The sequence below is a fragment of the Amia ocellicauda genome, chromosome 20, assembly GCF_036373705.1.
Source record: "Amia ocellicauda isolate fAmiCal2 chromosome 20, fAmiCal2.hap1, whole genome shotgun sequence".
Taxonomy (NCBI): Eukaryota; Metazoa; Chordata; class Actinopteri; order Amiiformes; family Amiidae; genus Amia; species Amia ocellicauda.
The window spans coordinates 14,741,705-14,795,437 of record NC_089869.1 but is presented as its reverse complement, the minus strand read 5'-3'; the positions used below and the strand labels follow the sequence as shown (position 1 = coordinate 14,795,437).

The 53,733-nt window shown below is 36.2% G+C and overlaps 2 protein-coding genes across 3 annotated transcripts; one reads left to right on the top strand and one right to left on the bottom strand.

Moving 5' to 3' along the window:
* The first annotated feature begins 1,950 nt into the window (after window positions 1–1,950).
* On the top strand, window positions 1,951–28,928 carry ptpn20 (protein tyrosine phosphatase non-receptor type 20). The gene is made up of 41 exons (XM_066693193.1): window positions 1,951–2,087; window positions 2,952–3,030; window positions 3,516–3,654; window positions 3,864–3,935; window positions 4,646–4,820; window positions 4,958–5,093; window positions 5,325–5,463; window positions 5,920–6,072; window positions 6,259–6,444; window positions 6,711–6,870; window positions 7,540–7,744; window positions 7,934–8,025; window positions 8,465–8,542; window positions 9,359–9,466; window positions 9,576–9,692; window positions 10,120–10,316; window positions 10,414–10,515; window positions 11,531–11,624; window positions 12,111–12,196; window positions 12,871–13,048; window positions 13,234–13,448; window positions 14,067–14,165; window positions 14,927–15,273; window positions 15,466–15,775; window positions 16,382–16,552; window positions 16,796–16,970; window positions 17,326–17,536; window positions 17,781–17,818; window positions 20,247–20,333; window positions 20,929–20,993; window positions 21,355–21,516; window positions 21,855–22,020; window positions 22,122–22,213; window positions 22,557–22,639; window positions 23,123–23,253; window positions 24,224–24,372; window positions 24,831–24,921; window positions 27,173–27,507; window positions 27,736–27,951; window positions 28,036–28,098; window positions 28,481–28,928. Exons 1-41 carry the CDS (start codon window positions 1,952–1,954, stop codon window positions 28,553–28,555), a joined length of 5,913 nt encoding a protein of 1,970 aa, XP_066549290.1. The 5' UTR covers window position 1,951; the 3' UTR covers window positions 28,556–28,928.
* A 149-nt stretch (window positions 28,929–29,077) lies between these two features.
* On the bottom strand, window positions 29,078–33,624 carry LOC136715818 (uncharacterized). 2 transcript variants are annotated; one of them, XR_010805095.1, is made up of 8 exons: window positions 33,519–33,624; window positions 32,998–33,142; window positions 31,453–31,660; window positions 31,124–31,267; window positions 30,710–30,793; window positions 30,444–30,536; window positions 30,140–30,286; window positions 29,078–29,329 (listed from the first exon to the last, which is right to left on the bottom strand). XR_010805095.1 is itself a non-coding variant. In XM_066693194.1 (7 exons), the coding sequence occupies exons 2-7, from the start codon at window positions 33,075–33,077 to the stop codon at window positions 30,251–30,253; spliced, it is 645 nt and encodes a 214-aa protein (XP_066549291.1). In that variant the 5' UTR covers window positions 33,078–33,142; window positions 33,519–33,624; the 3' UTR covers window positions 29,078–30,250. The 2 variants fall into 2 exon arrangements, 1 of the variants encoding a protein (XP_066549291.1); XM_066693194.1 differs by having other exon boundaries at window positions 29,078–30,286.
* Between the last annotated feature and the right edge of the window lie 20,109 nt (window positions 33,625–53,733).

The following is a 53,733-nucleotide window of genomic DNA, read 5'->3' as shown; positions in this document are numbered from 1 at the left end:
CAGTTAATCATCAATTTACATAAAAGAACTGAATGTGGTGAATACAATGAAATGCCAATGTATTTTGGAGTTTTATCATATTTAGAAATCTATTTGTGATGAACATCCAAAATATTATTTTGTTCTAAAGTATCAAAAATAAACCGTGTGCAATTTTGATTATAGTGATTATCCTCATAACATGCTGAAGTGAATGACTAGCTACTATTCATTTCAGTGTGTAGTGCATAGTGCAATCAAGATTTATGACAAGAAAACAAAACATAAGAATAATTCAAAATAACTGAAATCAAAAGTCTAATTATGGTAAAAGTTATTTTAGGGAAATTGAAACACAAAGACAGTTAAGGTGAATCAGATGTGTAGTATACAGATAAACAGATTTATGGAAAACAATTAGTTTTTTTTCCCTCTTTTAGATGCATGTCTATTCTTTGGGAATGACTCTTTATTGGTCAGCTGATTATCAAGTTCCCCAAAACCGGGTAAAGTACATTAAGCTCTGTTTCATTGTAATAAAGCCCTGACTATTATAATGTATGTAATGTACGCAGAACCTAGCTGAATTTATTTTTAATATATACTTTATGTTTGCAATTAAAGATATTAATATTTGTGTTTGATTCCCACTATGTGATGTTGGTCCAAATGGTATATTTTTAGCAATATGTTTCATTATATTCTCCCATTGCTTAACTATCGTTCTTTAAACGTGACACAATAAATCAAAACTTTGACCAACTCACCATGTGCAAATGTCGTACTTTATGTTAAGTTTCTATTGGGTTGTATCAGGAACCTTTTGGCAAATAAAAACAGTCATCATTGTTTGTTACTGCAACTGGCAGGCAATTTGAAGCTGTTGTTTAATCCAGGTCATAGTCTACATTAACAGTCACCGTTTTGATTTCCTCTTAAGCCCATCCAGCTGAGTGACCATTTGAATTGCCTGTTGCTGAACATGTGTGAAGAAATGGCACACAGGAGGGTCAATCTGCAGACAATTTTGGAAGCATGTGAAATGCACCATAAAGCATCTCTCCTACCCCCTCCCAACACAGTTATCAAACAATTGGTTGAAGATGTCCTGCAAAATTCTGTGAGTATTATTTGTTATAGTTACAGTGAGAAAACAGAACAAGATACAAAAATAATCAAATAAAATATAGATGTATGGATTGTTCAGGAAAACATGTACAAATTGAATGTAATTTATTTTAAGAAATATAAATTAAATCAATAACTGTTTCTTTACATTTGTCTTTTCTTTTTTTGCATTTCAGATAGACCCTATCTCTTTTTCTGAGAATGCAGTTCTTTTGAGTGATAGGACTCAGATGATCAGAGAAAGGTTACATGGTAAGAACCTGTTTACGACTTCATCCATAACTGTCAAACTGTTGGGACTGACACAAAAAGGCTGTCAAGTGTCCACTGAATATTTGACTGAAAGTCACAAAGTAAAGCAGTGTGCATTAGGATGTTATAAAAATTTATTTTTTACCTTCAGTGAGACCAAAACAAGCCCATTAACAGCAGGAATTCCCTTTAAATCAATTATACTCCAAGAAGAGAAATTCTTCTTAAAAAATAAAAATAAAGACAACCTGTGTAATATCAACTTTATTATTTAAAACTAAATATTTATCTAAATTCATAAGTTAATAAGTCCATCACTTCCAATTGCATGTGCATTTCTCTCTTTAATTTGATTTCCGGGGAAGGAACCGAAGGTTGTTGGTGTCCCAGAACATATGCAACAACACGCTACAGTCTTCATAGGTATAGTGTAAGACCTGTAATAAGATTAAGGCCTTAACCTAAATTGAGAACAAGATGATGCCAGTTGATAGCATGTAATCAGGTTTAAACGTAGCTTCTTATGTCAAACCATGCAGTTGTGCACTTGTTGAACACTTTCCAGGTTTTGTTTCGAACCATTGCAAACAATATGCCTCCAAACAATCGTCACTCAATTTCCCGTCATGACCTCTCAGGTAGAAGGAGGCCTCTTTCAGGATACAGTGACACAAACAGTGCATCTGGGGAAAGTTTGGGATTGTCAACGGATACAGACACCAAATCAGGTGAACCATCGTTACATTTATCAAATCTGAAACCTACATGACAGGTATATAGTGTTTTTCTTTCATTTCTGTTGATTTAATTGATTAACTATTTTCTTCATAGCTGTATATTTTGAATAGCTCAAAATCTAATCAATATGCAATTTGTTTATTTAGTGTCAGACACGATAACAAATGTGTAATTGTTCCCGTAGGGGGGAACTCTTTCATATTACATTAGAAGATTATTGTAAAAGAGTATATAGATTAATTGTATGTGTCAATTGCTGTTTGTGTTTTGCTATAAAAAAGATATTAAACAAAATCAGACTTCATCGGATCTCTGTTATGTGTAATGAAATGTTCTTTGTAAATAGTGATTAACATGTTGAGGGAAAAATACATTCATAGATGTAATACACAATCTCTTCATGGGTTGTGTCACTCATATAATCATATAATCGTCCTTCGGAACAAATTAGTTTACTGTCTTTTTATATTCTACCAAATGTATATGACAGCTAAGGACATGGAAAGCATAAAATATTTACAAAGGTGAACAGTGCTTAAAGGATAGCAGACCATCAGGAAAGGACTTTTGTTTTGGAGGAAGCACAGAAAAAGGCTGTAAGGAATAGTAGACTGGGAAGACTTTGTATGGTAGATGAGTGTTTAGCCAATTTCTGTCACATGCCTTGTTCCTGTCATTTGCCGTGATAAATATTACGTTTGTGTGCTCCGTTTCTGTCGTGTTTCATTGCTCATTAGCTCATAACCCAGAGATGAAATCATTTGGATCGGGTGCTGCAGCAAGGGATTGGAGTTCGCAGACGTCCTGGAATGAGCATTAACTACATTAATTGAGTTGTACTGATTGCTTTGTAGGGAGTTTGCATCAGCAGGGGGCCTGGGCAGCACACAGTAAGAGATTAGGAGGCAACGCATTTCAAACAAGCACAGACAGGTAATAAGAAGCAATCCTGGATAAATTCGAATATGTATAGTATTCCTCTTGTTTTTAATTTGATTTGTAATTTAAAGGATAAACCTGGTAAAGATTGATTAGCGTGTGGCTGTGTGACTAATGCTTAAGATTATTCTGTGCTGAAGAGCCCAACCAAATTTGATGTATGGTACTGTCTTTCAGGAAGTTAAGTGACTAATCTGTGTTTGTTCGATATTTAATAATGAAAAGCAATAAAACATTTAAGTGTAATTATCCTTCAGTAACTCAAACCGAGATGGTATTAACAGTGAGAGGCATCAGAGTTGATTGTATATATTATATTGTAAACATTTTTATCTTGTTTATTCCTTATAGTTGCTACTAATGCCTTACGTCACTCATGTGCTATTCAACAACATAATTACCAATATTAGTTTTCTTCTCTGTTAGATTAAATTATGTGGAACAGTCATATTTTCTTCTTCCGCAAACCTAATATTCAGAGTCTCCCTGGGGATGCATCACGCTGGGAGCAGCTGCAGTTGGCTGAACAGAAGCTCTTACTTAGATGTTCCTCCTGCCACTGAAAGCAAGTCTACACAATCAACAGACTCGGCCAGTCTCACCCAGGGGAAAACCAAGGTAGCTGCTCACAGTATGAGTTCAACATTCATAATAAACTTGTGTTTGCCAAAAGCTTGTGGTGCGAAATTCAATAATATAACTGTCTTAAGATTAGGCTGACTGATACAGAGACTGTAGCATTGGATGTGATCCTAATGTGAATCAGGACTAGGTATCAAATTTCCTCTGTGAACAATCTGTCTATATTTTTCTCCCCCTCTCCCAAGCATTTGGGACCTGAGTTCATCAGAACGCCTGGAGAGCAACACATCGTGCTGGAATTACCTGGATCAATTGTGGTAATGAAAGCAGTTTTATTACTTGGAGAATAGACATCTAACTATTCTTACGGAAAATATGTCACAGAATTCATAAACTCTTACTATATATGACAATGCAAAATAAACATGTAAAAACAGACAATCTCAATCACCATAAGCTGCTTCTAAACATCTAAATGCAGCCACACTTTATCTCTGTCAGAAAATGCACTCATGCCACCTCTCACTGCATCTGCCAGCGACAGACCTTTCTTATAAAACTGCTCTCCAGAGCAGTGTCCTTCTTAGCCACAAATGCAAAGCCGCAAAAGTAATTTCAGGACACTGTCTACTTAAAGTAATGCATGTGCACTTCCAATATAAGCCATGTAATTCAAGGCCTTATCTTCTACCCCTGAAACAAAAGCTGTTGCTCAAAGAGAGATTGGAGTGCGGTTTGATTTTTAAAGGGGGCGCACATCTACCAAAGCACTTTAACACATTGTTATTGTACCCGAGTTGGCCAGCTGTGCATAGGATGAAATTTGTAAAATTCTTGTCTGGATGTTATAAATACAAAAATCATAATAACATTTCCTGAAAATGTATGTTTTAATTACTGATTGTCTTTATATACAGGACAGGGCAGAACAAAATCATTAAATCACAATTATAAATGTATGTAACAATATAACAGATGTGTGTGCAGGCCGTCTGATATTAAGGCTTGATATGTTTTAATCTTTTAGATGAAGAAAGGGAAGTCATGTTCATCACAAAGAGATCTCAGTGTGATAATGCCGAATGGACATTGTATACAAGTGAAATGTGACATAAAGTCCAAAGGAAGGGATATCTTTGACATGGTCGTGGCTCATGCAAACCTGGTGGAGCATTTCTACTTTGGACTTGCATTCATAGATGGTAATTTTGCTTATGTTTTACTAATTAATACCAACAGATGTTGTCACAAGGATCTTTGTGAAAAAACAATATTTGTTTTTTCACAAAGAGTTTAAATATATTTGGAAAAAAAAGCAATACATGTATTTGTTTTACAGATAATGAATTCTTCTTTCTGGACCAAGAGACCAAAATATCCAAAGTTGCCCCTGAAAGTTGGAAGAAAGTGTCATCCCTCATCTTTGTTCTTTTTCTCAGAATAAAGTTTTTTGTGGATGACATCAGTTTACTTCTGTAAGTTTTCATGCCTATTGAGATCTATTGAGATTTATTATATTTCAAATGATAAAGTGATGTAAAAGTTATACATTTTTGTTACAGTAAAATCTTAGATTTCTTTACACAAAACTCTTACATCATATTCAAATCCAAAATGTTTTACTGATCCTAAAGATATACTGTGTTGCATCCAGTTCATCCTATATTGTAATGCATGTTTGTTTATTTTATGTTGTTTTATTTAAGGCACAGAATTACACGCCACCAGTATTATTTACAGTTGCGGAAGGATATTCTTGAAGAAAGGTTGTACTGCAATGATGAGACAGCCTTATATCTCGCTGCTTTGGCTCTACAAGCAGAATTTGGCGATTATATCCCTGAGGTACATATACAGGAACTGAGGTCAACGATGACTTTAAAAAACATTTGTTTTTGTAAATAGGGATTGTTGAAAGATTAAAGATATTAGATAACCTTTTAGAAATTTTGAAAAATTGAGACTTAAGTATAAATATTGCTCAAAGTAGTTAAAAAGATATTTGCCTTTCAGTGAAAATAAAACTGTTCTGTAACATATTTTTTATATAAACTTTGAATTATGTATGTATTATATTTATGTTTTATTCTACAGCAATAAGGTGCACATTTGTTTACATTGGGAATGTAATTTAATGACATGTATATTTTAATCTAATAATATCGTAATATTAATTAATTAATTAATTTAACAGCTTTTTTACAAAAACAAAAAATATATTTATCCTCAAAGCCAAATTATATTGTACATCTATAACAAAATGATTAAAGAGTAAATATATATTTTGTTTTGTTTTTTAAGGTGTATGGAAAGAACTATTTTCAGCTGGAGCACTATATCCCTAGAAGTGTGATTGAAAAAATGTCACCGTCCTGCTTACAGGAGGAATTGCCAAGACTACACGCCACTAATGCTAGACTGCTTGATACAGAAGCAGAAATTGAATTCTTGAAGGTAAAGTGAACAATTAACTAACCATTTTTCATCATGTTAGTAAACTATATATGTATATCATTTGTATATACTTTTCCCCCTTGCATTTCTTAGGATTTTCAAGCCGATGGAATGCTTTTGTGTCCATCTCTGTCTGTGCATTAGCCTTCAAGAGCTGAACATAAACATACAAAATTACTCTCCTAGGTTTCTCAACAACTTCCCGAGTACGGAGTGCAATTTCACCGCCTCGCACGTAAAAAGAAACCTTTGAATGGAGAACAGATTCTGGGCATATGTGCCAAAGGCATTATCGTCTATGAAGTCAAGAATAATTCCAGGATTGCCAGTCTGAGGTTCCAGTGGAGGGAAACAGAAAGAATTTCTTCAAGTGTGAGTAAAATGGGAAATCTACATGGTATTTTTAGCAAGCTCAATTAATACATAATAAAACTACATGATCACCCGTAGGCATCTAAAATAAGCATTATACTCACCCATGCACTAAAACATAAGCACTTTGAGCATTGTTTTTTAAAATTGTATATTTATTTTAAAATTACCATAGCTGTTCACATCCTAAAAAAAGCCTTATAAACTGATAAATGCACCATGACTCACTGACTTTTGAACACATTCTTCATTGTTCTTCCCCACAGCGGAAGAAATTTACCATTGAAAGCAGCACAAGCGGGAAGAAGCATACTTTTCTAACAGAGAGTTCAAGGATTTCCAAATACCTTCTAAACCTTTGCTCTTCCCAGCACAAGTTTCAGAATGAAATGAACTCCCGACAACTAAGCCATAACATATTTTCAGGTGAGTGAGAAATACATTCACTGTAAACAATTTCTACCACAATTAAGAGAGACAACCAAGCATAGTTGTGCTGGGTGTGCATCTAAAATGGAAAATACTATTTAGTCTTTGAACTGAACTGAGCTTAATTCTCCTGTTCCATCAAGATTCAAACAGAATAGTTGTTCTGTATAATTGTTTCAAAGCTCACAGGACATTAAGGCCAATAGCCACTCTCAACACACAATCACTAGTCTTCTAATTAATGTATAATCTTGGAATAGCTGTGTGTGTCTGTATGAACTCATTTAAAGTGCTCTAGACTTCAATGAGTGTTATAAACAAAGTGTACTTTAGTTTTGCGGAAGCTCTACATGTAAATGGCTGCAAATTATTACAATGAACAGGATTTGCCTTCTATATTTTCATTAAATGATTACCTTCTTTAGTAACAATCAAATCTTAGAAGCACTGCGATTGCTCATTTCAGAATATGAATAGGAGTTTGAATTCATACCAATTTGAAATCTCTATGGCCTTAGGGGAAACAATAATAGACCCAGTTCTATAATATATATTGGTTTCTAAAGGCCTTTGTCATACCTACACTTTGCTTCAGTGGAGATATTTTCGCATTTCAAATCATATACAGTTAAAAGAAAACTTGTTGTTATTTTTCCATTTTTGCAGAAAATAAATATTCAGTGACAGAAGACAGCATATCAAAGTATGCAGAGTGTAGCCGCTACAATCGGATGAAGAGATTGTCTTGTTCTGAGATAATGCTGACCAGCAGTGGTGTAAATGCTACGTCCAATGATCTTTTGAGCAAGTCCTGTGACAACCTCACTGTGAAGATGGACAGAGGGTTTAGGGATCAACATCACATTTGCAGGTACATTGTTTATATTCCCTCATGATTCTTTTTGACAAGAAAAATGTTGTATCACTGTCAACACTGTTGCTCTGCCTATTCATTAGAATATTATCAGTAGACAAAAAATACATTTTTAAACTCTATAATGAATGTATAAATTAAGTATAGATGTTTCTCAGTTCTTCACTCCAGCTTCTTTCCTCACAGTAACCCAACTGATGTTTCTCATTTGCCATTGAGCACGTCCTTGCAGAAAAAAGATTCTGAAAGTTCTCACTCCTGTAATTCAGCCTTAAGAGGTAAGGATCGACATTTTTAAGATTAGGAAATTAACCTGTCGCCACTTCCTTTGAAAGTGAATCTGCCTCAGTTTCCTACAAGTATCTCTCAACATAATAGTTTGGGATCTGGGTATTACCTAAAGCAAGCCGGTGGAAATTACTCTGTTAAACTACCAACGCCATGTTCTCTTGTCTGAAAACACAATCCTTCCTGGATTGAACTACCAAACTACCAAACTACCAAATGAACGAAAAGGCTTTGTCATGACATTGTGCTCTGAAACCTCGCATACCTCTCAGCTCAGCGGAATCAGTTAACCTTTTGATTGCAACAGAAAAGATTGATCTGCCCTGCATATTTAGGAGCTTGATCGTGATCCATTTCATTATTATTGCTTAAGCTTTTCAAGTAAGGCAAACTCTCATTAATGACTATCTATTTATATTTGCATTATAGATTCCTCAAATAACGTTGCTATGCCAGAGAGAGAAATTATCTGTGTATCATTGAAGAAGGACCCAAAACTAGGCTTTGGTGAGTAAGCTGAGAAAATTCCACCAGCACCGGTGTAACTCCAGGGTGTAAGGTCTTGAGCTCAGACCCGTTTCGTCTTTGGATACAGTCCTACAACAATGGAATGGAAAAGCTTTAAATGGAAACACTCATGGTTTCTAAAAGTGTGGTTTAATGCTTCTTACATGTTGCTGTAGTGTATTTTGAAGGTCGTTTCTAGCATATAAGCACATTTTTTAACTTTAAACTTACCAAATTATGGCAGATGTCAAAAGCCAGAATGTATGTTCTTTAAGGCTTCAGGATGTGTTGTATCATAAAAAAGCGATATGCTATACACCATAGATGTTTACTTACTTACCACTTCATGGAACATTAGGGGTTTACGTTATGATTCATGTGCTTGGTTTGTTGTGGCATTTCTGAACTTTTCTGACTGAGCTGTGATATCAAAGTCCTGAAAGCCTCCCAGCCACCTGGATCATCAGCAGCCTTTTGTGGAAGATATTTGTCATAACTAGCTTTGTGAAAGATCTGTCAGTATCTCTTAGATTACAAAGCTGAATGCTGGGCAGTTCATGAATCATGTTACCTGGCCTTATTGGGCCCTGTCAGCAGTGACACACATTCTTCAGAGAACGGGGTTGCATGTCGTGTTTGTTTTTAGTCTTTATTAAAACGACTTAACTACAGAATTATAATGATTATGTTCCCTTCTGTTTTCCATTAATATGATGGTGTATTCTGTGCTTTAGATTTCTTAATATCTTTAATCGTAGCACTAACAACTGAAACTCTACTTTCTTTCCTCTGCGATGTCACTTTTCATGGCAACAGGCTTTGTAATAGTTGGAGACGACAACGCAGGGAAGTTAGATCTTGGAATTTTTATTGCATCCATCATACCTGATGGACCAGCAGATAGGGATGGGCGTATTAAACCAGGTAATTGTCTATGTTCAAAAGCATTGCGTTGCTTATTTTCAAAACAAAGAATTGCACAAATCCATGTCCCATCATCGTGAACATCGCTCCCCTGTTGGTTTCATCCCAGGTGGACGGTTGATTTCCCTGAACAAGACGAGCTTGGAAGGAGTCACGTTTAATACTGCAGCAGGAATTCTGCAAAACTGTCCTGAGGATGTGGAGCTGATTATATCACAAGCTAAAAGTTGGTTTCCTTTTTTGTGGAATATCTCATTGTTGAAACACCAGACCTAACACTGTAGATCACCACCTGTATTATAAAAGCTGTTCTTGACAGAAATGGTTTAAGAAACACTTTCTGCAGTCACTACCCTTAAAACACGTTTCAGTGGCTGCTCGCCTGTTCTTTATATCAGTTGAAAGAAACTGAAAGCATCTTCAAATAGAAGGGACAAGATTCCTTTGTTCCGCTTGCATTGTGTGATACAGTGCATTGCATGCTGGGATACAACTAAATGCACTAGCTCCAAGCAACTTAATGTTATGGAAACACCACCATCATGCTAACAGATACACTTATTGAAATCTTAAATATTAAAAATGTTTCCATCCAATTACAAGATGAAATAGTCTTATTCAGATATCATGATGAATGCCTGCTCTCCATACAGATCCAGTAACACAGAAAGACAGCAGAAGAATTAAGACACATGGCAGCCAGAGCACTATGGAGATAAATTCAGATTCTCAAACAGCAGAGCACTGGCCATCTGCAGAGGACCTCAATGACACTGTGTCTAACACTGTGACTCCTCGATCATCTGTGAGAAGATTAGAGGTCCCTGCTGTTCGAGTTATGGATGCACAGGTACAAGTCCACTTTGCAAATTATTATTTTTTGCTTAAACAGGCCAATGCATAACACTTGCATAAACTAACACAATGATTACATTTTATTTTTGCAGGATGACTGTTCTACATCATCTTGTACAGCCCCTGCCAAGCCAAGTGAAGTGCGCTTTGTGGAACTAAAAAAGATTGATGGCAGCCTAGGAATCAGTGTTAGTGTGAGTAAAAAAAGGGTCACCTTTGTGCCAAAGAATAATACCGACTTTTATTTTCTACTGTGAAATAAACCACAGTGAGTGCTTCTCTCACGCTCCATCTGTAAGCAAGTTCAGAGGGATTTGAAATTCTACATTACCTATCTGTGAATCCTAGATCTAATCTCATTGATCATGTTTATTTGCCCTTGGAAAAAGACAATTGAAAAGCTAATGATGATGCTGTATCAGGGAAGTTTCAGAGATCTGTGACCCTCCTCTGATGAACAGATAATCTCTATTGTTTCCTCTCTGTGAGGAAAGAAGCAATTAGCCTAAGAGTACGTGATGAAAAGGATGTGTATTTTGTGCCCTCTCTTCTCCTAGGTCAGAGCAACAGTCAAAAGAGCATTAGCAAATCAGCTTGAATTCAGATTGGCATACAAATTGATAGTCAGGTAAACCTGTTAACAGCTAAGTAAATGTCCCAAGTAAATTATAAGAGGAAAAGGTAAATAGCTTAATAAGCCCTAAAATGCTTTTAGGTGGTTATTTGGTTATTTATAATAGCCTTCATCAAATTAATTGATAATTAATATGAAAAGCCAAACTGTGAGCAATAAAAGCTTACCTTGTAAATCCAACCACTGACATGATTAAACAAACAGGCTCCTAAGAAGATTATTGCCCATTTATCCGCTTTGGAATTGATTTTGCTAACCCTGTATATGCAATCCTGGCAAAAGTAAAGTTTGACGTAAGAGTAATGAAGTATACATCCTGCGTGTGCAGAAAACATTCATTAATTTCGTATACAGTTATCATATTTATCATCTACAGCAACTGCACATAATATTGTGTCAAAGTACCCAATTTAAGCAAGAGAATAGCTAGATTGCTTTGACTGTTTATGCATGCTGTTATATAGTGTGTTCAGAAACATAGTTGTGTGTGTTTTAGGCTTAAATTAGAAGCAGTCACTTGAAATAATCCTTTGCTTTCATTAACTTATCATAATGGGTCTTGTGCTTATCTTTAGGGGGGTCTTAATACCAGTGTGCGCCATGGTGGGATTTATATCAAGGCTGTAGTCCCTGGTGGAGCTGCAGACCAAGATGGAAACATCCAAAAAGGTATTTCACAATCCAATCTGAAAGAGCAATACTAAATATTAGGAAAACCCCAAAGCATTCATATGTGAGAACATGCACAGTTTATTGGACTATGGGCTTTTATCAACTATCACTGAGTATCTGAAACATCAGACTGTAATCATTTTACAACTGTAGTTCATATAATACAAGGTGGATATGTCATATGCTATTTCATTTCCTTTTGACACATGTAACCTTTTAAACAATATGTGATGTATTTGTAAGATAAAAGTGATAGCAACTTCTATATGCAGTCCATCAAATCAAATAATAGGGTCGTTTTTAGAAAGTGTTGATGATTAAGAGATCCAAGACTTTCGGAAGACAAGAGTCTTATCATGAAGTGTAAAAGTAATGAGATCCCCATACATTTAGTTGACAGAAAATGGCTAGATGTTATTATCGCCTGCTGTGATGTTGTAATGAAGAAAAAGCAATCATGGCCTGATTCTTTCTGTGTGTCAGGTGACCGTCTGTTGGAGGTCGATGGTGTCAGCATGCGGATTATCACTCACAAACAGGCCGTGGAGTGTCTGCGGAGAACTGGAGAGGTTTGTTTACAGCGAGGTGATACAGCACATCCTGGCAACCAGAGCCATATTACACTTGGCCTCATGCGCCAACCTCATAAATCATCAATACTCTACCTGGCGCTGGAGATTTCCTTTCAAAACTGTATTGATGTATATAATTAGATCTTACGTATAACTTTCTATTATGGACCAGACCATAAAATATGTGTCATGTGATGCATTCAGAAGATCAGAAGACAGCTCACTCAGGAAGTGCACAAAGCTACACTAAGAGTCACTTCCTCTCAGCTGGCCCATTCCCAGCCTGCTAATGCCAATCCATATTTAATTTCCTACTGTTATTGCTCTGCGCCAGCGTGATTTCCGCCAGTAGTGATGTGCAACTACATGCTTGTGCTTCCAGCTCATGAATTAGCTTTTATTTGAAGTGACACCAAATGTAAAAGCATATGTTTATGTTTTATTTCTAATAAATGCCATTTAATTAAAATACTATTCTTTCATTTAGGAAGTTACAGAGGCTAGAGACTTATTTGACTTGATATTAGCACAAGAAGGTGCAAAACACGATTAAGTTAGAGTGGTCAGTTAATGGGGCAGAAGAAAGGTGATATTCTAGACAAACGAAGCATTTTCAGGTGATGATGTCTGTCTGAAATGAAACATCCTGAGTTCATTTATGGTTCTCATAGGTTGTACACCTTGTCCTGGAGCGGGAACAGTACCCTGCTCCCACACATCCCAGCCCAGAGAGCCACAGATCTCCTGCAGCCGTGGATGTCAATCAAATGAAGAAAGACATCTGCATTACTGTTTCTATGGCAACACCCTTGTCCATCAAAGACAAGGACTACAGCTTTGTGGCAGATGGTGAGAGATGATATCAAAAAAGGGAAACATCTATGCAGCTGCCCTCCAAAAGATTACACAGATGTCCTGATATCTACAAATTATGTATATTATTTTGCACTGTATTGTATATTCAGATTGCAAATGGAAAAAGTACAAAATCTTCCAAATTATAAGTCTATGATAATCAATTACTTTTTACATAGACAACACCTTTGAGGTGACATTGAGGAAGAATGTCAATGGCCTTGGCTTCAGTTTCCTGCTGATGAATCCCATTCCCTCCTCGGATCATCGCGAGGGCATCGTTAGGATCAAGCGGCTTTTCCCTGGACAGCCGGCAGAGGAGAGTGGCCTGATTGAGGTCGGGGATGTCATTCTTGAAGTCAATGGGACATCAGTAAAAGGATTATCATATCAGGTAAAAGGAGAGTAAGGTTTTGTACTCTGTGTGAACTCTGTTAAAACAATGTTAAGCAATTCTTTTCATCATAGAATAGATATCCCTTTAAACCATCATGCACTATTTCTGCGTCTATAGATGATAAACAATTTTTATCATCCATCGAGCATTGTCCATACATTGACATTCATTTACATAATATTGCAAAGGCACAGACTGACGTGACTGAATAGACTTTTTGTAAGCAGCATTTTGTTTACATGTATACATTTAATCTTCATAAATCTCCTTTGTGTTCTCATTTGACAGTGAAGATGTAATTAGAAAATGGTACTAATGGTAAAATGTAAGAGTTTAGGTAAGCTGTTTAACCTTTAAGTAGCATACTTTTCCAAACATAGCTTTACCTTATACAGCATTGCTAACCCATTAATCCTAACAGAGTTGTCCTGCCCAGTGATGTTCTGCCATTTAATTGGACATAAATGATCAGATTGAGATACTCATCTGAGCGTTTATTTTCCAATCTAAAACGCTTTTTATGAGAGTGGTCTCCAAGTGAGCAAGACGAGCCAGCTGACAACCTCAATTCAGCAATTCAAAGCACTGAGAACTGCTGTTTTTCTCTCCATACAGGCAGTTCTTCATCTCTTAAGAGGGGCACCTGGGCAGGTCACACTTTTCCTGTGCCGCCCGTCTCCAGGTGTGCTTCCAGATGTGGACAAGAATGCATTGGTAAGACATGGTGGGGCTTATTTTACAGTACCAGGATAGATCTGAATATCTGTCATGAGCAACGTCTTCGTCAGACTGTGTTACAGATAGTTTTGTTCCTAAGAGCATATTTGCCTTTCGGGACTTCTTTCAAAGAGAGCCCTTTGTGTTTTCTGAGGTACCTTCTTGCTTAAATAAATATTAATTTAAACATGAAAGAGCTTTTGTGTATTCAATTTTCAGAATTTTCAATTCAATTTATGCAAAAAATAAAATAATATTATACAATAATTTATCTTAAAGATGTTTTATTAGCAGGAGCAGTAGTACATGTCCACTCTCAATTATCCACCACATGTAGTTTTCAGAAAATTTGGCAGATTAATGAGAGTACATGGAGATAAAAGCACAGAGAAGTGGGGGAAGGAGAATGCTGTGTTGAGCACTGTTTTGAGTGTTATTATTTCATGGTATCCAAGAGTAGTTTTTCAATTCACGTTGGATGACTTATCATTTGGTGGACTAATACGTACTAAATTCAGTTACGGAGATTCAAACCTCTTTGGCAGATGGTGGTTTGTCAATTGGTGGATTAACAAGATATTTTATAATGGGAATGTATGCGTTCTTGGTGATTTTTGGTGGGTTTGCGAATTTGGCGGATTAACGAGTGGCGGGTTAACGAGAGTGGTAGTAGTAGTAGTATTTAGTATTTCTCACTGTTTTCACATTTATGCCTCCTTCACTGCTGTATTTTAAAAATGTCTTTGCTTGGTTGATAGACTCCAGTACCTTCTCCAGTTAGAGAACATAAACCAACAGCAGCTGATGTGAAGTTAGCTGATGTGACAATACATGAATATAAAAAAATATTAAGGCAGAAGGCAGAGGAAAAGCTTCTGAGCAGAGCAGGCTATCCGATGGGACCAGGACAATCAGAGGACCGCGAAAGCAAGACAGAGTCAAATGGAGGAAGAGCTGTCTTTTCATATGGCAGTAGCCATCACATGGGCCAGGGCGTCTGTCTCTGCCCAGAGGAGGGACCAACCACAGCAACCTGCACGCCACTTGAAGAAGATTTAAAAGAAAAGTGCTGCTCAGAAAGTGATTTAAATCAAGTCTGTGAAAGGTAATGACACTGTCTTTGGGACCCCAATCTTAAGTTTTTTGGTTGTTTTGTTTTCCAAACACTGTAGTGTATAATGAGAAAAATTACCCTAGCTTTCTCTAGCATCCCTTATTGGCACCCCAGAACTAGAACCTTTCATGATGTGCATATTTTCATGAATCGTATTAATGATAATGAACATTGCTTTCACAGTAACACAACAGAGGAGAACGATGCAACAATTGCATACTGCATTGTGGGAAATGCGCTCCCCACGCCAGCTGACGAGGAATACCTGACAATCAGCTCTACATCGTTCACCTCCCCAAGCTGCAGCTCCGGGAGCCCCTCCACACTTATTCCCAGCCCCCAGCCCTGCACCACCCTGCCATCACGCCCACCTCCAGTCAGACGGGACCCCCCCTCAAACAGCAGTGATGACTGGGAGGATGTGGAAGAGGAGGAAGTGGAGGAAGTAGAGGAAGTAGAGGAAGGGGAGGAAGATGATGAAGACCCAAGGAAGGTGAGAATACAGGGAGACAGAGAATACGGTTAGAGCAGTAGAGCCACACAAGCTTTTAGGATTTGGCAGGTGTGGAAATAGTGTTGAGAACTAAATATTACATTAGTGTTGCACATATACTTCTAAAACCAATATGCAAAGATGGAGATTGTTTAATCCTGTAGGATGGCACCATTGATTTTGCCACAACAGCTATTCCTGGCATGTAAGTCGCTATCCTACATCGATGCCATTCGGCATTGAGTTATACAACTTAGTTGTTGCAGCCACAGCCTATTTGAATTCAGAGAGAAAAATCACTTTAATGGCCCTGCGAAAAGTATGAATAATGGTTTAGACTGACTGTCAAGAACATCTATTGCTTAATCTCAATTAACCATTTTTGTAAGGTGACCCTAACAGCAATTGGCTTTTGTCCCTTCCACTGGTTGTAAAGCATGAAGGAGATCACTTAATTAATACATATTTCACTCAATTTAATTGCATTTTTCAAGATCTTTACCTGGTGGTTAAATTAATAATTTAAATGTAACCAAATTAAACAGCTCTACAACTATGGAGGGATGCATCAGTGTGATATAACATGTCTTTCTTGTTTTCCACCAGAATGTGTTAAAGGAATTTGAGCTCTCTGTCACATTATCGAAATCCTGGTGTGGCAGTTTTGGATTTACCATTGTTCGGAGTAAACTGGACCGCTGCTACTATATTCAAGATGTTCTGGATAATCCTGCCATAGCAGATGGAAGATTGAGAGCTGGAGACAGAGTAATAATGGTACATAAGGGATGGAACATTATTATATGAATAATTAATTCATTTTGAGACTTTCATTCTGTACATTGATTTTATAAAAACATAAAAGATGACCATCAAACATTTCCAATGCAGCACAATTGTTTCACTTTAAAGTTTTTTTATTTGAAGTTTTCTCAAAGAATGTCGAAGCTCTGCATCAATAAAACTGTTTTTTTTGCCTGCTTGTATATAGAATTGCTTTTAAATTCTCTTGCATGGTAGGTAAATGGGCAGGATGTGACGGACATTTCCGATGATGAAGCGATGTATATACTGAGGAGGTCTCCCAGGGAGCTCCAGCTTGTTGTAGGGCGAGTGGTCCAAAACCTGCGGGCCTCGCTCTCTCCAGAAAGCATACCAGATATTGTCCTCTTAAAGAGACCAACTGGACAGCTAGGTATGCATCAAACATATGAAGAACCCAATGCATTAGTACTAGTAGTAACAGTAGTCGTAGTAGTAATAGTCAGATTGTTAGGAATATTGTGTGAATAGTGGGTAAAACTGGATTCGGTTCACTTCACTCGCCAATCGAATTAACTAAATTCAGACAAACAACTCCCGACCAACCCACATATGAACCAGGACTCAAAAAATAATTTGTACCGAACTGAGTCTGATATAAATTAAATGAATGTGAATGTAATCTATTTTTTTTCCTTTGCCCCCCATTTATACTCTAGATGTATACTCAATGATTATGTTTTTTCATCATCTAGTTTGTCAGCTCCCTTCTGTTTGTGGTCTTGTAGGTATAAAGCTCACAGGGGGGATTGGCAGCAAGTGGCAAGGCATTTACGTTCTTGAAGTGGTTCCAATGTCTCCGGCCAGCGAAGAGGGCAGCCTTCAGCCCAACGATAAAATACTGTACATCTGCGGTAAATGTACAATGGGAATGAGCTTAGAGGATGCTGTGAAGGCTTGTGAGTCAGCCACGCGGAAAGTAAAGATCAAGGCCACAAGGTAAATGTTCACTTTTGATGTGTAATTGCATGTGAGAAGGAAGCTTTAAAATTGCCAAGGACCAAGGATTTCAAACACTGGTTATTTATTCACATTAATCTAACATCCTGATGTACAAGAATCTATATTAATATTGTTTTTATTTTGAGATTGCGTATAGTATACAGATTATAAGTGAAACAAGGATTACAGTCGGTTTTTTTAGATAATACTTACCATTGTTTTTTTTTCTCTTTTTGTTCAGAGATGATCAGCCGGTGGTTCCCAAAGGAAAACGCAATGGTAATATACTTGTCTGTTACAATAAAAGGACTAGCTACTTTAAAAGAGCAGGTTTTAACTTTGTGAATTATTTAAATGTGAAAGTCAAGCCAAGCAGACACATACGTTTTTAAAGAAGGAGGCTGAGAAACACACAAGATAACATGGATGTCCCCTTTGTCTCATTTGATCCGAAAGAAACAAAATGACTCATCGTGTCATTAATAATGTCATTGGAAGCAAACGTGACTCAGATGCTCTCTGTTTATATCTAGTTAGCCAGTTCATCAAAATTAAAATAATATCAGTAAAAGCGCTGCTGTTTTGCACCACATTTTACTTTGTGTCAGTGTCGTCATGTCATTTAGTAAGCAAGTCCATTCTCCGAACAAATAAGCCGGCCTGTCTATTTAACCTTCCCTTGGGCTAATTAACTGCACTGGCTGTCAGATACCCGGGCTGTCGAGTTGCATGAAGAGAGGTGGCTGTTTGGCTGAAATGGGTGGAATCATAGACACAAGGCTTTATTTTAGTCAGAAGTGACATAAATGAGACAAAAGCTGTTCTAATGCCTGCCAAGGAAACCGAGGCTTCAGTGAATGCTTCATTGGGTGGGTCGACATTTAGAGCATCGTGTCAGTTTCGATTAGGCAATCCTCTCGACTTTATTCCTAAATGGTTGACTTTCACCTATTCACACAGTAGAGGAATCATTAAAGTTTTTTTTTTGTTGTTGACTATATAGATTTGTAAAAAATATAATATACCATACTTTTTTTTCTAGATTCCATATATATAAATGTGAATCTTCTTATGAATAGATGGATCAATGCAGAAGTTTGGATGTAATTAGCATCTTCCAAAGTCAAATATGTTAATATTTTTTAGTAAATATTGACAGACTTTTATCTATGAGTAAGAAGGATGATTTCGACAGTGTTTATAATTTAAATATAAGAATACAGTCCATGTTTAATGCAGAATATTAACCACAAACATTACATGATCATGCACGTTTATTTTAAAGGTTAGTATATACAAGATGCCATCATCTAGCATAGATGCATATAGGCTCTTTCTGATTACATGCTCATTTCAATGACTCGTACAAAACAAATTAAGTGCAACATTTTAAAATACTTTGTGACAGATTTTACAAATAGCGAGCACAAAAGAGCAGCTGTTTATATCCGTGTGTCTACATAATTACTGTCACAAGGCAGTGATCCCAGGGCCGCATCAAGTACATTTACAGACTCTGTTTGGAAGTCTCCAATGCGGTTATATTTCCTTTTACTGTAAGTGTGTCCCTATCCACAAAGCGATGATTCATTTAGCTGTTTCAGCCATGTTTTTTCAAGCTGCTCTTGATGAAGGCAAATCAAATGTTTTGTTTTTTCAAATTTGTCTTTGTGTTCCAATGTACAACATTTTATTTAAGTAAAACATGCTCTGAAATGTTATATTTGGTGCTAAAGGTGTTAATAATTGTTTCATACAGGGAATAATTATTTATGAACATTAATTAATTCATGCAAGTTGCATTTACATTGATATATCATGTATAATGTATGTATTCAATTTGATAATCAGTTGTTGTTTTTATTTGTTTACATATTCCAAATATTTCCTTTGAATCTAATGCTGAATATTTAATTTATTCAGTTGTTTTAATCTATTAGATCAAGAGTAAATATGCTGAGGAAGAATACATTGCAGGAGATATTCCTAAAATAAAATGCCAGTAACTGTGAAGTAAATGAAAAGACTACTTTTGCAGCCTGTATTGTATTGCAGTCAGCCACTGTGGGTTTTATTATGCAGTCTGTGGAGTTATATTCCACCCATGATTATGTAGTTGTTGCCCCTAAAAAGAAGTGTTTGATATAGCCCTGGGGCCTGTCGATTTCCTGCTGCTATAAAAAAACTCATGGAGGTCTATTGGCAACAGCACATAACGTCATAAAGTCCCCCCTGGGTCTGCTAACAAAGTGTGCTGAACACTGTTACAAAAATAACAATTGCTAACATATGCTTCCATTCTCATTGTGACTGTTGCAGATCTGTATGTCCTGCAATTTATGAACAATTAAAAGAAAAGCCATACATTTTTCATAAATAGTAAAATAATATTAAATTGCAAACTAATTTGTAACATGTGTGAGTAAGGCCTGGTATGCCAGGCCATTAAAAAATAAAAAATAAGGTAGATTGTATTTCTATAGATTGTTCTGGTAATTAATTTGTAATGTAAAAAAAAAGGTTTGAACAACAGATACATACACTACTGGTGTTAAAAGTGTACTGTAATTGCGTTCAATATTCAAAATTATGTTGTAAGTCGCCCTGGATAAGGGCATCTGCCAATAAATAAAAATAATAATAATAATAAAAAATATATTATTATAATATATAGTGGTTCTAAAAGTTGTGTTACTGTCTCAACCAGGGTTATTTGACTGGAAACGGGATATCAAATTCTTCCCCCGATCTGAAGAGCAGAGACATTTGGAACAAGAAGCCCCATGTGAAGACAGTAAGGATTCTGGTTTCGTCCTTTTGTTGTCTCTCCTCTGTGGTATTACTTATCTGATGACAGATCGGGCTTGCCCAATTCAGAGGGACTTTATAACAGGATTAATTATTAGCAAGCCTGCTGCCTCCACTGGCGTATTGCATTTTTTGCACATGATCTATTAACTGAACTAGCCTTTGCGTTCAGTTCTAAGAGTTGCTGGGAAACTACTAGCCAGGAGGTAAAGCTAGAAAACGAAACACTTGCACTTGAGAAAACTAAGACTTGTTGACCGATATCCTCTGAAATGGCAGGAGAGAAAGGAAGTCATTGTAAGTTTCCATCTTTTTTCAGATTTTGACAAGCAATACGATGTAGAAGTGGGCTTAACAAAACTTCATCTTAAAGAAGGATAGTATCAGACGTTTTCAGAGTTGGTGAAGTGACAGATTGTCCAGTAAAATGTGATAGTTTGGTTTGTTTCTGTATGTTTTAACCAGATCTTTGAAAGACATCGCATGCCATGTACAATTTCAAACATCAAAATATGTATTCAGTATGTGTAATGCTGCAAATGTGGTATATATGGTTGAATATGTTTTTGGTTTCTCTGCAGCAAAACAATTAGTTGAAAGCGAGATGAAGTTCAGACGCAGGTTATCTGTCGCTGCTGAAGATGAGGTAACTGGTCTTTTTTTGTCGAAATGACTTTACTTAAATGTACTGTAAGCCTTTTTTCAAACCTTGCTCTGTACATGCACTTCTTATTGCTTATACATTAGCTTAACGCATCTGAAATTCTTTGACTTATTAATATTTTACTGCCTTCTCATTGGAGGAGGTCATCCATCTCTCTGTTCAGGCCCTTTAAATTACTCCATTGGGAAGAACAAACATGTTCAGGCTAGCTTTAAACCTTTTGTTGTTTCATAATTGATTGTTGAGCATGAAACAGGACCTGATTGGGCTGAAGACCTTGAAATGATCTAGTTTTTTTCAGGCACATATTTTCAGAATAATCCCAAACTTTTTCTCTCCGCAGAGTTGTATTATTCAGGTTGATTTCCAAAAGCCGGAGAGAGGAGGCTTTGGCTTTGCCCTGGTGGGAGGGAACAATGGCAGTGCACTCAGAATCAAGGCCATCTGTCCTGGTGGACTAGCAGAGCTGGATGGCCGACTGCAAGTTGGAGACATTTTGTTAGAGGTATATAACAGTAGAAAAGTAACATGACAGAAGGGTAATTCTGAGTACAGATGATATTGTCTGTGGATATAAGTAAGTATTCGCACACTCTAAGGCCCAGATTGTATCAGTAGGTCATTTTATCTGTCAATAGGAAGTTCCAAGTGCTTCACTTAATAGCTATCACCTTCCTGTTTATCTGAGGCTTGAGTTTGAGATGATAAAATTAAGTAAACCGCTTTAATAGAGTCTTTAGTGTGTAGGAACATTAAGGGTCAGTATACCCACAGGAGCCAGTTGGTTAAAGTAACCTTAATGTGGAGTTAACTGTTTGAATGTCCCCTCTTGCCTTTGCTCAGGTGAACGGAGATATTGTATCTGGTCTGAGTCACAGTAAAGTCATAGACATTCTCCGGAAAGCTGAAGGCATTGTGCAGATCACTGTCTGCAGGAATATACTGGCTAGTTCAAGTGCAAGTGAAAGCCACTCTGAGATGATCTACGCACAAACTGCATCACACTCCGGTAAGTGCGTCAGTTGTCTTGGAAACCTGGCCAAAACCTGTAAAGAAATGTTTACGCTTTTAAACACAATCTGTGTCTTCGTGTTTGTGTGTTATTCCCAGTCCATGACTTCCGAGGGATTGAAGGCTGTAATAAAACAGGATTACAACAGCACTTCCGAACCTCGATGGAGTTTGAAAAAGAGGAAACCGAGGTATGAACTCTAGATAATAGTGCACTAATATAGCTTGTGGATATACGAACATTTATTGACTAAGAAATGTTGATTTTTAGAAATGACTAATGTTGATATAATTGTATATACTTTAGTTGGTGTTTTGTTGTTGTTGCCTGGGTAGCAGTGTTGCCCCCTGAAGAGAGTTAAACAATGTTGCAGTATCGCAAAGGCAAAAACTTGGGGTTAAAGAAGTAAAATATATTCAATAAATTATTAACAGTATACGCTGTCCTGCCTCCAGCTCAGCATTTACCATTCTAGTAACTATAGGTAATTCAGAACATTTTAATTGCCGTCATATTCTTTGCTATCTCTTCAGGAAACCAGAAATATCACACCCCCTCTGCCGTTTGGTCGTCCTGCGCTCTGTGTTCCAGATATCTTGCAGGACAACTCAGAAAGGTGTAATACAGCAGCCCTTTATTTATTTATGTATTTATGTATTTATTTTTTAACTGTAATCCCTCATGCTCCTGATTACTTATGTATTGTTAGCACTTCTATCATTTTACTGTAATTTCTCCTATGCCTACTCCACCCTTTTGCACATACCTGGGACTTGTCAACGGATTTGTACTAGGATGTGTGCTTAGTGTATACTGTATTTTGCATTGATTGCTTTTTCAAAAGTCACCCTGAGGAAGGGCATCTGCTAACAAATAAATAATACAAAAAAAGGATAATAAGGAAGTATGTACAGTATTATTCTTCACAGACACATATATTCTACACAAGGTGGCAGCAGAGAGTCAAGTTGATATTCCAAATCCCCAAAACCTAATTGCTTGATCTTGACTCTGCCGATAAGTGTGTCTATGTGTGTGTGATTTGATTTCCTGTCCAGAGAATATCACCATCTTCAATTGGCATGTCTTCTCTCGCTAGGAACTTATCTCTAACAATGCACCTAGACAAGTCTGGCAGAAATAAGGCGCTGACTCTCTCCGATGGCTGGAGCAGTGAGGAGGAGGACGACGTGCTCCATCCTTCGATTCCCGAGATCCTGCAATCCACAGGTAGAGCTGAGACCTCGGATTGCCTGTCTCAAAGCATGGGCACCCCGAGGCAGCAGAGCCTGTCTTTCGTTCCCACTTAAGTTCTTGTCTGCTTACTTCAGCATATTTTTGACTTAAACATTCACAATTCCCCTTCTCTTGTCTGCAGATAATGGCTTAAACAGACTTTAACTCCTGCCGGGTTTTCAACACCCCTGTCCTGTAGGCAAATTAAGTGTTTTTGAATCTGTGTGTTGGCTGATCATAACGACATTCCTTGAATATTTTGATTGATGCCTTTTTCATATAAATAGTGGAATGGTAAAAAAACTAGTTGCCACTCTTAATAACACCTACCCTTCAGATTTTATTTTGATAATACATTTTCATTGATTTTGTTCATTACAACTCTTTCTTGGTCTTTATCTTTACCTGGACCCTCTCAGTCTATACCGCTTTTAGGTATTTTTACTTGTTGTTGAGATTGCGGCAGAATATTTTGGTCTCACCTTTAACGCACAAGCAGTCAAGCCACACATCGTTTTTCAGCGCCGCTTCAGCGAGCTTCCCTCTCTCTGGTAAACTGGTTAATCGGCGTTGCTTTAAGTGCTGTACCAAGCGTGCTTCAGCGATGTGATGTCCCACACAGCCGTCCGCACAGTACTGACACTTTCCGTGTGTGCTGCCCCCCCAGGGTGCTGACAGATTGTGAGAATATTTTTCCCTCATTTCAGTGTCATATCACTGCTGTGATCGTGTAGGCTGCTGCTGGCGTGTGTGTTGTTTTCAGTTCATATTGCACAAGCAGGCCTATGTGCAATCCTATCAAGCCTGGCAGCTTTCTAGCAGTTTTACAAGCACAGATTTGGAGGCAGTAGCTCACATTGAATGCCTATTATTACCCTTTATGTATTTGGTTATATTCATACCTGTATTGACATGGAAATATTGCCCAACATTAATATCCAAAATGTCGTTTCCTGTAATGTAGGCAGAACGATTGTGTCTGAAGAAGAACTCGCCAGTCTGTCGTTGATCAACTCTTCCAGAAACGGACAATATCGCGGATCACGGTTAAATGGCCTGATTCAAATTCTGCAACAGCAGCTTGAACAGCATGAGCTGGTGAAAGAGTTTATGGTAAAGGTCCTTCTTTCTTTATGTAGAGATTGGGTGTACTGTGCCATCCATTTTTCCCTGGCATGACACATTAGACTCAATTTGATCTCCATTTACACACTGGCGGACGCTAAATGCAGTTCCGAAGACAAAATATTTAATTATACTTATTGCCAAAGCTTCCAGCAGCCTCATTGTAATAAAAATGAAACCCAGTGAAGCACTGAAATGAAACAAATGTTGCCTGGTCACACAGAGTGATGTCTCAATAAAAACAAATAGAGGTCAATGGATTTTTATTGCGCAACTTGAATTCACAGTTTGTGTACTGGCTTTCATTTAATCCTTTTTTTTCTATGTTCAGAATAAAAAATCTATAATAATTTCCATAAAATCAGATTAATTACAGTATTACCTTGAAAACAATTATAATACTGTAATTAAATATGTTAATGTTTTCTTTTCTTTTTTTTTGTCAGGCTTTGGAGCATTTACAACCCTCTGATAACTGCCTAGTGGGGAAAGCACCTGAAAACAGAGACAAAAACAGATATAGAGACATCCTGCCCTGTAAGTCCCTATAAAACCTCATGATCTGTGTCAGGAATGCATAGCTGCCAAGCTTTCAGTGTACTATCATGCAATTCATGCCTTGTTGTTTTATTATTTTTCCTGCCCTATTTAGGATTTTCTCAATTGAACCATTTATGAACTTTGATACTTACTAGGTGGAAGTAACATTTATGAATATGTTCTCACTGTCAACATTACTCAAATACTGAGACACATGTTTTGTCTAGGCTGTCTGACAGAAGCACCATATGAGAAGACAAGGACAGGCATTGTACAGTCTTAGTTGCTAGGAAAGGATAGTACAATGGTGCACTGTAGTCCAAACCATCTACAGATATCAAAGTATTATGTTGTATTCTCACACACTACAGTGTTTCTTTCCCCGTATACCATATTTAGTTTTGTTGTTTCAGTCATTAATATATCACGTTTATTTCCATGAGATAGAATCTGTCCACAAGAAGTGAATACATGCCATTCATGACTTTCATTTCTCTTTTCTTTCTTGTGAGCTGTTTATTTTCAGAGAAATGTGTATGCACTATTAAGATCTCATTGTGATATGTTTAAAGAGAAATTGTAGTTAATGATTTGCCCTTTGCCAAGTGTTTGTCTCTCACAATGCTTTTCTAAACAACTTTGTCTCATTTTCAGTGCAGATTTACCTTTATAAAAACAATTGCAATTGCAGGATTTGTACAATGCGGTAGTATCACAATGTATACTTTTTTTTTCATTCTGGAAATTCATTTCTGATTTCTGTCAAAACAAACAAAACAATAGGGGAAAGAAGGCAAAGTCTGTTCTCTATTTGTACTTTGTTCTATAATGTAACATCGTAAATTCAGGTGACATTAAGTGAAAGTAAGAAAATTACTTTTCATTATGAGAAATTGCTAAAGCGCACGCACATGGAAGTTCACTTAGTTGGGTTGTGTTTTTTTAATCTAGAATTTAGTCCATTTTTCAGCTTTAGGCCGGTGGTCCCCATTCAGAATTGGTGCCCCAATCAAAACGTACGAAGCTGTTCTGTAAAAGAAAGACTGTTCACAATGATCTGCTTTATCAGCTTGCGAGCAGACGACTGTACTCGACTGGATGTACTGTTTGTTTATTATTTCGGCCGCTGACTGGCCTTCTGTTCTGAATAAAACATATGAGATTGCAAAGTGTGAGGCCCAGGTCTTAACTACTATTATTACTGGAAATAGTTCAAGGAGTGCAATATTCTGCAGGATGCCCGATGCCACCCATTGTGGAGGACATCTTGCACGCTTTCATTTTTTCTTACTAAGTCTCTTTTCTCTTCACTGTAAATTTGTATTATTATTAATATTATTATTATTATTATTATTATTATTATTATTATTATTATTATTATTATTATTAGTAGTAGTAGTAGTAGTAGTAATAATTTCAATGTGTTGGTGGCTTAGATAAAGTGCTATGTAGCTGCTTTAGGCAACATTGTCAAACTGTTATACTAACACCTTTCTTGTACATTACTGGAACAACAAAATGACCCTCTAATCAAGGAAAAAGAACATTCCCCAGACATAAGTCATATCACACCTAGCTGTTGTGCCTGCTTCCTAGCAAGCCAATGCATGTTTTCATGTTTTTATCAGACTGCAGCGAAATTGGTTGTTTTTTTTATGGATGCACCCCATTAAAGTTTATATTCATGGAAAACTAAAATAAGTTTGGGTAGAGTGAATAGTTAGCTTGTAGAGTAATTGCCTTCTTGATGGGTAAAACAAATGCTAGCAAATACAAATATTGATTTGCACTCTAGAAACTATATTTCATGTTAGTAAAATAATTTGAATATTTGTATGTTAAAAAACAGCTTACCAGTGGAAGGCTCCAGAAATACCCTTAATGAGAAAACGTGCAAGGTTCCATGAATAATAGTATTTTTAATGTTCCGAGTTTTAAACTTGTAAAATGTCTTGAATTCGATTCACCTCATTACATCTAAATACATGTTAATTCTCTCTGTACCTCATTACATGTAGAGCAATTGCTTCTGTTCTCTCTTCCAAAAACGCATTGTTTCTTTCAATACAGTTCACCTACTTAAAGGTCAAGAGTTTGTAATGGAAGGTGCTGGACTTGTGGTGGAATTCGAACACTAGCCACCTGGTCTTCAAGCTACCACTATGGTTAAGCCTGTTGTAACACTACTAATAGGATTGTTTTCTGCATGCTTTTTACCAGTGACACAGACTCCTGTTTTTCCACACAGATGACAAAACAAGGGTTCCTGTTGGTGAAAGACAAGAATATATCAACGCCAGTTACATCCGAATGTCTGTGGGACCAGAGGAGAAGTGGTACATTTCATCCCAAGGTCCTTTGCCTGGCACAATTGATTTGTTCTGGCAAATGGTGTGGGAGAATAAATCAGATGTGATTGCTATGATGACTCAGGAGGAGGAACGTGGAAGAGTTAAATGTCACAAATATTGGCCTGAGAAACTAAACGTGCCAATGGATACCAGCAGATACCAGCTGCTTCTGGACAACTGTCAGACTCATGAGCATTTCCAGATAAAGATCATCAAAATGGTTGAAAAGGAAGTAAGTGGAGTTTAGTTTTTTAGTGTCTATACATATACAGAGATTATGAACATTTCAAATTTCTGCTTCACGTGCTTTCCATTTCCAAAATAAATTGGATATTAGATATTGGAAATAGCCTTGTTTCTCTTCTAAAACACTAGAAAATGGATTGCAGGTATCTAGAAGGGTGATTTTGTAGAAGGACCAGCTTTTAATTCTGATTTGTTTTTGACTATTGTGTTGCAGACTGGAGATACACACTTAGTGAAACACTTAAAATTCACAACCTGGCCAGATCATGGAACACCCAGGTCCTCTGAACATCTTGTGAGGTTCATCTGCTACATGAGAGCAGTGCACAAGCACGGGCCGGTCATTGTCCACTGCAGTGCAGGAATCGGGAGGGCTGGGGTGCTCATCTGTAGTGATGTCATTCTCAGCCAGATTGAAAACGATTTAAGTGTACGTATGACTACAGATAAAAAATTAAAAAGGGTGTGTGTGTTTCTATAGATATATTTTTAATGTTTTTATTTTCCTTCACAGATAAATGTGAGTGACATTGTGAAGGAGATGAGACAACAGAGATATGGAATGATTCAGACAAAGGTAAAATTGAAACGAAACATGTGAAATATGGATCAGTCATAACAAAGAACAGAGACGCAAAAGAAACCATTTTGAAGCCAAAATACATTAATATTGAATGGGTTTTCACTGCCTTTCTCTCTAATTATGAGTATGTGGAGCCAGATTTTTCAAATGAATACCACCAAAGTCATTTCCGTACTAACTACTAATGAAACTCATAATTCCTAATTTAAACATCCTTTAATTAACTGTCTTAGGGGATTTCTACTTATTTTACTATAGCACAAGTTTGATTTTCCTTTCCCGAAATATGATGTATAGATCCTAATAAATCTGACTGACAGTCCCCCACTAATGGGCTGTGCTTTAATAATGGAGTTGCCATTCCCTCTGCTTCCAGGAACAGTACCTCTTCTGTTACAGACTCTGGCTGGAAGTTCTGCAGAGCATCCTGCTTCTTCATGGTAACCAGTAGCAACAGGAAAACTCTTGCCATTCAAACATGTTTTCCACGATAAGTTATTCCACATTTTCCGAAAAGCAGTATTTGTATGTACATATATGTTGTTGAAATATAGATATATATCCATATTTTTTTCTAATCTTTAAGTGTTTGCCACACTATGGACAACAAATAATTGTATATATAAGTGTACAGTATGATTTTAACCAGGGAGCAAGCCTTTATCTTCTTGGGTTCCGTCTCTTAGCTTTTGAACAGTGTTTGATCATATACATTGATTTCAGAGTGTTTTGAGTCATTTTTGCCTGGACTGTGTAACAGGAAGGAAACCATTCAGTATTGATTTTTGTTAATTTGCATTCCTAATACATTTTTTTCTGTCATTACAATTCTTTGTAATTTTGCAGAACAGGTATAACATACATCCAGTACTTAATATATTCAATCAAGGACAAACACAATATATGTTATTACATTACAATTCATATTATTTTAGCAAATAATATGTTACAACAATCAATCTGGAATGCTTTGATATGTAAAGATCAGTATAGATCTGCAAGAAATTGATTTTTAAATCTTAAACCTTTTCTTCAAAGTGAGAATGTTTTGTTCACATATTGTTTTGCCCTAAAACAATAATCTGACAGGGTTTTAGAGAGCTAAATCAAGTGGTGATTATGAAATAAAGATATCCAACAAATTAACCAGACCTTTTGAGAGGTAAAAAAAAATGTGCCTTAAAACAACAAGATATTTTGTAGCACCTATTGAATGATTGGCAGACTGGAGGTGGTACGATAAAAAGAGAGGGAGAGAGAGAGAGAGAGAGAGAGAGAGAGAGAGAGAGAGATTGTTGTTGAATGGCCCAAGGTGCGAGATACAGACCCCAGAGCTGTTACAGAAGTGGGCAGCACTGACCTCGTTCATAAAGCCCACGCTCGCTGTTTGCAACAATCACATCCTCCTGTTGCCATATGCATTGCATTGTAAAAGTACTAAGCACCATTTGTCCCACACAGATATGCAAGAATTATGTAAACACTTAGAAAAATTTAATAAGTTTTGTTTATAAGAAATGAATGAATAAATAAATTAGCATCAGGCACTATGGGGCATTGCAGATTGTGTATTATTCTGGTGTTTTACATTCCTGTTTCTGTATCGACTTCTGTGTTTAAAAGATCATCTAATCTTCTTGTATTATTTAAACAGGTCTCTTTTGTTTCTATTCATAAAGTCATACATTCATTTTGAATGAGGTGTTATTAAAGGGGTCTGTTAGGTTAATTAGTTAATTTAAAAGTAAGCAGAAGGCTTAAAGCAGTGAGGTTACGCTAATGTGAAATGTTAAATAAACAATCGCCAGTTTATAGAATTTAAGTGCAGAAATTTAGAACCATCAAAAGAAAAGTTAGAATGCATCACTGAATAGAAGTGGTCTGCAATAAATCCTTAAATAATTTAAAAAGTTTGCATTTTGAGATATATATTTCCTGGTTCCTAGATTATTTAAATACACTTAACTTGTATGACCAGAGACCTGACTTTTATTTATGATCAGGGTAGGTTGATTAAATCTATGGGTACACTTACCCTATTCTAGCAAAGCACCATGGGTAATTACAGCATGTCCTTGAGGATAAGCACCAGTACATGATTCATGTTTTTATTTGTGCTTTTTTGTCTTGATGTTTTGTTAATTATTCATATTTTTCTTATATTAAGCATTCTTCTGTGTTCCTGTAAAACAAACAAATACATAACAACATACATGCATACAGTCTGTGTAACAACAAGTCAATAACAACCGCTAAATGTAATACAAATATTTGTCTTGCAAATACATGGTCATGCATTGTAAGTCTGTTCATGTAGAATTAAATTAATTATTTAATACCGTCTGCATGTTTTCAAGAATGTGTTGATCCTCCTTTTGCAGAGCCCGGTGTTTGATTAAGGATTGATAGCAGCTTTCTTTCTCACGCTCGTACTGCAAGGTGTCAGAAAAACAAATGGCTTTCTTTACATTTTATTATTGATGAAGTGAGGCAGAAATATAAGTACGAAACACACCATAACTCCTTATCAATCATATTCCAGTTGCAACTGCTTTCATAATGCTCCATAAAACCTGTTACATTCAATGTCAGTGTATGGGTTTACCTTCTGTAGTTCTGATATCTCTTTCCTCAGCTGCAAAGTAAGGACTTCTTCACTCTTCTTAGCAGCCACCCAATTCCTCAGTAACTTTTAGAACAAAGACGAATAATAAGATAATAACTTATACATTTTAACAGTGACAATAAGGTGGATTCATAAAATAATTTAACTCTTTAAAGGTCTCAATAGTAGATGAAGTCAGACTGTTGGGGCTGCTTACCAAGTCTTTCCTGAAACCTTTTGATTGAGTTTATAATTAAAACATTGCAATGTAACAAAGCATCTGTATGGCATCTCAACAGTGAGATTCAGGAATGTTGAGAACACCGCCTAATTATCACTACTAATTTTGATGAAGCCAGTTTCTCTATTTTATCTGGCATCGCCAGTGTGTTACTCATAGACTGCACCATGTACTTGGTCTGAATTTTGCTTCCTGAGTCTGTCCAGTTGTGCCAGGAGATCATTGGTCCGGGTCTTCATCTTCTTTGATTTATACTCCGCTGAATGCATCTTGCTGGAGAGCTTGAACTCAGCTTCTTCAGCTCTGCTAACACATTTCTGTTTTAGATGAAGAATGGATGGCAACGCTATTAGAATACTTCAAAAATAATTCATGACAATTTATAATGTTTTACTGCAAAGGAAGAACATTGTGGAAGCATGGCAAACTTCAAGCTGAAATTGGTTAAATAAAAACATTTTGTCAAATCTAATATATAACATTTCTGCTTTAGCTTCCTCACCTCTATAAATTCAATGCCGTGTTTATGTTCCTTTGGGTTCCATTCTCTTGTGAATGACCGATCAGCCACTGCTTTCTGCTGTTGTCCTGATAAAGACGAACCCTTTTTTGATGGAAGATTCAGTCCTAAACCTCCCTTCACTAAATAAGGGTGCCTGTATTTTTTGGAATCCAAAAATCCATCTGGTCCACATTTGCGCTCATGTTCTCTAGCAAATAAGCACAAATGTTTTCAATTAGTGCAGGCCCATAATACAGCATTGTGCCATCAATAGAATACTTGTGTTTCTCTAACAATATGACTGTCAGAGGGTAGCCAGTAACATATTTCATATACCTTGGTAATTTGCTGATTGATTGCTGTCAGTGCATACTGCTCACTGATTTACATCGAACCGAGTTGGCCATGAACTCTGTATTCTTTCCTGATGTTTAGGGGAAAAGAAGTGATGTGTCTTTTGATGTTTGCTATGGAGTAAATTAAGCCTTCTCTTCCTTTGGGGTCAGATTGGCCAATATGGTTGCCAGCCAGTACAATGAAAAATAAGAATGAATACTTCCACCCTAACTGTAAGAGACGGAGGAGTGATGCATTGATGTGGTAAAGTCATTCAGAGAAGCAGTTTCTCAACCCTGTGATTTACAAGCCCATGGAAAGTGTAGAAATGATCTCAGCCTCCTTGTAAATCCAGTGACTGCTGGGTTCATAGAAAACACAGGCAGGACTTTTTTTTCAGATATAAAAATAGCTTGTGCATAATGTACTGCTGCTTCAAGAGAAAAAAAAAGACTTTACCTAGGATTGCAGTATGGCAGCTGCAAGCACTTTTATGCTGAAAAGCCTGCAAAATGTTCATTTTCTCCATAGTGATGATGCATGATCCGGTTGATGATGTTTTCAAAAGCTGATGGCCACATTAATGTTCAATTCTGTAACAATTTCCTTATTAAAGCTGCTGTGTTAATGTGTTAAGTGGTGGTGTAATTAAGACTAGGCTTGGGGCCCTGTTTTCATTTCAGAGGCTGGAATGAATCGGTTAAAAAGTTCAAGATTACGTTAAGGGCTATTTTGGAAAAAGGAACCCAAGGTAGAAATCAAACATAGCTCACACTGGGCTTTCCCACAAACCAGAGGCCTATGTATTGTCAACCAACACCAACAAATTACAAGGACAGCTGGAGGTTCGCTTACATATTAAGAATACAAATCTGAGGAATGAAGGGAATGTTTTGGGTTGTGTGTACGTCTTACTCCTGGATTTGTGTTTAAATGCAACTGCGGTGTTGCCTGAGTAGGTCTTAGGTTTGTCCGACTCCTGCAACCTCACAACTGAGATTGCTGAAAATAACTACTCAAGTTTCATGTTCTTCCCTTGCTATGGGCTCTCAGGTCTGAAGGTCTGAGGGGGAGTGTTGCCAAGATAATTTTTGAAAGTACACATACAATTTTGAATGGTTTGATACTAACCATCTATGCATACAGTTTATAGTCATGTAATACATTTAATCCATCACAATTTATGGATCCAAGACCACTGTTACTCACAGCAGAAAGTCTGCATATTCTTCAGACTTCGCTCCGCTGATCCTCGCTGCTTGCTGTATCACTCGGTATCGTTCACTCATTTTCTCCTTCCCTCATCAGTGTCAGATCCTTTTGTAGCATATGCTTTACATATGGTTGTTGTACGCTAAAAAGATCATTCATATAAAGAAAGGTAAATGGTTGAAGTCTGCCCCTGTATGAGTTTATTCTTTATAGACAGAAACATGTACACTTCGCAAAAGCTTTTTGTTTCAAAGACATACACATGATTGTAGTAGTAGTACAGCAACATTTAAAAGCAAGTTCCCTATTCGGACCATTTTAAAATAACATACATCATTATTTATTCACTTTCCGAAGTTTTTACATAGTCATTGGTAGGTTTACAGTATATCGTATGAGCTCCGTCTTGGGGAAGAACAAAAACAAACAGGAAAAGTTAGCTGACATACACAGTAGTTCCGCTTTCTTACATGTGTGCTGAAGAAAAGGAAAGGACAATAATAAAGAAATAGCCTTACCTCTGAAAAGGAATGATAATTTAATCAGAGCTGCAGTACAAGAGGGCAATCTAGTAGCGCTGCAGCTGGCTGCTCAGCTTGTGTGTTTGTTTTGGGTATTGTTCTTTGTGTGAGGCCCCTTGGCGTCGCTCTGGTGACAGCACAGTAACACACAGAAGAGCTATTCATACACTGCTGAATGGAGACTCCACTTTGCGGGCTTTACAATTAAAAAAACTAAAAAGTCAAGAAAAGCCTATCATGATAAGTGAAAGCTTCGATTCTAATTATCTTGGGGGGTTTTGTGCTATTTTTGGAGGGGGAAAAAACAACACATTTCAGGTTGTGGAAGAGGGAACCCAGACCACTTTTGTTGAAAAGACTTTCTGTAAGGTTTGTAATCTGTGTTTGTGAATTTACTTTTCTTGAGTATGCAGGACAATGCCACTGGCCAATGTTGGTATACATAACTCTTTATAACCTCAGGAGCACCACCGTGTTAGTTTAAATGGCTTCCGTCCTTTAAAACGGGGCCTTTTTTCAATTTCCTGTCGTAGATAGGGTGAAACCAACACCTTATTGAAGTCTATTCAATCTAGCCCAGAGGTAAAATGGGCAGGAGTCATATGGCCCTTTTGTTTGCTTTTTTCTGTTTCGAGTTAGTGATGATTTGTTTCTGCTTTACTTTCAATCACCTTAAATACAATATTAAGAGTATTTTAAGGAAATCTCTTCAAATTGATTGATTGATGACATGTGTATGAGTGAAATAAATCTGGAAGTCTATTGTGCAAAAGTCCTCTGGGGCCTTACTATCCATTTCTGTAGAAGACACGGTTGTATGAACACAAGAAATGCACTTACACAAGTCTTAAGCAAGAATTAAATAGCACACCTAAAGAAAACAAAATCCAAAAGAGCAATATGGATAATAAGTGGATTAAAACTCTCACTTTATGAGGTAAACTAATTGTAAAGTTGATTGATTTATGGCTGATATGTAGTGGCTTGGTGTATGTACACCTGCTGAGTCTTATATTTTCCAGACATAGACCTCAGTAGTGCTAAAGCCCAGAGAAAGCCCATTGATTTGTTTTCAGACAAATGTCTTGCTTGTTGTTGCATGAAAAATATTAAATATGTATTTCTTGGTACTGGTAATATTATCAGCTAAACGTACTTAACCACTCTTGTAAAATGTAATGTTTTCCTTTTATTTATTTATATTACATATTAGTGTTGGCAGATTGCTGCTGGATTTCAATTAATATGACATCCCTATTGTGAATACACATCAGAACCACTCCAGCACCCACAGCATCCTGGGTAATCCTGATAACTGTCATTAGTAGGAAACCACATGCTTGTTTTGTCATGTATATTTTGTTCTTATAAGCTGGCAAAGTGGAGGTGCATTTTGGGAACACACTCATAAAGCCACTCACCCTATAATGGCTGCCCAAACCTTTCCAGTGATTGACAGTTCTTGGCAGTATGTCTTGCCCTAATTGATACTAACAAGAAATGTAGCCAGTCAGGAGTTGGCTGCCAGCACATGCAATCACTTGACTGAAAGAAGCCAAGTCAATATTCTTTAATGTTTAACACACCACTGCTGTTGAAATGAAGGTAAAACACAATCTTCTTGATTTCAACAGCAATGTTATTGAAAACAAAAACAAATAAAATTGAAGGTATTCATCATTACAACAATATATTAAGACAATAGGCAACATGCATTTATCAAGGTATTTTCAAGGTTTCTGAATAGAACGGGCTTCAAAAATATGCCAATATATTTAAATCTTTGGTTTATAAGAAAGTGGTTTGCTACTACTGTAAGATAAAAATACAATGCTACCTAATATCATTACGTATATTTTTTTGTGAATCTTATAAGCGTGCTTCCTTTGCCAAAAACACTGTATTGCATTATTAACTGTAACATTAATCATAAGAAGGATTACAAAAACCAGCAAGATTGATTTGTATTTATTTTAAATGCATATAAATGTATAGGCACAGTGATTTAAATGTTAAGTCCACAGAAGACTTTGCTTTCACACTGTCCTCTGACTAATAATAAGAGTTAATTATTGGTTAGGTTGCTCTCAGGGTTACAATTCTTGGAACTCAGCGTTGCCTTTTGTGAAAGTGGCTTCTGGTTTATTGCACATCACACATTTCAGGCATGTTGTGTTGACCACCAACAGAAGTCTGTCAGGAACACACTGAGCTGTCACCAGGCCTTGTTAATGTCATCAAGCGTGACATCTAGAAAAGCTAAACCAGACTTGTGATCTGAAAACATAGCAAGTCACATTATGAACAAATCACCAAATTAAATATATAAAGAAACAACGTGTGAAAGGAAAGAGCTTCAGGAAATTAATAATATCTTTAATAATGGTTCTATCTGTGGCTGCGTTTTATCTTTTACCGTTCAATAGTACTCATTCCAGATTTCTGTCTTGGCTTTAGATGGTACTGTAGGCTAGGAAATATTGTTATCCTTGACATAGGTAACAGTGCTGCTGACAACAGTGAATTCAATATTGCAATACATTATTATCTTAAAGAGAAATACATAAATAAACCAGAGCATGACTGTAGTATAAATATATCTTTAATTATCTGTAACAGTTAAAACTTGTTTTGTTTGTGTATTCTTTCACAAGCTAATTTTAATCCAGATTGTTTAATTGAAAACAGTTTTTCCCCCCCCCATAGTCAATAAATATTAATGTATAAATGGAAACAGCTTGAGAAAATCAGCCTTTCATTTTGCTCTTGTTAGCAGTTACTGTGAGGGACAAGTCAGCCCTGTACACTAGACTGCTTTAAGTGCCATGTGTTAATTATGCATTTGGCTGGAGGAGAGATTGGGGCTTAGACAGTCAATTATATTGTAAGATTCTTCAATAAAATAATTTAGTTGTCAGATCTATACATTTGTATAACCATAAATATTGTCGTAACGTAAGGAGAGTATAAAAAAAATAACTACAGAGAACTCTTATCAAATAATTATATAAATATGATGAATGACAATAAACATCAACTTTTCTGTTTTAAAATGAAAAATGCAACCTTTTAATAACTTAAAAGATGTATTCTGGGGATTTATTATCTGCAAAAACAGTAATGGACTAAGTTGATAATAAATAAAACAGTTGTATTTTAAATTATTCAGCTATTTCAACATTACAAAAATCCAGCAATATAATATTTTTCTGACATTGTTCTGATTAAACAACATTATAATAAGATGTGGAAAAAACGCTTTGAAAATGTATAAAGACAATTAAAACTGAGAAATGAAGGAATTAATTTAAGTGACAGCAAGATCAGCTTCCTACACATTTAACTTCCCTAATAAATGGGAAATTTAGTCCAATGTATTCTAAGCACCTGCTTTCAATTATGTAACTTTACTGCCGTCCTTTAAATAAAAAAGAGAAAGAAATAAGTTTATCATTTAAGATGCTCCTAAATTAGAAAACTATTAAGCCGATTTTCAGACCCTCAGCTTTTCCGAGGAAGATCATTTGTCTTCATCAAACAGGGCTATCCTTGAACAACTCAGTAGAAACAGGTAATTGAAAAATGATAAGAAATGTGATTGTTAGGAGAGATAATAATTTATTACACCGAGCATGAGGAGCCTTGGGAGCCATTTGTATTCATTAATGTAAGTACAAATTACGGTTTCTAGATTAACATATGACTTTGATAGGCAGCAGGGTTGGGCTTCAGGAGACAAATCTGATGAGGCCTCTAATTCGGGTCACTTGTTCACAACAGATTAACTGTTAACTTAGTGCTAGAGGCCTGCTTTTTTACCTTCTCCATTCTGTGGCTGATTAGGGATGAGACATTCAAACTGATGGCTTTTCAGAGCAGAATCGGAGCTGAACGCAGGGCTCACAATTAAATTTACCATACATTGTCAAGGCTGGCCTTGATAATTGGAGTCAGGATTTGATGGTGGGAGATTAATTGTGACCGTAATACCACTTTACATATTAACACTTTCAGGCTTCTTGCTCTCAGTCGGAGCCTTAAAGTTGGTTTACAGCTCTGCAGAGTCGCCTATACACATTAAATGATTATATAAAATGGGAATAATAGAGATGTGAGAGTGTTTCTCCAATTCTGATTGCATTGTGTAGATGGTGTGCTTATTTCCTTTTTCTAATACCCCCTTTAAAACAAATACATTGAATTTAAGTCCTTGTAGGGATGTGGTGGATAGTTTAGATTCATACCAGCGAACCCACATGCAGATTAGTTTAGACATTTAGGCTTAAACCTGACACTGAGCAAAACACAACAATTTTACTGAAGAAGTAGCATAGGATTAAAATATTGATCTTGAAAAAGTCTTGTAAATGTACTTCCTGAGATAATCTTGTCTGGTCTGATGAGATACTGATGAGTTGTAAGAACCTAATCACTCTACCACCCGTCACAACCTAATGACGAGTGAGATAATTTGCCTTTTTTCCCCTATTTTGTTGTTTGTTGGTGTGCATGTTTTTTTTTTATCATTGTTTTGCTTACTACACAAGATACTGAATCGCTGCACATACAGGGCAGGCATCTGGTTTAACAGCAATGACCACACACATTTCTTTGCAGGACTATGTAATTTATTTGACATTTGATAAAAGAAGACACAGAACTAGGTCACTGTCACAACGATAACGTCAAACCGGGACGGCCGCTCACTTTTTCACTATCACGGCTGTCATTAATGAAAGGAAAAGCTGAATTATTGAGTGTTCCAATATCGCAGGATTTTAAATTACCCCTAACACACTCTGTCATAGTGGAAAGTGAGTAACTTTATCAGATGGGTGCTGCCATAGGTCATTTATCATCATAGTGACAAGTGACAAGTTCACTTCTGTAGACTGAAACTGGAACCAGTGAGAAAATAATACCGAGCACAGCATTTCGTATCAAGCTGCTGTAATGAAAAGAGTTTAGTGTTGCCAGTATGGAATCATTTAAATGAACGCTTGTCTTGTATAAATTACCCAGATTTTGGAAATGAGTTCCTGTAAATGTGTTTACTATTAAGATCACAATGTAATGATTGGGAGCTTAACTTCTGAATTATTATGATATAAAACTGAACAAATAGTGACATATTTTCTGAGGTGAAAAAAGAGAAAGTTAAGAAAAGAGTCAGGTATACTTAGGTACGAGTCACCTTTCATTTCCGAGATCACTGTAATGTGGAAAATTCCCACCAGGTGTCAGCAATGCATATACCTTTAATTTAGTGCCAATTATTTTACTAATTAATTAATTAATGCATTATCTAATTAAATTAATAATGTACTAATTATGTTTTTATCATCAAAGCTATGTAAATATTACATAAATGGTGGGGGAGAGGGGTGAAAAAAGAAGTACAACATATTACAATTAATAAAATAAACGGTAGTCTGAAGATTGTTGGATTCTTTGGGGATATTTGCTTTATAAACATAAGAGAGGTGTCTTGTTAAAATTGTTATGGTAAAAGCATTCTTAGGGCATCTGCAAGCGGTAGGATGCAGCTTTATCGCTAACCTCACATCCTAACACATCAAGAGATTAAGGATGTTTGTGTAACGAGGACCTCAGAGCACTCTGCCAGATTGGACAGCTCTGCCTGACAGCAGGCTAATTTGGGAGATCTGTGCTTATGTTTGGATATTGATGGCACTCGTTTAACAGAGAGGAAGTTTCAGAAAAAAGTAGTTTAATTAGGGAGGGATGACGCTAAAGGTCAGACAACACTGGGCGAGTACAGGACATACAGTACAGCTGCAACGGACGAAGCCCTAATGCAACACTGCTTATCAATTAACCTTCAGCAGAAGCGAGCTTAATACAATAGAGTGTCTGTTTGTATGGAGGGAGATTAATTGCATTTTCATACACATTGGCAACTTCCCCACAGTACATGAACTACAGACTCCTGTTTGTTGTGGGAGGTAATCGTCCACATTTTACAGGGAATTACCAAGCCTTGATTAGATAACTTGTGCTTTTATTAGATCAGTGAATGTTTAAATATGTAAACATTTAACATTTAAACATAGTACTTGTAATATTAGAATCTGTGTGCTGCTGAGATGCCCCACGGATCTTGCTGCACCCCCTTAGTTTCTGCCCCTGAGAGAGGTAATGTTCAGGGTCATGCAAGCCTCCCCAGGGCAGGGCTAAAGTTTTAAAAGCCTAGCAGACAGACAGAAATGTTACAAAAGTAGTACATGCATGAAGGGCTTACAGACAAAATATAAGAGATATATTCTAGCACACAAAGGATTGCAAGAAGAGAAGCTAAATTATGTGCATATTCTGTTGGCATTAGTTATATTTTACAGCCAAGTATTCTGTACTTGCGAGTGACTTAAGGCATGGTAATGGACACTACAATGATCTCACACTATGCCCTGATGTACTCATGAAAAGAGGTTTCTCTCCCCAGTAGATGGCGCAAATAAGCCTTTGGCCTTTTTTCTTTTGCAAGTCTTTTTGTTTAGCGTTTCTCCTCATAAGGACACGGCAGCTGTTAGATAACATATTAAATAACAGGTTTTCAGATTGTCAATGGCAAGTACAGAAGATTTCCCTCTACCTGCTTGAGGCTATGCGAAGAGTATCCTAACACCCTGATCGGTGTGCTTTCTTTGCTCTCCACACAACCTGCACACTGGTAGAGAGGGAAAACTGACAGCTGATGGTAAAGATGAGCTAATAACCTCTCACTTTGAAATAAGGGACTGGCCATGTTCATATATATATATATATATATATATATATATATATGCTCCTTATCAATGGACAAATTTGAATTAAAATATTAAAAACAATACTGTGAATCCCACAACCCAATATCTCTATTTAAGCACGGCACTGTCTGCGCTCTGGTCTTATTTGATAACGCAGTAGTGTATTCGTACTTGCTTTTACAAATCCTCTGTGAAGCCAGTCAAGGGTGGATAATGTTTGGAAATCTCTAGTGCAGATCCTGCTTGTCACAACGTGTCATTTTAGTACTTAGGGCTACATTTGTGACACATTCATGGGTTCTCACCCACTGTCATTAACAAATCAGGTCCTTAGGAGATTTCAAAGCAATTCCATAAAATGTAGTGCTAACAGAGCCTTACCTAATCTGGTCCATGGTAATACATATTCTGTGTTTTCAAATGTATTCCTTTGACAATTCCTTTATTATTGTCTTTCCATTAAAAGTTAAGATCAGTTCAGTCTGTTCAGACATCTGTGGTGGTCTATTTTTTTCAAAGCACCTCAGATTTTAAGCTTCTATTTCTTGTTGTTTTTATAAAGGATACTCGGACTAAATCACCCTTGATTTCTAGTTTACTTGTTACTTGTTTTCTGGGATTTTGAGGCCAGTCTCATCTTCCATCTTTATGCATACATTCTAGTACAGTGTTGACAGTACAGAGAGATACAGAAGGGGTTATAGCTTCAAAACTGCATCAGCTGAAGTAGTACCAGTACATTAAACGTTTTAATATTATTTAAATACTCTTCTACCTCTTGTAATTTGCAATCAAGTAAAATCAGTCCCTTTCCTCACTTTTAACCTCACCTGAACTAAACCGGCATTCATTTCAGCGTAAGAAAGAAAGAAAGAAAGAAAGAAAGAAAGAAAGAAAGAAAGAAAGACACTTTTGTTTTCAATAAATCTCTTTACAAATCCCTGATTTTCTCAGAAAGGTTTTACCTAAAGTGAAATCCCATGAAGTTGACTGTGTGAAAAAAATTCCACATAACTTGGCAATAGTCTCCATGTTTCTCTCTCACATATCTAACAAGCTGTTGAGTTACATTCACATGAAATTATACTTATCATGTTTGATTGGTAGGCCTGGTATGATTCTATAGCATCAACTGCACACTGAAATGTGCCAGCCTGTGTTTTGACTAATTCTTTTAAGGTGAAAAAGAAGAACATGACATATATTTCACAGTATTGCCACTGCTGTCACCTCATCATTAATAACTGACAAAGTCTCACACAGACAGCACTGTGATGTGTTTGGATCTTAGGTAATTGGACTCTTTTATTCAAGAGCTGTTAAAAGAAACAATACGAAATGTGAGCTTTTTCATCACTACCACAAGCGGGGTAAAAGATACAGTGAAATAAGCTAAAGTTACAGATAAAGCTAATTTGTCATTCGGTGAATCCAATAGGCAGACCTGTCCCCTCAATCCATTACTTTACAGTTTGATATGTGATAGCTCATATTCTAGGATATCACAAACAAATACCATTCATTAGCTAAGCTTTTTTTTTTACCTTAGCGTAAAGAATATATTACAAAGACAGGAAAGACTTACATAACTGATAACTTCCTGTGTACATATACACAAATGTGTTCACTTTTTTTTTTTTTGGGGGGGGGGTTCTGAATCATTTCTTTGTATGAATATGTTTAATACATACATACTACATAATACATACATGGTACAACTTATTTTACTTCAGTGTAAAGAAAAGATGGTGAAGGAAACTGTTTTTCCATATGGATTCCTCTACATCATCAGCCAAGATGTTATATTTTCCAAGCTTTCTGAGCAAAGAAAAAAAAAACAGTGTTTTCTTAAACATACAGCTAGCGTTTGTGTAGCCCCTGTCAGTTCAGACGCGCCTTTGAAACGGCCCCCTCCTTTTCAGATCAGCTGGACCTTTCCTTTAAAGTGGTTTGAATGTCTTAAGATGTCCCGTACGCACAGCACACTTCAGACAATTTGTCACAGTTCTGCCTTGGAGAAGAAAATACAATTATTTTGTTTTCTAAATTGAAAAAATGTACAAAATATTTGCCAGGAAGTGGGGAACAAGATAACTGATGGTTTTGACCGAATGGTACAGTTCCAAGTGCAAATTTAGATGTATGCAAACCATAGCAAACCTCTACCTTAGCAAAGAAATGCAATGGAGAGCCATAGTTTTTAAACGACATCGAGTTGTTGTGGAAGCGAGGAGTAAATTAAAGCTCCCTGCTTAGCTTTTATAGGTCGCGGCTTTGTCTGATTACTTTGAGTTCAAAGCCATGATTGATGTAGTATAACAATATCTCATCTAATGTCTTTGTTCTATGTGTGAAGTTCACAAATTGTAAACAAAATTAAAATATTATGTTTCCCTTCTATGAATGATGACAGCTGCTCAGTTACTAGGGATATGAATATAGCCTAAAGAGGTGTTTTCGGAGCCATCTGCTATTATTTTATGGAAAAATGTATGAATGTATTCTTTATATTGAAAGATACCATCTATTTTTGTGACATTTTAAATTATTATTTGTATGACACCTTCATATAAAAAAAAAAAAACCTCCCCATCCTAATGCTGCCCCCACTAAAATGAGGGGTAATATTTCATATTAAATTAATCAAGCCAATTTTACTTCCTTTAATGTATTGTGCTCTGCATCTGGCTACCTGGATATTATCTCAAAATGTTCCTCATTTCTACATGCATATAATTTGTTGTATTATTTATACTAAAAATATGTTTTTTTGTCTCCAACTCCTAAAAGCTTCAGTATCACAGTTTGAAATAAAAATGTGAAATATTACTTTCTAATATTTAAACAAAATGCTTTTTGAAGCACAACAGGGTGAGATGCACTATACATTTTGATTGTTCTGAAGTATAACAATACAATAGGAGATTCCACTGCTGCCGTAAACCTGTACAACCAAATTAATGAATAACTCAAACATAAAACATGCTTGTTTCCTACATGGGGTCATGGCAGATGCTTCTTAATGAGCAAGAATCTGTCAAGTGTCATTTTAAGGTCATCTTGCTTTCACACAAAGCACTCAAACGGTTCCTGGATCAATCCTGCTGTCCAGCCACCACAGACAACTGCAGCCCTAAGTTACAGGCAACACATTTGAGAATCATTATAGAAGCAGAATTGTGGTCTGTAGATGCGGCAGTGGTGACTGAACTTCAGCAAGCTTTTGAAATACTGCTATTGAGGAAAATTATCCAGCATTTCAGCTCAGGTTTTTCAATTAGCTTTAATTTACAATTCAATTCCCCAAACATTTCTAGAAACTAATCTATTTATTTATTTATTTATTTATTTATTTATTTATTTAATAAAATATATTTTATATATAAAAATATAAAATATATTTTTTCAGATACATACACTTGGAATTATGTATCAATTAAGGCATTTTGTAACTTTCAAAAAGTGCTTGAAGTAATCCTCGGCATACTATTGTGTACTAGCAATATTAACAATACTATCTACTCCATTTACGTCCAGTAGATTTTGTGATTGATTATGTGACTGACCTCCAAGCCTCTGTGTTTTTAAAATGGAGACTTCGAGAAAAACAACATTTCCATAGTCTTCTTTAGTAATGTATGAAAACACTTGCCTCCTTGCAGATTCCCCAAACCATCAGTTGTTCTTTTTCTAGGACAAACTAGTGCCTCATATTCTACATGTTTATATTCTAAAGAAGCAATAGCACCATTTTGCTGTCCTTTGTACACAAACAACTGCTTAATGCTTTAGAGAGTTGCTAATGATAAAGCTTTGTGACATGCATTGTTTGTAACATTAGCTTTAGCTTTACCAACCCAGCACATAAGAGCCCAACCCTTCACTGGTAAGTGTGACTAATTACGTATAGAATGGTATTTATGCTTTGAGACCATTAGCAATTTACTCTCATGTATAGCACAGCTGGAGAGCCCTGGCATTGTGGAGGCCTTCTGTTATCTGAGCTACATTTCTTCATCTAAAAAGCATGGGCGGTCATTTTAAAGGCCATAAACATATACTGTGCAAGCTCAACCCATTAAAATACATACCACTGGGGTGCAAATATAAACCAAGTCACAAACTTTAAAAACTCTTTCTAATTGTTTTGCAAGATTAGGGTCTAGATTATCACTTCTTCTGTCTTTGACAAACAGGATTCAACTAAGAAATCACATTACACATGAACACCACCAATTTTGAATGATAAAATAAACAGCGTACAACTACTGGGATATAGCAGCAAGGGTTATTTAACGATATATTTACATAATTATGTGCATATTTGTTTTAGTTTTTTTCCTGTTTTGCAGCTCAGTTTTGAGTGATGATGTAAATCTAAGAATAACTCTGTCTCTCCCTTTGGAATATATTTTGCAAAGTTATTTTCATTGTACTTGTGGATGACGTGCTGTTGGAGGGCAAAAGTGATACCTATCTCCTGCACAAGACATTTTGAAGGACGTCTGGCTATTTTATATATTTGTAAGTTATTCAAAAACAAGCTACTATTTTTGATATGATAAGATCCAAGAATGGAAATATAACTAATCTGTGTCTGTGTTTCTATTTTGGGAGATGTATCGTCACCCACAGTTTTTCTCAGTGTTATCAAAACAAATTGTTCAGAGATATAGTGTCAAAAACATTGTGTTAACCATTTCAGCAGTAACTCACTCTTGAATATTCACCCTTTTACTTGATCTGAATGGAATTTCCCCGTATGCAGTAAAACTCAAGGTATTGTTGCCTAGAAAATGACATTATTTCCTCTAAAGCATGACTAATCTAAAATATTCAAGTGCATGTTTGCTAGAGATTTAAGTAAACCCTCAGTCGTTTTACAGAGTTTGTTTCTCCTGAGACAAAATTAAAGCCGGCTATTAATAGTTCAAGGTCCGCCCTGTCAAAGGTATAGCAACTGCATTAAAACTATATGCTGTAAAGACTTTAATGTAGCTGGAAACCTTGGCACTAAAGTGTAATATAAGAGTTTGAGAGCTTAAAAAGCAGGCAAATCGGATCTTAACAAGATCTCCTTTTGCCCACTTCTCCACGGCTACATCAAAAGAAAAAAGTGAGTGAGTATAACTGAGCACATCCAATGTGAAAGAATGACATTTCAATTCAATTATATATTCATTTAATACATTTCCTTTTCAATATGACAATTGAATAGAAATTACTTGAATTATTATTCTGTCAACTAAAGGACCCTACAATGCATTTAAGTGTATTTCACTAACAGTATTAACAACGCGATTGTTTAAAATAATAATAATAATCAAAGAGCCTGAGCATTAATTGCATCTAGACTTTAAATATCCATATCTAGCATTGCATTTTACAAAAAAAAAATCTGGATATTAAAGAACACAGGATTTTATCTTGAATAAAAAGAAAAAACACAAAATAACGTCAAAACATTTCCCATGACGGTAGAGCAGCAAAGTGACGGGAGTCAGTAAGGTTAATATGAAAGGTGTAAAAATACTGCCCTTGTCCAAAATCAACTCAGCTTGTGGCCCTGGAAGGTTTGCTGGTCTGTGACAGGGGGTTGCACTTTACCTGGGAGAAAAGCCCTATTGATGTAAGCTCCTGGTAATATCCAGCCCCTGTTTGACGTGTGGTGAACCACCAAGCTGGGAAACACCGTCTGTTTCCATACAGGGTGATCCAGCTGTAACTCTGTCAGGGCAGTCCTATTTACTCCTGTTTGGACAAGAATGTAACACTTTAAAGCCATCTGTAATTATTCATATAGTCAGGGGAATCAAATGCATATTTACAGTGCAGTGATGTATGTATATATAGAGGGTTAGACTCCAAGAGAAAATGCTGAATGGACTGTGGAAGCATCAAGCATAACAAGCATATATAGGTATTCCATATTCCACCTACTCCAAACCATCTGACCTCCATTCAGATGCAAGTACATACACATGTTGATCATTCCTAATTGTTGGCTAATTCAGTTGGCTATGAAACTCTGCATTGTGATTGGTTGGGAAAGTTATTTTTGTGTCATGATCAGCCAATGGGGTATCACTTGCTCTAAACTCCTATATAGACATGCAATGCCACTTTGACATATAGATAACAAGACACTACACATATCTTACACATATTAAAGGCACTGTACATATTGTGCTGACCTGGTTAGCAGAGATTTATATATATTGGGTAACCAACTTTACACACACTGTAGGCAAGGCAAGGAACTTTTCAAGTACTGTAACTCATGTAAGTAAACAAATATATATATATATATATATATATATATATATATATATATATATATATATATATATATATATATATATATATATATATATATATATATATTCTGGACAGGTTAGCAATTCAATATTAAAACACCACAACATCTCTCCATTACACACTTCTATTTTGTTACCTCACCATATTGTCTTCACTTACCATGTTCCAAGTGTTTTAAAAGGAGAGCAGAATTCTGATTCGTAGTCATGAATATTAGAACACCAGCTGAAAATCTTACATAATAGACATACATATTGAACGTTTACATATTATTTACTAAGTTCCTTGGAAGCCTGGTTCTGCTCGGCGATGATTTTATCTCCAATTTCCAGCTGATTTATTTTTGTTAAAGCAGCACAGTACCTGTTGTACCAGACTGTAACTCCCCTGTGACATTAAATGGTTTTTCCAGTCATTTAGATCACTGGATCTTTAGAAGTTTGTTTACCAGGTAGAGGGCTGAGGGCTAATATAGCATGGAAATTTCACCAGGAATTGAATTTTAATGAGCATAAGCAATCTTGCCCTTTAATTCTGAATTGTGGTAAAAACTATTCCCTAGTGTAAAATGTATTTTTGTTTTTTTTAGACATGCTTAATGACTTCAAGAAAGGAAAGTTTATAACTTACTGAAAGGTAAGAAGTTTCTCCACACACTTGCAATATATAATAGTGCTTAAGATATGACAGAAATGTATTAAAAAAGCAGCAGGATGTTTGGAACAATACAATGAAAATCCAGACAGCGTGGATAGGAGGAGACCTGATTTGTGCCAAGTATATTACTTCTCTTCTAGGAATGTGTTGTTTGTGCCACTTGTTGTTTCTTTGGCATCTGAATATGAGTAATTCTGCAAAAGAGTTACACCATTAAGATATCATAAAAATCACACCTTTGTCAAAGCATTATTAATACATCTTTCTGTGTAACTATTCTGGATGTTTTTCCCCCCAGAAGTGGTACACAGAAAAGCATTGGAATGGATGTGCTGATTGATTAGCTTTTAGTTGTAGTTCAGGCCATCAGTGTTGAAATTATTATGCTCTTTATTTTGTCTTTAAGTAAAACACTTGTGCATTTTCTTCCATTTATTTGCTTTGCTACGAGATGTAGAGCTCCATGTTCATACGTCTGTGAAATTTCAAATTTAAGCGGGTGTATCTTCTTTCATTTGGTTTACTTAGCACCCCCGCTTCACTGCTGGTCCTCCCACTCATCGGGAGAGCCGACAACAACCTCGAGAGCCCAACATTAGCATAGTGAGCCCAATTGTTCCTTTGGGCCGTCGTTGGGATAAAATCCTGACAAAACTGAGTGTTGCTCCTGTATGCTGGCAACAACTCCTGCTTCTCTGTTTTTACAGAGGCCTTCATTTTCCCAGCTCCTCACCCCATGGGTGTGTTTTCAATGTGCCCAGCGGGTCTCTGGGAGTTCACAAAGGCTTCTTCATTCAAAGACTGAGAATGCCAGCTGGTGCGAGTGTTAAGAAAATAATGACTCTATCTGCTCAGTCTTTCTGACCTGTGGTGACTGCACACGTGACATTCACCATCCAGAGTGAAGGTTTGTGGGAAAAAATGTACTGGGCATGAGGGGGCTATAAAATAATTTTATAATGTGAGGAGTCTGGAGAACATACGAAAAGGAAGAGAAGCAATTTATGGAATATTTCTGCTATGGTTGTTTTTGAATAAGGCCAAGATGTTTCAATTTAACTTGTTATTTTACAAAACTATGCATAACTGTGCTCATTTTGATGTTCAAATGCAGCATTCCACTTCAGAAGCTGTTAAACAGTACCATATTGAACAATGTTTCACAGCTTCATTGTTTATTCTGAAATCTTGGCAGCATCTTTGTCTTCTTGTAGTGTTTACAAAAGACAATGTGCTTTGTGTGGTTGTGTTTAATTTTCAGTGTGGGTCATCCTATCATTCTTATCATCACTACGTTTATTTTATATCCTATTTTCAAACCTGTAAAAAATATATATTTTTAAAATGGCAACATTAGTGGGCTAGTGAACTTGCAAACTAATGAAAAAGGCTTTAATAAGCTAGCTGTTTCACCAGTAAAAGTGTATCATTAAATATCTGGTTTTGCATTTAGTCTTGGGAAATGGTATAGTGCAAATTTTAAAGAAAGCTTTCCACTGGCACACAGATAATATGTGTATATTTGAAATGTGTTTGTATATTTTCTCTGTGTATTTTTTTGTATATATAGAGTTGTGTGTATGCACATTTATAATACATGTTTATGTGTATTATTAATTAATTACAGTATTATAAATGTGTATTTATCCATAGATGTGTCTAATACATTGTATTATATAGCTACAACTATGTCATTACAAGGAATTACTTTTCCAGCTGTTGGCAGCTGATAATGTTTTGGAAAAATCAGCAAAACATATGATCACAACAAGTGGCTGAGGATTATGAGATCTTAGTTTTAATTTAGTTTATTTAATCACTACCATCAGCAGAACAATTTTAAATTTCGTAATGGAAACTTGAGAGAGCCTAGATGCTCCACAATCACATCAATTGCAATCAACAAGGTGTACATTTATGTTATTTATTTTACTAAACAAGACTCATTCCATTAAAATCCCACGCAAGTGATTTTTCACAATTGCACTAATTGATAACTTGAATTTCTGCAAATGTGTCAATGGTACTGCTACCTCTATATTGATCTGTACCCCTAGTTTTAGCACATGTCAATTGTATATGTAATGTGACCAAAGTTACATCAAGGATTTATCATCATATAAATTGACACCATGTAAATCAATTCATAAATACTGCAATGTCACTCATTTCAAGACAAAACGATATGAAGAAAACATGTACATGTTTTTTCTCCTTTCATATTTTCGTAAACATTCATATACATGCACAGCTATTTCAGACAGATGCATAACCTACATTTTCCCATTCTTATTACATGATTAAGTCAATAAAAACTGGAATTCAGAATCTGATGAGGAGATAAAATACCAGTATTCTCATATACATGCATACAGTGCCCATGTTGTTTTTAGTCTAATCTTTTGCAATATTATCAGCCTGACAGTGCGATCCAGGACAAATTCTTGCTTTTGCCTAGACAACATCTCAGCAGGCAGATTTAGCTTAGTCTAGTCAACAGAGACTTAACTGTTAAGACAGCTTAATACAAAAAAAAAATCACTTAATTAAAGGCAGTCATAATAACTTTTAAAATGTAATGAATTAAATTCTGCTTATGGTTTTACTTTCAGTAAATCCAATATCTATAATTTGATCACAACACGCTTTAAGTGGATAGCAATTTTTGCATTTCCATAAGACTGTCTGGGCTTGTTAAGGCAGATATGGTTTTCAGCTATACCACATGCAATGATGCTGCCCTTTATGATTTATCTTGGGAAGAAGGTACAGTTAAATATTATGTATAAGTTTGGAGATGTCAGTTAGAAAGACTTGCCCCATGATTCCCTTTAAACTAAGGAAATAAGAGCCAAATACACAAACCTTGACAGTTTAGTGGTCGATATAGTCCTGAGATATCATCCTTGGCAAACTGAGGCTGCCAACTGCTCTGGTTCACGGGAGAGTTCTGGCTAATAAGATGAGGTGGATTGGGAGCAACGAAAAAAGTCTTCACCAGGAAATTACTCAAATCTCGTTTTCTGTGCATGGTTATTAAGAAGCACTATTTTTGTTATTTAGAAATACTGATTGTAGGGATACAATATGTGACACTGAAAAGAAACACAACAAAAACCTCAACATTAAACTATATCTTAGCTGTGTTCATTCTGGGTTTATTCTGCCTTACATGGCTATTTAATGTATTTATATGTATTTAAATAAATCAATCATTTCTAAGAAGTTAAAGTTGTTGTGCATAAATACTTAGCTACCAAGCTACTGCAATTTTAATTTTATGGATGGAGCTGTAAGTGGATTTCCTGTATAAACCACAGCATATTTTATGGGTGGACAAATAATAGGTCAAATGGTAAATGATAAAAAATGCAGTGCAGAAATAGTAGTTAATGGCAGCTGTCATTTTAATGGATGTAGTGACTGGGAGGGCAGTCCGGGCTGCTGTGCAAACCACAGAGGTACACTTTCACATTGTTACGGTTCAGCCACAATTGTCATAAGCGATCTGTTACGTTTTTAAATCATTAAAGTTGTTTCCTTGTTAAGATTTTTCCACATGTGCCTTTCATTAAGGGTGCTTGGTTCTTGAACTTGGGCCTGTTGTTTTAGCAGTAAAACTGATATTGAAGTAATCACAGGGCCTGCATCTTAGATTTTGCTGCCAGAAGCCTTGCGCTAAGCTTGTTTTAAAGTGCAAAATTATACAACTGCTCTGAACCACAGACCAATTGTGCGGTGAGTGCAACTTTCTGACCTGTTCACATGCCTAATAAAACGTTAATAGAAGGAGAAGAATTCCAGTGTATAGTTTCCTTCTGTCTGTGATGTTTAGGATCCAGCAGTGGCCCCATACAGAGCGCCATTCTGTCTGCAAACAATGGGCTGCTGTTCGGTCCATATTATCATGCACTATACCAACAGTGGAAACTGGTCATTGCTGAGCTAATAAAATATTTTCCTTCCTCCACTGAATTTGTCTCAATAAATAGATACCCGTTTTTTGCTTCTGCATGATCGATATTGTTCACTGTATATGCAGGTGGTCGCCGATTTTCCCCAAAAAGGTCCTTCTGTTACGAGTGGCAGAGAATCCCATTTTAAAGGTTGAGTTCAATTGCTCCTGTGATTGCCTGGCCTGCACGTGTGGAAAAATATGTCAAAAAGTACAGCAGCCCTTTATTTTTTAATTGGTACGTGACATTTTAATGTTTCACTTTAATTATGTCCCCACCTCTGTGTACAAACGCCATGGAGACCAATAAAACAATAAAGCCTCCTTTTGTGCATTATTTTTCAAATTCGATGGGGATGTTTTAAACAAAAGCCTATTAATGATGGCATTAGGAGCGTTTAACTTACGCCGCTTGGCACAAGAAGTGATTCAGGGAAATGAATGGAAGGTTTGCAATATTCCCGTAGAATTGATGTGTATTCACATGGCTGACATATGGCTGTGTTCTCGTTTTTTCATCCCTCAATAGCTACTTTATGCAGTGAAAAATGTCAATATTTAGGTTGCCTTTAAGTCTGATGGCTGATTATTTTTTGTGGTTTGCATTCAAATTGCTATTCAACAGTAATACATTTTTTGGAAGGTTTTGAATTGCTATAAAAAGAAAAAAGATGGAAAAAAAGACGTGAAATTTGATAACTTCACAACTTGATTACAGAACCTTTTTATTGTTACAGTGTTGACCCACAAGGCCGTAGGAATGTCACATGTCCTTCTGTGGAGGATTACCACACTGTTGAGCTATTTTTGTTTCTGTTTTTCAAATATGCGAATTTGTTCCAAGACTTTAGTTTTGGTGTTATATTTACAAGTATGCAATCATATTCATTAAAATGTAAGCTGCATATAGCTATTTCCTGTACATGCCCCGTGGGCCTATGACCTTAACCTTAAGAGTGAGGCCTCAAACCTCAGTGGATTCAACTGAAGAGGAAATTACATTCTAGGATTGATTGCCAAAACCCTTAATTATTCAAATTTTACAATGGAAATTAATGACCTCAGTGGACAGCATTAGTTCACATCAAACACAAACAAAGTGTTTAGCTAAGAGTAACCTTAAAGTAATTTGAATACAATCCATCAAAAATTTAAATCAAGATTATTATTTTTATTTCATTAGCATAATTACTCCTCGAATGATACAATAATACTAAAAATAATATGCTTCCAGTAACTCTGTGTAAACATATTATATTACAGCAAAATATCTTGAATGAAATTACACATAATATATCCCTAACTTCCTAACTCAATATATTTTTCCTGTTGTTTTCTTTGACGTATAGCAACATAGGACTATTGAATAATGTTTGAATGGAACGTGATATGCCCACACGCATTCAGTATAATATCCTGTAGAGATTTACATGGGATTACTTCCATTGAGCCGACTCACTGACTCACTCAAAGTTCTTAAAACATTTTTCCTTGAGCTTGTTTTAATCATAAAGGAAAGTATATAATATGTGAGGGCAATGTGTTGGTAGGCAAATCCATTCATTATTCAATAGATAATTGTGAATGGCCCTCAGATAACATTCTAAATTTAGTGGGGTCAGATATTTGAGAATTTCAGTTAAAATGGTCTCCTTGCAGTGTATCTATTTCCCATTTGCACACATACAAGAAACATTTTCAGTGCAAAGTAGTTGCTTTCGCTGTGATGTCATGTTGCTAGAATGTCAGAGTGCAGAATAAGTATATGAGTTTATCTCTAAATGCATGACATACTGCAAAAGATATTTATATTCCCCAAACCATCAGAAGCCAATAATTCTACTTCCTAGATAAATGACTAGAGGACCTTAAGCACAGTCTTTGATTTTGTTGGATCTTATGCATTTTCTTTGTTCTTTTTAGTAATAAATTACAATGTTTAGTAGATATGTCTTGCTAAATTAGAAGGAATTAGGATGAGGTACATACTCAATCATTTAATTTCAGACACAAAAGTGGAAAAAGTCAATTGAGCATACCAACACACTCCCACCTCCCATTTAAATAATGCTCTATGAACACCATAGAATAGATTTGTATTAAGATGGAGACAAACTAAATAATTTGGAGATTCTTTTAATGGTCATCAGCTTATGTATTTAACTGCAGTGAAATTTGTAATGATCCATAATCAACATAAACCATAAAGTGATCAAGGTTGATTACCCAAAAAGGGGACTGACTTTGTCCTGCAGGTTTTGTATGAGGTTTCTGTAAAGTAAAACAGGTCAAATCAAATGTAATTCAATTCAGATAATATGTGTCTCTATGTGAAAAACAGAGTGTTCTTGTGAAATGATCTGATGTTGTGTAAAGTAATTGGTTTAGCTCAGGTGAGGTTTACCACCCTGCAAATCATATTGTCTTGTCAGCAAAATGTCAAGCAGTCCTGCATGACGCAGTTGTTAAAAATTGAAAGCCCTATTCCAGATTTTCATCTGGTTCTAATCATTGG

Bases quoted from the DNA above. Each gene is read 5' to 3' on its own strand.
- LOC136715818 (XM_066693194.1), bottom strand. From the start codon at position 33,077: ATGAGTGAACGATACCGAGTGATACAGCAAGCAGCGAGGATCAGCGGA. The intron at 30,537-30,709 runs GTAAACCCATAC...GACACCTTGCAG, and splicing joins AGATATCAGAACTACAGAAG to TACGAGCGTGAGAAAGAAAG. The intron at 30,287-30,443 runs GTATTAAATAAT...TTTGTTTTACAG, and splicing joins TTCTTGAAAACATGCAGACG to GAACACAGAAGAATGCTTAA.
- ptpn20 (XM_066693193.1), top strand. From the start codon at position 1,952: ATGCCTCCAAACAATCGTCACTCAATTTCCCGTCATGACCTCTCAGGT. The intron at 12,197-12,870 runs GTTTGTTTACAG...TGGTTCTCATAG, and splicing joins GTCTGCGGAGAACTGGAGAG to GTTGTACACCTTGTCCTGGA. The intron at 15,776-16,381 runs GTGAGAATACAG...GTTTTCCACCAG, and splicing joins ATGATGAAGACCCAAGGAAG to AATGTGTTAAAGGAATTTGA.